The 62,584-nt window shown below is 35.6% G+C and overlaps 4 protein-coding genes and 1 pseudogene across 4 annotated transcripts; all 5 read right to left on the bottom strand.

Annotated features, from left to right (window-relative positions):
* Nucleotides 1-3,413: 3,413 nt before the first annotated feature.
* LOC101392850 (olfactory receptor 4F4) lies at nt 3,414-11,348 on the bottom strand. The gene is made up of 2 exons (XM_087429065.1): nt 10,453-11,348; nt 3,414-3,438 (listed from the first exon to the last, which is right to left on the bottom strand). The coding sequence occupies exons 1-2, from the start codon at nt 11,325-11,327 to the stop codon at nt 3,414-3,416; spliced, it is 900 nt and encodes a 299-aa protein (XP_087285191.1). The 5' UTR covers nt 11,328-11,348.
* A 5,779-nt stretch (nt 11,349-17,127) lies between these two features.
* Nucleotides 17,128-18,066, bottom strand: LOC101391975 (olfactory receptor 4F17-like). Its single transcript, XM_004421972.2, is given in 1 exon segment — nt 17,128-18,066. A coding segment is annotated over 1 exon segment (939 nt).
* A 9,122-nt stretch (nt 18,067-27,188) lies between these two features.
* On the bottom strand, nt 27,189-28,116 carry LOC101391707 (olfactory receptor 4F15-like). Its single transcript, XM_004421971.3, is given in 2 exon segments — nt 27,189-28,089; nt 28,091-28,116. Coding segments are annotated over 2 exon segments (927 nt in total).
* A 12,884-nt stretch (nt 28,117-41,000) lies between these two features.
* Nucleotides 41,001-41,940, bottom strand: LOC147917507 (olfactory receptor 4F15-like; annotated as a pseudogene).
* A 15,454-nt stretch (nt 41,941-57,394) lies between these two features.
* On the bottom strand, nt 57,395-58,330 carry LOC101391213 (olfactory receptor 4F21-like). Its single transcript, XM_014780384.1, has one exon. It carries the CDS (start codon nt 58,328-58,330, stop codon nt 57,395-57,397), a length of 936 nt encoding a protein of 311 aa, XP_014635870.1.
* Between the last annotated feature and the right edge of the window lie 4,254 nt (nt 58,331-62,584).

Genomic DNA, 62,584 nt, shown 5'->3' with positions numbered 1-62,584 from the left:
GTTTTGGCTGAGAGAATACGATTCTCCATCTCCTGCTTCTAATCACATAGTCTATTTGATTTCTATATTGGCCATCTGATGATGTGCATGTATACATACAGTCGTCTGATCTGCTGCTTTAAGCATTTATTTGTGATGAACAGATTGTTGGCTTTGCAGAAATCTGTGAGCCAGTCTCCTCCTTCATTTCTGACCCCTGGTCCAAATTTGATGACGTTTGATTCCGCTTTATTTCCTAATTTTGCATTCCAGTCACCTGTAATTATCAGCACATCTTGTTTGGGTGTATGATCAATTTCTTCTTGGATACTAGTGTAAAAACTTTCAATTTCATCTTCTTCATCATGTGTAGTTGGACCATAGACTTGGATGATGGTTATGTTAGTAGGTTTTCCCAGAAGTCTGATTGATACTATTCGGTCAGACCTTGTATTATGCAGCCCTAACTGCATGTGCTACACCTTGCCTTCAGTATTAGAGCCATTCCATTTCTTCTGAGTTTTTCATTTCCAGAATAGATCAATTTGCAGTTGTCTGGCTGAAAGTGTCCCATTCCAGTCTATTTTAGTTCACTAACATCAAGCACTTCAGTATTTAAACACTCCATTTCTTGCTTTATAATTTTCAGTTTACCTTGGTTCATGCTTCTCATGTTTCACACACCAAGTGTACGTGTTGTACAGCGTCAAACTTTCCTTTTACCTTTATGCACTCCAGCCACCAAACATCCTTCTGGATTTAGTCATCCATCATTCTCTTGGTTTCTTTAGCTCTTTGAACTTACTTAGTCTAGTTGCATCATTAACAACAATGCTATTTTTACTTGTTCTTTGCACTTTGTATATGTGCATATGAGAGAGAAGGAGAGAGAGAGAGATTATATTCATAATACCAATTCCATCCAACTCAGTGGGCTTATTTTTGCCTTCTTCTTTTCCATATTTGTATCTCTCTCCTTTTGTTCTCCCAGTGAGAATTCTGGGTTCTCACAACATAAATATATTTATTTAATTGCTTAATCCTACAAAGCACACTAAATTGTTTCAGAATTACTATATTTAAAAAAAGTACTGTGATTGCTAAAAAGACAACAATTTGGGCCAGCCCAGTGGCATAGTGGTTAAGTTCGCAAGGTCTGCTTCAGCAGCCTGGGGTTCGTGGGTTCAGATCCCGGGCACAGACATATGCACAGCTTATCGAGCCATGCAGTGACAGTGTCCCATATACAAAATAGAGGAAGATGGGCACGGATGTTAGCCCAGGGACGTTCCTCTCTTTTTCTGAGGAAGATTGGCAACAGATGTTAGCTCATCACCCAATCTTCCTCACCAAAAAAAGAAAAAAGAAGAAGACAAAAATTTTCTTTCCTTATTTTTCTTTCTTTCTTTTTTTTTTTTTGTGAGGAAGATCAGCCCTGAGCTAACATCCATGCTAACCCTCCTCTTTTTGCTGAGGAAGACCAGTTCTGAGCTAACATCCCTTGCCAATCCCCCTCCTTTTTTTTCCCCCCAAGGCCCCAGTAGATAGTTGTATGTCATACTTGCAAATCCTTCTAGTTGCTGTATGTGGGATGTGACCTCAGCATGGTCAGACAAGCAGTGCATCGGTGCCCCCCCAGGATCCAAACCTGGGCCGCCAGCAGCGGAGCGCATGCACTTAACTGCTAAGCCATGGACCCGGCCCTCAAAATTTTATTTTTTAAGTGAATGGTATGTAGTCAAGGTATTATCTTTAAAAGTTAATTGGAAAACAAAAAAAGAAGCAGTCCAAAAAAATGTGAATTGGATTCTTAATTTTCCCATTTAGTTCGGCTATGCCATTTATTTGAAATACATTTGGGTTCATTTGTTTCTCTTTGCATTCAGTTTTATGGTCTTCTAACAAATTATCATTATTGGATTAATTTTAATTTTCAAATATGTGAAAGATTAAGTCTAAAATTCAAAATTATACATTCGTAGAGGAATTTCCCATTTTCCTGTATCCCTTCCACCGCATTTCCTCCCAGCTCTCAAAGATAACCTAAATCATCAGATTCTGGTACATGCTTGCTACATTTCTTTTTCTTTTTATTTATTTATTTATTTATTTATTTATTTTTTTTAATTTTTTGTTTATTGCAGTAACATTGTTTTATAACATTGTAAAAATTTCAGGTGTACATCATTGTACTTCTATTTCTGCATAGATTACATCGTGTTCACCACCAAAATACTAATTACAACCCTTCACCACACACATGTACCCAATTATCCCTTTCACCCTCCTCCCTCCCCCCTTCCCCTCTGCTAACCACCAATCCAATCTCTGTCCCTATGTGTTTGTTTATTGTTGTTATTATCTACTACTTAATGAAGGAAATCATACGGTATTTGACCTTCTCCCTCTGACTTATTTCACTTTGCATTATACCCTCAATGTCCATCCATGTTGTCACAAATGGCTGGATTTCATCGTTTCTTATGGCTGAGTAGTATTCCATTGTGTATATATACCACAGCTTTTTTATCCATTCGTCCCTTGATGGGCACTTAGGTTGTTTCCAAGTCTTGGCTATTGTGAATAAGGCTGCAATGAACACAGGGGTGCATGTACCTTTGCAAATTGGTGTTTTCAAGTTCTTTGGATAAATACCCAACAGTGGAATAGCTGGATCATATGGTAGTTCTATCGTTGATTTTTTGAGGAATCTCCATACTGTTTTCCATAGTGGCTGCACCAGTTTGCACTCCCACCAGCAGTGTATGAGAGTTCCCTTCTCTCCACATCCTCTCCAACACATGTTGTTTCCTGTCTTGTTAATTATAGCCATTCTGACGGGCGTGAGGTGATATCTCATTGTAGTTTTGATTTGCATTTCCTGATTGTTAGTGATTTTGAACATCTTTTCATGTGTCTGTTGGCCATCTGTATATCTTCTTTGGAGAAATGTCTGTTCAGGTCTTTTGCCCATTTTTTAATTGGGTTGTTAGTTTTGTTGTTGTTGAGATGCATGAGTTCTTTATATATTTTGGAGATTAAGCCCTTATCAGATGTATGGTTTGCAAATATCTTCTCCCAATTGTTAGGTTGTCTTTTCGTTTTGTTGATGGTTTCCTTTGCTGTGCAGAAGCTTTTTAGTTTGATGTAGTCCCATTTGTTTATTTTTTCTATTGTTTCTCTTGCCCGGTCAGATGTGGTGTTTGAAAAGATGTTGCTAAGACCGATGTCGAAGAGCGTACTGCCTATGTTTTCTTCTAGAAGTTTCATAGTTTCAGGTCTTACATTCAAGTCTTTAATCCATTTGGAGTTAATTTTTGTGTATGGTGTAAGGTAAGGGTCTACTTTCATTTTTGCCTGTGGCTTTCCAGTTCTCCCATCACCATTTGTTGAAGAGACTTTCTTTTCCTCGTTGTATGTTCTTGGCTCTTTTGTCAAAGATTAGCTGTCCATAGACGTGTGGGTTTATTTCTGGGCTTTCGATTCTATTCCATTGATCTGTGTGTCTGTTTTTGTGCCAGTACCATGCTGTTTTGGTTACTATAGCTTTGTAGTATATTTTGAAATCAGGGAGTGTGATACCTCCAGCTTTGTTCTTTTTTCTCAGGATTCCTTTAGCTATTCGGGGTCTTTTGTTGTTCCATATAAATTTTAGGATTCTTTGTTCTATTTCTGTGAAAAATGGTGTTGGAACTTTGATAGGGATTGCATTGAATCTATAGATGGCTTTAGGAAGTATTTCTTTTTTGAACAAATTAATGTATTTTCTTATTTCTCTTTATTTCTTACACAAAAATTGAGTATTATGAATATTCTTTTTCAGTTTGTATTTTTCACTTATGAAATCATTCTTTATTGTTTCATAGAACTTTTCTCAATTTTTTACAGTTGCATAGTACTCCATTGTGTGTATGTTTCATAGCTCATTAATCCTATTTCTCCAATATTTCCACATTTATGTAGTTTCTACTATTTTGCAATCACAGTAATTATGCATATGTATTTTTGTATCTTTGGTGGTGTATCTCTGGGGTAAATTCCTAACAGTGGGATTGCTGAGTTGAAGACTAATGCATACATAGTTTTGTTGGATATTGCCAAATTAACTTCCATAGATGTTGAACTGTTTTGCATTCCCACATGAACCTTACTGACAAGAGCTTTAGCATTTTAGCCAAGCTGACGTGTGGGAAATGGTATCTCGTTATGGTTTTACTTTGCCATTAGGTTATTATTGGTGAAGTTGAACATTGTCTATGTATTTAAGAGATATATTTTTATCTGTTTTCAGAGTGTTTATATCTTTTGCCTTTTTTAAAATTGAGGTTAAATTTACATAATATAAAATTTGTCATTTTAAAGTGAACAATTCAGTCACAGTACATGCACAATGTTGCACAACCACCCTCTCTCTAGTTTTAAAACATTTTAATCACCCTAAAAGAAAACCACATACCATTAAGCTATTTTCCACTCCCTTTTTTCCTCCAGGCCCTGGAAACTACCAATCTGCTTTCTCTGTCTATGGATTTACCTATTTTGGATATTTCATATAAATGGATTCATATAATATGTAACTTTTTATATCTGGATTTTTTCACTCAGCATATTTTTGAGGTTCACCCACATTGTAGTATGCATCAGTACTTTATTCTTTTTTATGGTTGAATAATATTCTATTGTATGGATATACCATATTTGTTTATTTGTTCATCTGTTGATGGATATTAGGATAATTTCTACCTTTTGGCTATTATGAATAATGTTGCTACTAACATGTATGTTTAAATTTTTGTTTGAGTAGCTGTTGTCAGTTCTTGTGGGTATATACCTAGGGGTGAAATTGCTGGGTCATAAGCTAACTCTACGTTTTTAACATTTTGAGAAACTGTAAAAATGTTTCCAAAGTGGCTGCACCCCTTTACATTCCCATTAGCAGTGTATGGGGGTTCCATTTTCTCCACATCCTTGCCAACACTGATAAGCAAAGAGCTTGTTCAAAGAAATAGCAGCTGAGAACTTACCAAACCTGGGCAAGGAACTTGACATACAAGTACATAAAGTCAATAGAACTCCTAAATATACCAATGCTAAAAAAACTTTCCCCAAAGCATACATTATTAAAATTGTCAAAAGTCAAACATTAAGAAAAAGCATAAAGGGCAGCAGGGCAGAAAAAATAACCTACAAAGGAACCCAAATCAGACTTCAGAATTTCAGCAAATTTCTCAGCAGACACCTTACAGGCCAGGAGAGAATGCAATCATATATTCAAAATACTAAAAGAAAAACACCAGCAGCCCAGGATACTCTACTCAGTGAAATTATCCTTCAAATATGACAGAGAAATAAAAGCTTTCCCAGATAAATAAAAGCTGAGGGAGTTCATTATCACTAGATCTGTCTTACAAGAAATGATAGAGGGAGCGCTCCTACCTGAAACAAAAAGGCAAAGATCTACAAAGCTGTGAGCAAGGAGAAAAATAGACAGATAAACCAGAAAATTGCAACTCTCTATCAAAACAAGTTAGCAAACAATTATAACATAAGGGATAAAGGGAAAGAAAGTACCAAAAATAACTACAAACACTTCAGTTCAGTCACAAACTCACAACACTAAAATGAATAGACTGTGACAACAAAAACATAGAAGGGGGAACCTGCCCAGGGGTGTAGTGGTTAAGTTCGCACACTCTGCTTCAGCTGCCTCGGTTCACAGGTTTGGAGCCTGGGTGTGGACCTATGCACTGCACATCAAGCCATGCTGTTGTGGCATCTCACATACAAAATAGAGGAAGATGGGCACAGATGCTAGTTTAGGGCCAATCTTTCTCAGCAAAGAAATAAAAAAAAAAAAAGAAGAGGAAGAGGAAGGGGATGGAATCTGCTTAGGCTAATGGAGATCAAAGGCTGTCAGAAAATGGGCTATCTCATCTATGAGATCTTTTATACAAACCTCATGGTAACCACAAAACAAAAAATCAGAGCAGAGTCACAAATTATAAAGAGAAAACTGGTCGATGTCTCATTAGAAATAATAGAGGGCAAAAGATAATAGAATGGCAACTTAAAAATTGTGAAAGAAAAAAGCTGTCACCATAATTTTATGTCTGCCAATAATATCTTTCATAAATAAAGGTGAATTAAAATCATTCTCAGACATAAAAGAATTTCATTGCCAGCAGGCCTACTTTACAAGAAATATTGAAGGAAATTTTTAGGTTAAAAGGAAATTTTATATGAAATGGAAACACATGTCTCTAGGAAGGCATGGAGAGTACCAGAAGTGGTAAATATATGGCTGATTATGAAAGACTATATACATTTTCTATTAATTTCTTTAAAAGATATATTGCTGTTTAAAGCAAAAATCATAACATCATATTGTAGAGTTAATAATATATACATGTAATATATGTGACAGAACCACAATCATAATTAGATATTGTAACAATCCTCTTTCAGTAATTGATTGAAGAAGTAAACAAAATTCAGAGAAACATAGATGATTGGAACAATAACATATATCAACTTGACCTAGTTGGCAATTATACTATACTCAACAAGAGCAGAATACATGTTCTTTTTAAGGGCACAGGTAATGCCCACTAAGGTAGGTCATAAAATGAATCTCAAAAAACTTCAAGATGTGCATCATAGCAAAGTATGTTCTCTGACCACAGTGTGATTAAATTAGAAATCAACAATGATAAGATACATAGAAAAGTCCAAGCATCATATTTATAAATAATTTCAGGGAAGAACTTACAAGGGAGATTGGAAAGTTTTTGAACAGAATCATAAGAAAATTACAATATGTCAAAATTCGGTATGCAATAAATCATAACATAGAAATTTATTGCTTTGATGTTGTGATTAGAAAAGAAAAAAATTTTAAAATGAATTATCTAAGTTTCTTACTGAAGAAGCTAGAAAAGGACAAGCAAATTAAATCCAAATAAACTAAAGGAAATAAATATAACAAAAAGGGAAGAAATCAAAGAAATAGAAAATAGACAAAATTTAGTAAATTTATATATGTCAGAGTTTTCCAGAGAAACAGACCAATAGGATGTCTGTGTGTGTATTTAAAGGAATTGGCTCACACAGTTGTGGATACTGCCAAGTGCAAAATCTGGCAGGCTGGAGACCCAGGGAAGAGCTAATGTTCCGACTAGAGTCCAAGGGCAGTCTGGAGGCAGAATTCCCTCTTGCTCGGGAGATACCGGTCTTTTTTCTCTTAAGGTCTTCAACTGATTGGATAAACCAACTCACATCAGAGAGGATAGTTTGCTTTACTCAAATGTCTATTGATTTAAATGTTACTCTCATCTAAAAAATACCTTCACAGCAACGTCTCGACTGATATTTGATGAAATATTTGGGTACTGTGGCCTAGGCAAATTGACACATAAAATTTACTGTCACAATGAACTGAGTCCAAAATTGAATTTTGAGTTATAGTTAGAAAGGATCTCTTTATTTCCATATTATAGACAATTAACATAGACAGACACAGAAATACCATTAAATCACTTGTTTTGGTTTTAACTTGATTTTTTGAGATTGCTCTTTTATAAATTTAATTTTAAATTATGTAAAAACATTTACATGAGTTCAAAGTTAAAACTATAAATTAAGACATATTCAGAAAAGTCTAGCTTTTATCTCTATCCTTGGCCCCGTTTCTCTCTATAAAAAAACAGTTTTGATTATTTTGTTTGCCATTTAAAATATATTTATATATGCATTTATGAAATATATATTTATAAATTATATATACATATAAATATAATATATGTATCCCCATTTTAACACAAAAATTAACATCCTAGAGATACTCTTTCACACCTTACTGTTTTCATTTAACATATACTTTGTAGATTCCTCCAAAGCAGTATTTACAGACATCCCTCACTCATATTTATAGTTGCTTAATGTTCCATCATGTATAACTTATTCACATAATTTATGCAGTTCTCATTGATTGTCATTTGGGTATTTTCCATTCTTTTGCTATTAAAAACAATGCTTTAACAAGTAACCTTGTGTATTGTTTATTTTGTATTTTTGCAAACATATCCCTAGGATAGAGTTAGGGTTGCTGGGTCAAAAGTTAGTAGCATGGTAATTTTTGTAGATATTGCCAAGAGGTTATACCATTTTGTACTCTCATCTGCAATGCATGAGTGCCCATTTATGTACAGCTATACCAACAGGTTATATTATTAAATATTGATGTCAGATATTTGATGTCTTATAGGTCAAAACTGATGTTTCAGCTGTTTTACTCTGCATATATCTTAACACGAGAGAGCTTGAACATTTTTTCATGTATTTAAGGATCATTTATATCTCCTTATATATGAACTGTAAATTCATGTACTTTGCCCATTTTTCTGTTTGTTGGCACTTTTAAAAGAAATTCTTTATATATTAGAGCTATTATTCTTTGTGATGGGAGTTGTAAACACCTTACCCCAGTATCTCTTGTGTTATTTTACTTTTCTCAGTTCTATCATGCATTGAAACATTAATTTTATGCAGTTATATTATCAATCTTTATCATATTCATGGATGTTAAAGAGATTAAATTATGTTTTCTTTTAATATTTGTGTAGTTTTTTTTTTGTTAATTTATGCTTGAATTCATTTAGAAATTGTCCTGGCATATGGCATGAGGAATAGATCCAATATATCTTTCCCCATCTTGCTATCCTGTTATTCCAAGATCACATTAATATGTCCTTCCTTTCTTCACTCAGTTGATATACTATCACTATTGCATACTAATTTCCTTATGTGTTTTTAACCTGCTTATGGAGTTTCGATTCTCTTTTTTTTTCTGGAGTATCAGTAAATTTTACCCTCTCATCATCTGACTCTCCTTATCTATTAATTCAAGCCACTCTTTGAAAAACTACATTCTTTTTTCTCTTAGAATATTTAATCTTCAATTTTAGCCTGGTTCAGTGATTCTTGCTGGAGAGAGGAGCTATTTATCAGAATCACTTCTCAATCTTTTTTTCAACCTATATTTTCCTTTACTTCTATCTTGAATTTTTAGCATGTTTTCTAGAATGGTAGAGTGTAGGTGTATGAGTACATGCTTGCACATAAATATATACACCTTAACTTATAACCACTATGCCCCAAATGAGCATCTGCTAAGACTGGAATGTGTCGTTTCCCTTCAATATATTGGGATAGAATAAAGTTTGAGAACTTATGGCTTGTTGATATAGAGGATTTATGTACTAATGATAATGGTACCTAACGTTTATTTACTCCTGAACATATGCCACAATATGTGCTATTTGTGCAATATATCTATTGTTTCATTATCTCTCATAATAACCATATGTATAAGTATTATCTCCCTTTTGCACATGTGCAAATTGAAACTTAAGAAAGTTAAGCAATGTGCCCAAAGTCATGATTATTAAGTGGTTAGTAGAGTTGAACCCATCTTTTTTTTACTTTAAAGCCTATGCTCTTAAAAGCTAACCATAGGAAATGACATGGATGAATCCAAATGAAGCACTTTGTGCCAACATTTCAAGAGACTTGGATCTCTCTAAATACTTTTTACTGCTGTGAGTTGTTGTCATATATCACAGAATGTCAAGTGCCTACAAGGAAAATTTCATGTTGGCAGATTCACTCTTTCTGTCACTCCTAATAATGCACTCATGGATTATGGGTTGTTAAAGTGATAGGAAATGAACCATAAATTGTTACAAGGGGAGGAGTTTTTTTTTAAAGATTTTATTTATTTATTTTTCCCCCCAAAGCCCCAGTAGATAGTTGTATGTCATAGCTGCACAGCCTTCTAGTTGCTGTATGTGGGACGCGGCCTCAGCATGGCCGGAGAAGCGGTGCATTGGTGCGCGCCCGGGATCCGAACCCGGGCCGCCAGCAGCGGAGCGTGCGCACTTAACCGCTAAGCCACGGGGCCAGCCCCGGGAGGAGTTTTTTTTAAACCTCTTAAAAGTTGACTTACGTATATCCTTATGACTAAGCACATTTTTTGTATTAGGTGTATGGCGGTTGCTTCTTTGATGTTTTTAGGGAAAATGCGCCAAATAAAATTTTTTTAAATTTATAAGCCAGACTAGTTCTTAACCTTCCCGCTATTACTCTCAGGACCACTCAGGAAGGCACAGGAATGTACAAATACTAACATATGTATGTCTTTCACTGTTCTGAGAATTAGTGAGATAATATCATCAAAGTGTGATATTAACTTTGCATCTGTATCCAAAAATATAACGTATAAGAGTTTTGAGGGATTGAGTCAGTGTATATGAGGGTTCTTTGACAATTACTAAAGTATGTCGAAATGGAAGGTATAATTTTCATGAGCAATTTACCAGCTTTACCATATTACTATGTCCCTATCTCAGATTAGTCTCACAGTTATAAAAGATCTAAGACTTTACCCTAAAATTCACATTCCATTTTCTCAGACATTTCATTGCAGTCTTCATGTCTTTGTTCCTCAGTGTGTATATAATTGGGTTCAAGAGAGGAGTGACCACAGAATAAAATACAGCGAGGAATTTATCTAATGACTTGATGGGGAATGGCCAGGCATAAATGAAGATACATGGTCCAAAAAACAAAAGAACTACTGTGATGTGAGCAGTCAAAGTGGACAGAGCCTGGGATGACCAGTCTGAAGGGCGATGCTGGATGGTCACTAGGATGATGGTGTAGGAAATGATTAGGAGAATAAAAGAACAAACAGTGAGCACACCACTGTTAGCAATGACCATGATATCCAACCTATAGGTGTCTGTACAGGCGAGTTTGATGACCCTAGGAAGGTCACAGTAAAAGCTATCAACTTTATTGGGACCACAGAAAGGTAAATTCACTGCAAAGGCCAATTGGCTCACTGCGTGGAGCAAGCCAGTTCCCCATGCTGAAGCAACAATGCCAACACAGGCATTGCCACACATAATTGCAGGGTAGTGAAGGGGTTTACAGATTGCTACATATCTATCAAAGGCCATGGCTACAAGGATCACCAACTCACTCCCACCAAAGAAGTGAAGGAGAAATATCTGAGCAAGGCAGCCCTTGAAAGAGATGACTTTGTGTTTACTGCAAAAGTCAGTAATCATCTTGGGGGCTGTGACTGAAGACAGACACAGATCAATGAGTGAGAGGTTGGCCAGCAGGAAATACATGGGGGAGTGAAGATGTGAGTCACAAGATACAGTTATGACAATAAGAAGATTTCCAAACAAAATTCCTACATAGAATACCAGAAAGAACACAAATAGGAAAATCTGGAGTTCCTGAGAATTGGAAAGTCCCAGAAAAATGAACTCAGTCACCATGGAGTGATTTGTTTCACTTATTGATTCATTCCAGGAAATAGCCTCTGTAGTAACCTTGGAGAAGAGAGAGGAAGGAAGTCAGAATTATCATATTCAAATTCAAAGCTTCATTTTGTATCATTTTGCTCACTCAAATGACTTTTTATGGTTTATTACATAAAGCTTTCAAAATGCACACAATCTAAACTCACCATTTCATTCCACACTCCTCCCCTGGTTATGCCTTATAATCCAGTTCTCCGAGTCTTCTCAGTGTTTCCATTTATGCTAGGCTTATTGCTAATAAAATATCTTTTTTCAGGCTACTCTCTCTGCCAGATTAAGTCTGTACCATCATCCTACATTTATCTCCTTTTGCCCTGAACTCCAAAACAGTTTATATTCTCTAGCCCATATCTTTTTTGTGTGTGTGAGGAAGATCAGCCCTGAGCTAACATCTATTGCCAATCCTCCGCCTTTTTTTTCCCTTTTTCATCCCAAAGCCCCAGTAGATAGTTGTATGTCATAGTTGCACATCCTGCTAGTTGCTGTATGTTGGACGCTGCCTGAGCACGGTCAGACAAGCGGTGAGTCAGTGTGGGCCCGGATCCGAACCTGGGCGCCAGTAGCGGAGTGAGCGCACTTAACCACTAAGCCACGGGGCCGGACCCAGTAGCCCAAATATTAACTCTTTTGTTTTAAGAGGAGAAAGTCATTTATTTATTTATTTAATTTTTTTTAGGTGCAAATTTCAACCTTTGTTTGTATTTCTACTTTTTTTATTTTTTGTTTATTGTGGTAATATTGGTTTATAACATTGTATAATGCTGTACACCTGAAATTTACACGTTATAAACCAATGTTAACTCTTAAATACAAAATTGTATGATCTTCATATTACAAAGTCCTTTTATGACACGAATTTTTGAAAAAGCATTCTTAGTAGCCTACTAGTCCATCACAAAATTTTTCGTGTACAATTGTTGGAAATCTTCTCTCTATCAAACTGAAACAAATCCTCACTCACAATTTTACTATGTGCAGAGTATGGGTTTTGTATTTAGTCTGTAGACTTTGGACTCAAACTCTTTAGGACTTATTTCAACGTTTTTGTAAATGTGAATACTAATCATATTCACTTTTTATGGTTATTATAAATTTCAAATGAAGTAGTAAATGTAGAGTGTTTTCCACAATTTTTATATTTACTAAGTGCTCAATAGATTTAGATAATTATTAGTAGTAAGATTTCTAATTCACAGAGAAACCCTGATTCCCCAATAATTATTTAAAAAATCTTTACTTGTGTTCTAAAAATAATAGTCATAACAATATAATTGAATTTCAGTTCCTTGTATCCCTTTGTTTTTCCATGTTTAGAATGAGTGCATTCAATCAAAAGTTCTCAAAATTCCATTACTCTAATACTTTATGGGGAACGAGAGAGAGATGCAATTCTGAAATAGTTTTCATAGTCTCTCAGATGCTTGTATAGAAACATAAAAGCTAAGAGAGATGTAGAGAATCAGCCTTAGGGGAGGTTTAAATTTATGAGGATTCTAAAAGAGAAGCTGGAAGTTATAAGGCCTTATGGAGGATGGAATTTGTACTTATCATTTGGTGATATCAAAACACATGTATGTGGTGATGGGTTGTAATTAGTATTTTGGTGGTGAACATGATGTAATCTATGCAGAAATAGAAGTACAATGATGTACACCTGAAATTTTTACAACGTTATAAACCAATGTTACTGCAATAAACAAAAAATTAAAAAAAAAAAAAAAAAAAAAACACGAGAAAAAGAGGTAAGCCAAAATATAATTAAAAGTGAAAAACAGAAGAATAATAAGCAAAAAAAGAGACACATAAGATTTAAAAATGAGAAAGAGGATAAAAGAAAGAGAATTCAGAAGTAGAATGAAGAAAACATGAGAAAAAGGCAAAACAAATTGCATGAGAGAAAATGTGAAGGGGCTTAACAGAAGACAAAATTGAAAAAATGTTCTGGAATGCTTACAAAGGGATTTGTGTTCAATTATGAAGACAATGAAGAACTATTGAAGAATTATGAGCAATTGTTTAATACATTTTTAACAAATAGTAAGTAGTCAATACATAATAGTCATTATTAAGGTAGTAATAACAGGATATTTGTCAATAGGCTATGGGAGATGAAAAAAGATGATGCCAACATTTTTATTCTGAGTAATTGTGAGCATTGTCATGGCTTTAATTCTGATAATAGTTATAATAAACACTAGCATAGTAATATGCAATATACAGATCATTTGTAGGTTATAATTTGTTACCTGCTAGGTAAGAGCCTGAAGAGTAACTGTTGTACATAGGTTGAGAAAGCCATTTCACTTGTCTACTGGGGAGAAAAATAAAGCTCTTTCAAGATTTGGAATAAGTGAAGTAGGAAATGAAATGGTAGCCTGAAGGAGAAGCATGGCCATGAATACCTGTAAGATGAGGTGTAGGAATTAACAGGTCAAGTAAGATGTGAAAGAGAGGAGTGAAATTGATGGGTCCCAAGGGAGACATGAAGGGACAGAGGGTTACTCATCAAATTTATTGGGAGAGTAGTAATATTTATTTTCTTTACTTCCTTAATCACAGTTATTCCATACCCCTTGGATATTACATTTTTCTCTTCATTATCCTGAATCACATTCTTTAGCTATGTCCACTAAAACTCCACAGTACTATTTTCAAAGTCCTATAAAAATTTAGCAATTCTAATTTTTTTCCAATTATGGGGAGAAATCTAACAGTACAACAAGTCATGAACACTCATTTTAGATCCTTTTGCTTAGAACAGTAATAAATATAATAATACTAATCATTGACAATAAAAGGGATAGGTATACTATTGTGAGATCATTTCTGACATAAGTGATTAGTTGGGAATTTTTTAGATCAAAATGTGCAATTTAGGGTTGGCTTTAGATAGTTACTGATGTGAAAGCATTTCATATCACTGAGAGAGAAGGACAAACTCGATAGTTATCTCCATAGGAAGATATACCTAAGGGTGATGATTGACCAAAGAGTTCTCATTTACATCATGAAGATTTTCTATCATGGTAACAAGTAAAAATTCAGACATGCTATTCTACAGTAAAAGGAATTCTTGCTGAGTTAAGACATCTCATTTCCTGATTATATGCTGCTGAGAAGTAATAATATGGGATCTTCAGTTACAGGACACTCTTCACCACTATAATTCTGTCAAAGCTCACCTCTTACTCTTCAAAAATGATTCAAGAAGTTTTAGAAGAATCTTATTGATTCTAAATTAAACTTTAAGTTTAGGTTTATTGAAGAAGTTCTCCAGAATCTTACACATTGGTTGTAGCAACCATGAAGAGCCACCTACAAATGAACAAGAAAATCCTTCCCCATGCACTTGTTTAAACTTAAAATTCATCCATTAGATTTTTCTATGTTTGTTTTAAACTTCTTTGACCCTTCTTTACAGAAAAACACCGTTAAGTCTTTATAAATTTCACTGAGATTGAAGTCAGGAGACTTGGGTTCTAGCACAAACTTATTGTGTGACCTTGGTCATGTCATTCAAAATATCTATGCCATTGTTTTTCTGTTCTTAAAATGAATTCATTGTGGGGCCGGCCCCGTGGCTTAGCAGTTGAGTGCACGCGCTCCGCTGCTGGCAGCCCGGGTTCGGATCCCGGGCGCTCACCGGCGCACCGCTTCTCCGGCCATGCTGAGGCCGCGTCCCACGTACGGCAACTAGAAGGATGTGCAGCTGTGACATACAACTATCTACTGGGGCTTTGGGGGGAAAAATAAAGAAAGAAATAAAAATTAAAAAAAAAAATGAATTCATTGTATTAAAAGCTCTCCAAAAAATCCTCACAACTCCGAGTATGATTTGAACCTTTTTGTGAAAGAAATGTCCAAGGTTTCATTGGGGTTACAGGAAGCAGTGAAAGAAGTGGATAAGAACACTGGCTTTGGGGAATTATGAGAAAAAGACCCTCAAGTAGAGGGGAAAGAATAGATTAGCCTGGAAGTTTTGGGAGAAGAACTCAACACTTTTAACACTTACATAACACTTACTACATTGTATAACACGTACAGCAAATGCTATCCTTTCTAATATTATTCATGTAACTATTCTAAGTATTTAAGCCAACCTCACAGGATGCTTCCACTTTTCCTGAAGATATACATTTTAGTGAATTCTGATGAATGGATTCTTACTAATAGAAGCATCTCATTGTCAATAAAATGCTACAATTTTGTTAGTTCTGTTAATCTATTTTCCTTTCATCATTTTACCTACCTCCTTCATAACTGGAAGAGACTACAGCAATTTTCAGAGCAGAGTACAGATTTTCCTTGTATTTCCTTTCCCTTCAAGCATAAAATTTTCAAGAAAATAAAATCTATGTGAATTGTCCTCTTTAGTAAGCCACTTGGTTAATTAAGAGCCACTTATGAAAGTGACCACAGTCAAGTAAAGAGATCTGGAAAGAGCCAACCTGACTTTGAGTACTAAGGTTAACTCATAGTCTCTTAAGTTTTCCCTTGAGGAAACACAGTATCTTCTTGAGTTAAGGGCTGTTGTCATAATTTCTTGGCTCACTTAGATATTTTTACTACCTCACTGAGTCTAAAGGTGTTTTTTTAAGAATCATAGTTTAACAATTAAATAAGATAAAGTTGTGAAATTAAAATCCAGATGGGTTAACAAGACAATAAATAACAATCCTTAGATTTTATAAAAAGGGATAGCTTATGAAATTGATGACCAGTTTTGAAGAAAATATAGGAAAAATACCTTGACCAGTATGAAGAAAGTCTTACTTCTTATCATTTATCATTTTATTAGGCACTTTTAATTACCATGCAGAAGTTAAAACTGAGCTGAGTCACCACAACTAATGTTCCTTAAATCAGTTATAGAAATACAGCCAAGTACTCTCAGTTGTGCTATTGATGACCAGAATTTCCAGGCTTTACCTGAAAGATGTCAATCATCTTCTTTGTCCTAAGCACCCTAGCTTAAGAACAGGCATGTTAAATAAGCTGAGATCTGTGTAGGGTACCATCCTGTAGGTAATAAGTCCCTTAAATACATTTAGAATTATAGATACATTTTTAGAGTGAATTGAGAAATGTTTTGAGGAAGACTGCAAGGGCAACAGAAATTTGCTGTTGAAAAAAATGGAACATAGGCAAATTTTGCATATTACAAAGTACTAGAGTCTATTTCTAAAATAATGTTATACAAAATACATTGATGATCAGAGACTGAAAACTGTTCTTAAGAATTATAACATAGTGTTGCCTTCTTAAAGTACAATTAGGATGAGAATTGTTTCTTCCTCGATTTTAATGTCTACTGGTTTATATAAACTCCTGTTTTATCCATTGGATCCACATAATTTCCATAAGAAATATCAATTGATTTCCAGTGATGCTTACTATCAGTATGAAGATACTGATAAAGTGAAATCATATATATATATATATATATATATATACACGTATATATTTATATAAAGATATAAAATAACCACATGAAAATTGAATGTAGTCATTGATGTTAACTACAATTTAGGTATATAGGTTAGATAGAAATATGTAACACCTTATTTTTTATACTTAAAAGTCATCGCAACTCTATCTGAAAATGAAATTCTTTGATTCAATACCTCTTTTTCTGTAGACTTCTCAGTTTTTTAAAAGCAATAATGAAATTGTACACATTGCATAGCATTAATGGTGATCACGAGGGTCCTGATAGTCCATGACACTCACCTTTTACTCATATCAATGAAATCTGTTATGCCATCTCCCTAGAACTTACAACTTGTCAACTCAGCCTTCTCATTGCCACTTGCATATCTCTGTTCCTTAAAGTGCAGATAGCAGGATTTAAGACAGGAGTGACAACAAAGTCGACAATGGCAAAAAATTTACCCAATGACTTGGTAGGGAAAGGCCACAAATAGAGAAACACGCAAGGAGTGAAAAACAAAACCACTACAGTGATGTGAGCTGACAAAGTAAAGAATGCTTTGGATAAATCCTTTGAGGAATGTTGTCTGACAGTGACTAGAATAAAGATGTATGATATAATTAATAAAAAGAAGGTACCCATAGATATGAAGCCACTGTTGGCAATGACCACAAATTCTAGTCTGTAAGTGTCCATGCATGCAAGTTTAATAACCCTAGGAAAATCACAATAAAAATTTCCCACATTATTAGGGCCACAGAAAGGTAAATTTATGACAAAAACAAACTGAGACACAGCATGAATCATCCCAATGATCCAAGCAGCCACTATCAAAATCATGTACATTTTGAGATTCATAATAGTTAGATAGTAGAGAAACTTGTAGATTGCTGTGTACCTGTCACATGCCATGGCTATGAGCAGCACCATCTCCACTCCTCCCATGACATGAATAAAGAACATTTGTATCATGCGGTTGTGGAAGGAAATGATTTTACAATCACTGAAAAGACCAGATACCATCTTATGAACTGTGATAGATGAAAGGCCCAGGTCAATGAGTGACAGGTTGGCCAGCAGAATATACATGGGGGAGTGTAAGTGAGAATCAAAAATCACTGTGAACACAAGGAAGAGGTTTCTCAGGGTAATTCCCACACCGAATAGAAAGAAGAAAAGGAAAAGGAAAAACTGCATTCCCAAGGATTCTGCAAGTTCCAATAACACAAATTCAGTTACCACAGAGCCATTTCCTTGGTCCATTGAATTATAAAGAAAGGAAGACTCTGAAGTGACCTGAAGGAAAAGAAAGAAGGAATCAACTTTGAGGCACTGAAAATAATGTGTTAAATGTTGATAATTTAAAATTGGTTGTTAACAAATCTTTTATTTAATTGATGGCAAACTATTCACAAAATAATGGGAACCCAGGGTATAAAACGTTAATGTGGTATGACCAAAGCTGCACTCAGAGGGAATCTATTTCTTTAAAAGCTTTCATTTATTCAAATATGTGAACTAATCAGGCAACTTAAGAATTTGGAAGAGAATGCACAAAGTAAACTCAAGGAATTCAGGTGAAAGAATCTAACAAAAATTAAAATAAAAAATAAATAAATATTGGATCCCAGAAAATTGGAAGTGTGTATACGAGCATATAAAAATGATTTTAGGGGGCTGGCCCAGTGGCGCAAGCGGTTGAGTGTTCGCACTCTGCTGGGGCGGCCCGGGGTTCGCCGGTTCGGACCCCGGGCACGCACCAACTCGCCACTTGTCAAGCCATGCTGTGGCAGTGTCCCATATAAAGTGGAGGAAGATGGGCACGAATGTTAGCCCAGGGCCAGTCTTCCTCAGCAAAAAAAGAGGAGGATTGGCAGATGTTAACACAGGGCTGATCTTCCTCAAAAAAAAAACAAAACTGATTTTAAAAAAATAAAAATAGAAAACTTTTCAAAATAGAATCAAGAATAATAAAAATAAATAAAAATTAGAAATGAGTATAGAAATGCATAACAATAGTTAAGACATCTCTGAAGGCTGTTTCCTATATGTGCTTAAAAACAATCTCCCCAAACCAACACATAAATCATACTTAAATTTGAAATGCTGCAGAGAAAAAAGGTTGAAATCTTCATAATACAAAAGAGAGTTTAAATCATTCAATAAAACCTCCAAGACATAATAGATAAACAGACAAATGACATTGAAGAGACAATTCAGAAATGTAAACTATATACGCACGTGTGTGTGTGTGTGTGTGTGTGTATATTTCTTCCTTAGAGATATATATCTCTGAAGAAATAACATAAAATATAATTCTATTATTTTCCTGTGAAATTGGGAAAAAGATTTACAGTAATTATAGTCAAAACTGGGAAAGTGTCAGTGAAATAGGCACATCCATACATTGCTGGAGGAAATATTGAGTGATTCAAACATTAACAAAAACATTTTGAAATCTTACATCAAGAATGTTGAATCCATACGGTAAAATGATACTCCTTATAAAATTCTATTTGTACAGAAAATGTTTTTGGCACAAAAGTGTTCCTCACGCTTTGGAGTGATAAAACTTTGAACAATTTAAATGCTGAACATTAGGTTTAAATCTATTACAATACATATACATGATGGAATGTAACACAGTTATTAAAATAAATGTTAAAGAAGAGTTTACCATAATGGCCGGCCTAGTGGCATAGCGGTTAAGTGTGCACGCTACGCTACGCGACCCAAGGTTCGCAGGTTTGGATCCCGGGCACACACTGACGCACCGCTTGTCAAGCCATGCTGTGGCGGCGTCCCATATAAAGTGGAGGAAGATGGACACGGATGTTAGCTCAGGGCCAGTCTTCTTCAGCAAAAAAGAGGAGGATTGGCAATGAATGTTAGCTCAGGGCTAGTCTTCCTCACCAAAAAAAAAAAAAAAGAAGAAGAAGAGTTTATCATAACGTTAGGAAGACTTTTCTTTATTATATTAAGTGCAATAAAGGTGAACAAATTGCATAGTCTAAAATTTTAAATAATGTAGATGATTTTTATTTTTTTAGAGCTTTTAAAAATCAGATTTTGAAATATCATTCATTACACATATTATATACATATTAGATTTTTTTTGATAAAAACATCACAGAGCATGGAGAGTTGAAGGAATGGTTTATTAAGAACGTTTGAAAACAAGGATTGACTCATAACTATTAGAAGACAAACCAACTGAGGAAGTAAAGGACTCTAATTCTTCTCTCATTTAATCAGCAATTTTCATGAACTGCCAGTAATTGGTTCATAGATAAGATTATTAAAAGGGGGGATATAGCTTAATACGTAAAGGGTCCTGATTAAACTTCTTGGACTTCATATAAAACAATCATGAAGTTGAAACTTTTTGGGGCATTGCATCCAGGTAATTGACACAGCATCTCCCCTGCTTCACTTTGACCAGGATTGGCCATTTGGAATGAATTCTGGTAACCATGAAATATCTGTGAGGAAAATAGAGGTTCTGGTGGTTTTATCCAGTTCAGAGTGAGCAAAGTTAGTAATGTTGCAGTGGGAAATATTAAGAAAGACACAATAAATAGTCAAATAAAGAGAGGCAATAAAGTGCAATGGCATAGAAGAGATAATACTTTGGGAAGAATACAGCAGATGGAGACAAGCGGGTTTGATTCTTTTCTTATTTCCACAACATGCAATTATTTCTGTTGCCTCTAGATCAATTTTTACATTGTTTTCTACCTTCTCTCACCTAGATGTTCTCCTGCATACTCTTTCTAGCATTTTCTCTGAAAAATATGTTTTACCATTTTCAATTCATTCATACTACTATCCCTGGACTTCTCATTTATATTTAAGTCATCCAGTTCACAGGGTGATAAGGACAAAGTATTTGGGGAGGGGAATTGAATCCGAGGAACAGCATAGAGTTTACAAGGTCATCCCTGAAGATTTCATGGCAATACACTCTGCTGAGCAGAAAGTGTTTGGTGACTTCTTAAGCTCACCATCCAATTCAGTGTCTTTGGAGAGATAAAGTTGTGGCTGGAGAATCATGTTGACTGCTTAAGATCAAATGTTTTACCCTATTAAACTAAGATAGAACAAATAAATCCAATACTTCAGGACTCTCATCAGGAAAATGGGTGTTTCACCTTATAAAAGCAATTAAAGTCTCTGAATAAATTTGTCAGATTTGGAAATTCCCATTAGTATTGGGTTAGTACTGCTGAAATGGTGTTTCTCTTGGAGTTTGAGTGATAATTAAGTTTTCTAAAGGGGAAAATCCTGCACTACATGAACCTGTCAGCCTAAAGACTCAAAACTTCCATTTATGACATGTAATTTAATCTATTTATGGTCTTTAATCTTTCTAAAGTGGGACAATAACAATACAAAATGTGGCACTATGAGTGTAATCAATGTGATGGGGTCAGAGTCAGTAGCATGTCAAAGGAACAGGCAGGAAAAAAGACCTAAAGAAAGAGGAATTGGAAAAAGAATAGGAGAATAAAAGGGAGGACAGGAGAAGGAATAAGAAGAATCCTAAAGGATAAATAAGGAGCATACAATGATGATCAAAAGAGAAATTGGTGGAACATTTTACATCTTTGCTTAGTTTCCCTGTCATGGTTTAAACCAACAGACATGGACACATTATGAACATCTAAGAGTGTGAATTTTATGTGAGTGATCATTCGCTGTTTTAGGTATATTTTTACTGGAATGATGGGAAATAATAGTAAAGCCATAGGCAAAACAGTCAAAGATATGAAGAAAAGTTAAGACTTTAAGCACATGAATAATGGATGTGGCAGTAGGATTTGGGGGAATGAAACCGGTAGTTGAACATGGTGGTTTGGCTAACTGACAGGTGAGTCAACCCAAAAAAATTAGGAAGTAACTGATCAAAAACATCCCTTTAGCTTCCAGGAAGTATTTTACTTACCCTAGTTTTAATAGGTATAGCTTATCATAAATGTGAAATTAAAGTTTATGATGTAGGGACTCTTTCTGCTTTGTCCAACACTGTATCACCTGCCTAAAACACTAGCTGAGATATAGAAAAAGCTCAAGAAATATTTGATGAATAAATTTTCTAGAAATAGGTACTAAATTTTTCATATAAGAAACAAAATAGTAGCCTTCACAAATATAGAGAGAAATTGAATTTAATAATACCTTCGTGGAGAAACGAGCTTGTTCTTCCTTCCTGGTGATAACCCAGTTATATATATAAAGAAGTGAGTATTTAGATAATTGATGAAACTCCCACCCTTTCTGGTACAAACATCTAGAATTATTATATATCACTGTTGAAGAAATCCTGATGACTTGACAGAGCTTGTTTGGAGAAAAAGACCACGCACTTGGTTTCTCTGCCTTCTTAGACACTGGTGACTTTGTGAAGCTCCCAAGAGTTTTTCAGAAGCTGAGTCCACACAGAGTTTGCCATCTCTCCTATTGGAGATTTAAAATTTGTCGGTCATTCAGGGCCTGGGGATAAATATCTTTATAGAGGAAATGTAGACACACATTAAACAAAACAGGTTATCAGAATTATGTGTTTGTATAGAAGTAGGAAAGCACTTTGAGATTACCTTGTTGAGTTACTTCATTCTACAGGTAGAGAAACAACCCAGTGGGGTGAAATGGCTAGCCAGTGTGTTTACAGCAATACATTCACAGAGCCAGAACTAGAAATCAGCTTAACTTCTAGTCCATAGTCTTCCTCAATAATGCTCTAAATCTTCTTAATAAAAAAGTCATGAAAAAAGCTAGTATTATTTATATTTGATAGGATCACTCTAACCTAATTGGAAGAGCCCTATTAATCCCTGAGTTCTTGTTTCATTTAAAATAAAATCAGTCTTCTTGTCCTAAAAACTATTTCCTTTTCCACTGGATATTGTTCTTCCCAACCACTTTTCTTATTTCTTCAAACAACCTAGTCAGTCCTTGAACAGATCTATTTCAGAATTTATAGCCACCAGCTCCTCTGTACCATCCCCTGGCGTGGGGCCGGATCTTTTTAACTCTGAGCATAGCCTCTCAGACTAGGCATTGGCTGGAGCCTTCAAATGTGGAGGAAAGCGATACTGAGGGAGAGGGAATCACATCAGAATCCTGGAGATCGAGGATAGAGATTCACTTCCTCTGGTTTAAAACAGAATTTGGTTCTCAAATAAGGTGGGAATAGCTGAGGCCAGACATTTGTTTTACACAATGAAAGCAAAGTTTAAAATGAATTGGTAAAAAAGTCAGAAACTTATGAGTCTTGAAAAATCTTCACATTAAGGAGATAAATTGAAAATATCAAAAGGTATGAGTGTGGAATTAATTTTACAAGACAATGCAATTCAATGATTGAAATTTGAGGATAGGAGAAAGATGGTATAGAATAAAAGGACAAAAATATTTCAGAAAAGACAAAATTTCTGACACAAATACTTTACAGAAGAGCAGAAATTGAAGGGGAGTTGAGGGGGTGAAAGTGAGAGAAGCAACATGACAGGGACAGTTTTGTGATATAAAAGCATCTTTCCTACCTGCCTGTTCAGTCACAGGATGTGCATTTTCAGGAGAAGAGAAATTCAGAGAGCTTAGTCTTCATTTCTGTAAATAGTCACTCCCCCCAAAGACAAAACTGTATATAAGATTCTTCATAATGGGAAAGAAGCTAATTAGCTGCACAGGAGAGTGACCTACTGCTGCCACAGAAAAGACCAATACTCAGCGCCTTATTAGTTTCTCTTGGGGATTAAATCTTTGAGTCACATTGGTTTCCCCAAGAGAGACATATTAAAAGAATTGCCTGGTGATAAAACAGAGTGGAAGAGGGAATGTTTTGTGGTAATATGTTGGTTAGTATAAAATAATCCCTATTTTGGGTGGATGACCTTGGGGGTATGAATTGCTTGGAATAACTGAGATAGGGGTATGAAAATATATCCTAAGTGTACAGACGTACCTTCATGCATTGCACCACGAGTGAAACTTGAAGAAATAAATCTAAAACCCATGATATGTAAAGATAACTCTTATACTTGATAGTAGGGGAATAAATTGATAATTTTTCTGTTATCAATTATAATGAATGTTTATCTGTGAATGTCTACCTGTGCTCCCAAACTTTGGTGTGTTGAGGATGAAGGTCTTCTTGAATGTTTTTGGTCTCTATTCTTCCTCAGTTGACTGGATACAATAATATTTGTATTTCATTGGATCAATTTCTTAAGAGATCGTGGGAAAATAGATACAAACCAAAAAGAAAAAATATATATATACGGAGTTCTTTTGAGTTGTCTGTAACAGGAGCATGTTTACCTTAGAGAAAGATAATCATTCAAGGGACCTTTGATAAGTCATGGAGACAAGCTTACTGTATTTCTCTGGAGAAGCCTGGATTTATCTTTGATGCATAGATACAAAGAATCTATCTCCAGGTTGTCATAGAGGCCTCAAAGTGTCAAAGTCCTATCTTTGTTTAGAGTTATATTTGTTTAGAGCTGTATTTCATTTTGTGTTGTTCCGAAACAAGGGAAAATTATATTCTCTAGAATAGCTACAGAATGATGGTTGGTCTCAAATTAATTTTTGAAAAATATTGATATTCCAGAAATGTATAAACAAGGATAAAAACTGGAGAATAATGTAGGCAGAAATGTTTTAAAAAATAAATAGGGATGCATGGTAAGTTACAGGAATCACAGTATATATAAGATGAGGTAAAACAATTTAGTTGCTTAGAGGAAGCACAACTACTCTCAGATTAAAGGAAAATTTCTTCTGTTGCCCCCCCACCCCACCCCGGCCAAGTGGGCTCTTCTGCAACATAGTATGGAGCCCCATAAATCATTCTATCATGCCAATACGCTCCTGTCCTGATATGCCCTTGTTCTAAGTGGGAGATTGTGGTACCAGGCAGAACAATATATTAAGATAAATGAGAGACAACCTAGGCAGAAACAAAGTCCTAGGGAGTTGGCCAGCCAGGCACAGAGCATGCTATGATTTGAGGGCTATCTCCTGGGGTATGGATCGCAGATTTTCTTGGCAGTGGAGAAGGCTCCTAGGGAGCAGGAGTTGTTAGTGTAGAGTTTATGAGACCCGGGAGTATCAAGAGGGCTGAGACCAACGATTACAGGCTGCCTCAGCTGAGCTTGGCTTAAAGATTTGAATTGATATAAGCCTGCAAGAGGAACTCATTAGCAGATTTCATTGCAGGGAAAGGAGGATATAGAGGCAGAGAAAATTGAGAAGAGGAGAAAGAAAAGGGGAGGAAATACTTAATCTTAGGACTTTTGAATAAATATATAAAGAAAGCCCAGAGACTATTCAATAAATTATTCACATTGCAAATTTTTTACTGTGTTCGGTTTATTTACTTATTTAATGATCAATATTTATTGAGCATTTTCTATACTGTTGTTACTGATGTTATAGCAGTAAACATGATGGACACAGCCCCTTCTCACATGGAGCTTAAAATGTAATGAGGAAGACAAGTATAGAATAAGATATTATGAGTGTGATTAGTGTTACAAAAGTGGTAAAGGAAAGTGCTATAATAATATGCAGTGGAAGGAGCTCTCCTGGACCCAGGTTCTGGGGAGTCTTCCCTGCTAAAACGATGTTGAAACTGAGATTTGAAGAATGAATGGATTTTAATTGTCAAAGCATAAAGGACACATGTTTCAGACAGAATGATTAGCCAGTACAGAGCCTCAGAGATGAGAGAGTTTGAAGTTTTCAGGCAAGTAAAAGAAAACCAGACTGGCTCTGAGGCTGGAGAGGGGGATGGGAGGCAGGTCTTTGATGTACTGATAAACCTTGAAAAGGAGTTAGTATTTTAATTTAAGGGCAGAGGCAAGTGTGTGAAGAGTCTGAAGCAAAACAATCACAAGCTGAGATTTATATTTTTAAAAAACTCTTTTTCTGAAGAGTAGATAATGAGAATTAAGGAAAATAAGATTTGAAGTGGGAATAACACATAGGTGACTTAATATTCTATTCCAAATATGACATATGAAGCCTTAGACAAGAATGATGACATTGTAGAAAAAATAAGGGGACATATTTAAGAGATATTCAGAAGGTGGAATTAATAGGATTTGCTGATTTATTGAATATTGAGTATCAGGGAGAGGGAGGAGTCCATAGGAGGAAAACCAGGAGACCATAGTGTTTCAGACGTCCAGTAGTGTATTTGAAGGAGGGAGTGGTTATCAATGATTAAGTAAAGAAGAAATTCCCAACCAGATGAATAACAAAGCATTAAAGAAGTATAATTGATTCATTTACACAGAGGAAGCCAGAGATATTATCGGAAAGGTTTCTGGAGAAACACAGGACAAAAAAAATATGCATTAGTTTCTTTTAAATGAGCAGGTTTTATTTACAGAGCAGTAGAAACAAATATATGAAAAAGTTTTGTGTAATTTCAATAAAGTTTTTAGTCCAAATATAAAAATCCTCAATTAAATTGAATATCTTTCATCATTTTTGACTTTACATTTATCCAAGACTATCAAACATAGATATATAACCTCTTGGAGGGATCTTTCCCCTCATCAGGAAAGCATATTCAAGGAAAGCAGGACCTCTAAACACACACCCTTGGGTGATTATTCTCCTGTGAAACAACTATTGTTTCTATGACTTATTTTGGAGAATAAACCAGGTTGATTGAATATTGGAAGGTCTTCATTTTTAGAATAATAGTGAGGCAGAAAAAAGTGCAAAAAGCTCTGGTTTGTATTTATCTAAAGTATCGATAGCATTAAAGAAATTTTCTCTCTACCTGCAATCACTCAAATCTAAACACAAAACTAAAAGAGCATGCTAAACTGAGAAAGCTCAAGATAAAGTCAAGTCTGAGTTCAGAGCTTAACATAAGTAATAGATCATTGATTTTTCTTCTTAATCTAAGACAAACTAAAATTAAAATGGAAATAAAAATGCATACTTTATTGATTTATGATTTACTCAAACTCATATTTTATCTATTGCATCCATAAGCTTACTATGAGATATATTTATCAATTTTTTTAGATATTTGTTTATAATTCAGAGTAAATACAATTAGCAATGCCCAGAAAATGTCACCCAGAAAATGGTATTTGAATTCCAGTAAATTTACTCCTGGAAATCATCTTAGTTTTTTAGTCTCATCTCTCTTCTCAATGGAGGTACATGGATGAAGTAAGTTTATTCTCTGTGGTTGGCAAAATAAAGTAACCTGTAACTTGACAACCAATTTCTATAGGTACAACTTTGTTAAACTATCTCCACATATAGTAGTTCTTACCATAGTAATGATGACAGTCATGTGACTCTGTGTTCTTGGTGAGCCTGATGCACCTTGTATTCTAGATCTGTTCCACTCATTATGAGATCCCGCTAGAACCCACAACCCGTTTGCCCAGTCTTCTCATGGCCACTCTCATGTCTTTGTTTCTTAATGTATAGATGGTAGGATTCAAGACAGGGGTGATAGCAAAGTCGACAATGAATAAATACTTATCCAGTGATGTCGCAGGGAAAGGCCACACATAGAGAAATATGCATGGCATAAAAAACAAAATCACTACAGTGATGTGAGCTGACAATGTGACAAATGCTTTGGATAAGTCCCCTGAAGACCGTTTCCAGACAGTCACCAAAATGAAGATATAGGACATAATTAAAGAGAAGAAGGTAGCCATAGATATAAACCCACTGTTAGCAATGATTACAAACTCTAGCTTATAAGTGTCTACACAAGCAAGTTTCATGACACGAGGAAAATCACAGTAAAAACTATCAACTTTATTAGGGCCACAAAAGGGCAAATTTATGACAAAAACAAACTGAGATACAGCATGGATTATCCCCACTATCCAGGCAGCCAATACAAAGAAAACACAAATTTTGGGGCTCATGATGGTCAGGTAATGGAGAGGCTTGCAGATTGCAGTGTACCTGTCATATGCCATGGCTACGAGCATCACCATCTCAACTCCACCCATGACATGAATAAAAAATATCTGCATCATGCATTTTGGAAAAGAAATGATGTTGCAGTCAGTGAAAAGATCAGAGATCATTTTGGGCACTGTGGTAGAGGAAAGACCTAGATCAAGAAGAGAGAGGTTGGCCAATAAGAAGTACATGGGGGAGTGTAAATGAGAGTCAATAATCACCGCGAATACAATGAAGAGGTTTCCCAGGATAATCCCCATGTAGAATGCAAAGAAGAACCATAAGAGAAAAAGATGCATCTCCCACGAATTTGAAAGTCCAATCAGATACAACAGAGTCAATTGCTCCATCCATTGACTCAATCAGTAGAGGAGAATCTGAAGTATTCTGAAGGTAGAAAATAAGGAAAAATTGAGAAATCTGAGTAGTAAACATTGATACATTGTTTGCTCATCAATAATTTTGTGGAAAATATGTTTCAAGTGCCAAAATGTGAAGTTAGAAAACATACAGAGAGGGAATGTGAAAGGAAGATAGATGACTAGGAGAAAAGAGATAATCAAAAGTTAGATCAGAGAGACAAGGAAAGAAATCATGTGGGAATATGGCAGGTACAGTGGAGGAATTAGGAGAAAAGAGTAGCATTCTTCTAACACAGAGCTTCTTTACCATGCTTATTGTGCAATAATTCTGGTTGCTTCAGTCTTGTCCATATAGTTCAATAAAACATCTTCCATGTCATGAATAGTCACCCATATTTGGAATGTTCAAATTCTTAATCACTTTGTCCACACACACTCTAGAAGAATGTACTCTCTAATTATTCTTTTAGTTCACACCTGAGGAATCTTCAGCATTAATTGCACATAGAAAGGTGATCAGCCAATGAGGGAAAGAGTGTTGGATCTAAATGGATGGTAGCATAAAATGAAAAATCTTACTCCTCTGATAGTTTCCAATACTTGTGATTGCAACCAGTCACTTGGAGAATTAGGATATACTTTAAATCAAGTGAAACTCCAAATCCCAAAGAAAGCATGTCAGAAGACTCCGAAAGAAGGTTTTCAGTACTTTGCTAGGCTTGAGAGAGATTTTGTGCTTTTTTTTTTTTTTTTTGCTGTGGAAGATTTGTCCTGAGCTAACATCTGTTGCCAATCTTCCTCTATTTTGTATGTGAGCCACCACCACATCATGGCCACTGACAGGAGAACGGTGTAGGTCCACGCCTGGGAACTGAACCTGGGCTACTGAAGCAGAGCGCACTGAACTTAACCACTAAGCCACTGGGGCTGGCCCAATTTTCTGCTTTTGAGAGCTCTGTTCTAAGATTAATGACTGGAAATTCAAACATGAAACTGAGAAATAATTCTGTCTTCACTGAAACAAACCATTTAATCATGATACACTAAAAGCACGTAAAAACTTCAGTGCCCCAGAGAGTCATAAAGATAAAGGTCATGGTAGCTTGTCTTCAAATATTTGAAGCTTAGTTCTGCTAAAATGCTATTTGAAGGTGAGTAAAATTGCTACCAACAACACTTTTAGAGAGAATATCTGTTATCTCTACAAATAAGTAGAAAGTTTGAATGCGTATCTATAACATATATTTTGATCAATTCATTACATAATCTAAAGTGAAAAATTATAAGTTCATTTAGAAGAAATAATAAGATATGAGAAGATATGCAGAAAGGGGAATTTGATAAGATTCATACCAAAATGAATGTGGCCATCATAAATGATGCAAATTTAGATTTGCTGACATGTCCACTAAATTATTAAGTGACAAAAATTGGTTACATAAGAGTATATCCTATGTAATGTGCTCTTTATATGTATACACTGCAAAAATATATAAATATATACATCAACATCTCAAGTAGATCATTTTAGATAATGACATTTTAGGTAATTTTAATATTAAAAAGATTGACCATCTATATTTTGTATTTTTCTATATTGGCGATGTGTTTGTAATAAAAATTGTGTAAAGGAAAGTGACAGGAAAGAAAGAGGGCAAGAAAAGGAAAAAGAAGAATACTGTGAGATTTATGGAGGGACAGGAATATGGACATGTGTGACAGAGGTATATTATTATTATTATTTTTTGGCACTAATTTCATAGTTCTACTAGCCCTTGTTAAACTACCATTTCTTCATCAGTGAATGACAATTACTGGATGTACTGTGAAGAAAATATAAGTGTTTCATGCCAAATTTTAGCCAGAAATGCACATGCTTCCTTATTTAGAAAAAAATGAATATAAGATAATGAGTTTTGAGTCAAGGAATATAAATGATTGATAACAGGATGGCATTTTATAAAATTCTGGTGTGTCCATTATTTGAAACAGGCAAGTCATACACTGAAAACAATGGAAAAACACTAATAATAAGCTAGCCTTTTAGTTTGTCAGTTGAATTTTATTCTTCTTAATATTCCCTTATATTTTCTAAGACAGATAAGACTGACTGAAGAAATCTGTCTAAAGAGAAAAGCTAAAAATATGTAGTGAAAACAGACTTACTAGTAACTCTGAATACTACTGTGTTGTGATGATTACCTTGTTTAAAGAGGATCCCATCTTTTGATCAAGACTTATTAGGAAATGGTTCTAACATTTAGCTAGTCTTGAAATACTGAGTTTATACTTGAGGGATGAGTTTATTCAAACCAGTTTTAAAATATTTAGTTCTTTTGCTTTCTTAGAGAACATTAAAGAATCAGAAATTCTCTGGAGGCAGAGTCCCGTAAGAGTTGGTTGCTATCTCTGTTGGATATTTTGGCTTTAACATTCAAAACATGGGAAGCTTTTCAGGTAGGTAATGCAGAAAATCAGGTAGAATTCAGGTCTTCTGACTTTAGTGATTGGAAATTTCCTCTCCTCTAAGGGGTCAAGAGAAATTATAACCATCCTAAGACTGAACATACAAACAAGCAAAGCTGTTCAAAACTCATTTTGCCAATGTCCTATTCACTTATGAACCATAATCACTAATTTTTCTTTTAATCTCTACTCTTAACCACCTTAGCTCAGTTGGAGTAGAGGTACTTTTCAGAACTGATGGACACCAGTTCTATTAAGCCATCTTCCATCTTATCATTCTTCCTTTAATTCTTGACCCAGTCATTGGCTAATGTCATCAAATGCTTTATCAAATATGACAAGCAGAGGGAACTGACTGACCTCAGAATTCCCTATACAACAGCAAAGAATTATTTCCATTGGTTTAGTCTGTTAGGAGCATGGGTGGGCATAAAATAGGCAAGGCATGGCCATATTTGTTCCCCACAATAGGTAATGTGAAGTATCATATAAGAGGATGAAGAAAGTGATGAGAGATACAAGATCCTTGAGACACCAACTCACCAAAGATAGATATCATAAATGTCAGTTCTTTCAGAAATATCTCCTTCTTCAAGCATAACATAATTTAGTGATTAAAATAGTAATAATCGTGTCCAAAGGATTGGAGTAACTGGACACAGAATGAAAGTAGGCAATTGTAAAAGAAAGACAGAAAGTGGAAAGAAATATAAGAAGAGAGAGATTGTTGTGGTATGGCTCAACATTAGGAGCATTTTTCTGACCTACCTGTTCTGTTCTAGGGCATGCAGCAGCATTTGCAGAAAATCAATAATATTGACAAAAATATATGTTTTTCCCCAGTGAGAATACAGTTAATTAGTAGCACTAATTAACTAAGATGTTAGTGACCCATTGATGTTGTTCATATCCCTAATACTCAACCTTTTATTAATTTCTCCTGGGAACCAGGTCTATGAGTCATATTAATTTTCCCAAGAGAAACAATATTGGAAGCCTTACTTGGTGATGAGAGGAAAGGAAAGAAGGAATATGTAAGAATCTTTCCTGTATATTGGTTGAGATAATGTGCTTGGCAGGTGGGAGATAAATACCATTTAGGACAGGAAATGTGGAACCCCAAGCCTACTTAGATTTACTGAGTTGAGGAAAGTGAGAAGTCATCCAATTGTTGCAGAAGTCCTCATTCATGCAGTGAGAGAGAATGAGTCCCATGTACCAATATTTTTTCCAGAAACAAGCAAAACTCTTTATGCAAGGGGGATATTCCCATAAGCATTTTTGATGTGTTGCCATTCAACAGTCTTTTTCTATTAACTATTCCAAAATTTATCACATAACACTGAAATGTGTTGAACGAATGAAGGAATAAATAAATGTCTTTGTGTAACTTTTCTTTCCTTAAAACATTGAATTCTGACAGGATATAAGCGGTATGGGACCATGCTAAATTGTTGAACAAAAATAGATAAAAAATGTTACTCTAGATCAGGAGTTGGCAAATTATGATCCATGGGCCAAATCTGGACCTCTATATCTTTGTCAAATAAATTTTTATTGGAACACAGCCACAGTCATTTGTTTATTTTTTGTCTATGGCTGCTTTGTGCTACAAGAAGCAGAACTGAGTAGTTGCAGCAGATACCATATATCCCACAAAGTCTAAAATATTTACTCTTTGGCCTGTTACATAAGAAGTTGATGGTCCTACCCCAGGTCAAGTAAGTTAGGCAGAAAAGGGATTGTAGAAGCATCATCCACATCCATCTTCATCATCTATATATGTACTTAAGAGAAAAGAAGCAGATGAAGGTTGATAAGTAAGTTTGTTGAAGTTCTGTAAATCATGTCTCCAGATATATATACTGTACTCACGACTGGCTACATAATTGTGGGGCCCAATCCAAAGCGAATATGGAGGGCCCTTTGTTAAAAAAAAAAAAAAAAATTGTTAAAACAGGATATCAATCCTTCTCAAACTCTGAAAAAATCAAAGGAGAGGGAACACTCTTAAACTCATTCTATGTGGCCAGCCTTGTCCTAATACCAAAGCCAGATAAGGACACTACTTGAAAAGAAAACTACAGGCCAATAACCCTGATTAATACAGATGCAAACATTTTCAACAAAATACTAGCAAAATGAATTAAGCAGCATGTTAAAAAGATCATTCACCATGATCAAGTGGGATTTATCTCTGGGATGCAAGAATGGTTCAATATATGCAAATCAATCACTGTGATACATCACATTACTAGAATGAAAGAAAAGAATCATATGACCATCTCAATAGATGCAGAAAAAGCATTTGACAAAATTCAACATCCGTTGATGATAAAAACACTTAACAAATTAGGTGTAGAAGGATCATATCTCAACAAAAAAAAGGCCATATATGACAAGCCTGCCGCTAGCATCATACTTAATGGTGAAAGTTTGAAAGCTTTTCCAAGATCAAGAACAAGACAAGTATGCCCACTCTCACCTCTCCTATTCGACATAGTACTGGAAATCCTAGCTAGAACAATAAGGTAAGAAAAAGAAATAAAAAGCATCAGAATTGGAAAGGAAGAAGTAAAATTGTCTCTATTTGCAGATGACATTCTTTTATATATAGACGATCCTAAAGATTCAGCCGAAAAACAATTAGAACTAATCAAATAATTCAATAAAGCTGTAGGATACAAAATTAGCATATGAAAATCAGTAGCATTTCTATACATTAACAACAAATTTTCTTAAAAATAAAGAAAATAATCTCATTTACAATAGCATCAAAAACAATAAAATACTTAGGAATAAATTTAATCAAGGAGGTGAAAGATCTCTACTCTGAAAACCTCAAGACATTGATGAAAGAAAAAGAAGACACTAATACATCAAATATATCCCATGTTCATGTAAATAATGTTCATGTAAAAAAAAAAATGAAACTAGACTCCTATCTTACAACACTCAACAAATTAACTCAAAATGGATTAACAACTTAAATGTAAGACCTGAAACCATGAAACTTCTAGAAGAAAACATAGGAAAAAAGCTCCTTGACATTGGTCTTGTGTGATTAATGTTTTGGAAATCACACCTAAACCACAAGCAACAAAATAAAAAACAAACAAGTGAGACTACATCAAACTAAAAAGTTTCCGCACAGCAAATTAACTACCAATAAAGTGAAAAGACAACCTATGAAATAGGAAAAAATATTTGAAAACCACATATCTGATAAAGGGTTAATATCCAAAATATAAAAAGGACTCATGCAACTCAATAGCAAAAAAATAAATATTCCAACTAAAAAATGGGCAAAGGACCTGAATAGACATTTTCCCAAAGAAGATATACAAATGGCCAAAAGGTACATGAAAGGATGCTTAACACCACTAGTCATTAAGGAGATGCAAATTAAAACCACAATGAGATATCCCCTCATACCTGTTAGAATGACCATCATCACAAAGACAAAAGATGACAGATGCTGATGTGGATGTGGAGAAAAGGAAACTCTTGTGCACTGTCAGTGGGATTCTAAATTGGCACAACCACTAGGGAAAACAGTACAGAGTTTCCTCAAAAAATTAAAAATAGAACTATCATATGATCCAGCAGTTCTACTTCCGGGAATATATTCAAAGCAAACAAAAACACTAACTCAAAAAGATATCTGTGTCCCTCTGTTCATAGTGGCATTATTTACAGTAGCCGTCAACGGAAGAATGGATAAGGAAAATGTGTGTGTATATATATATATATATATATATATATACACACACACATACACACATACAATGGAATATTTTTCAGCCATAAATAATTGGGAAAGCCTACCCTTAGTGACAACACGGGTGGACCTTGCAGGCATTATTCTAAGTGAAATAAGTCATTTAGAGAAAGACAAGTACTGTATGATCTCACTTATAAGTGGAATCTGAATAAAAAAGAAAAACAAAACATCAAACTCATAGAAAACGAGATCAGATTTGTGGTTACCAGAGGGGGTGGTTGTGGGAAGGAGAAATTGGAGGAAGATGGCTAAAATATAAAACTTCATTTATAAGATAAATACTTACTAGGGATATAATGCAGAACATTATAACTATAGTTAACACTGCTGTATGATATATATGGATGTAGTTGAGAGAGTAAACCCTAAGAGTCCTGATTGTAAGGAGAATGTTTCTGTTTGTTTTCTTTTTATTGTATCTATATGAGATGATAGACACTAACTAAACCTATGTGGTAATCATTTCACAATATATGTAAGTCAAACCATCATGCTGTACACCTTAAATGTATACAGTGATATACATCAATCATTTCTCAATAAAACTGAGGGAAAAAAGCTCTTGTTTTGTTGATCTTTTCTATTGTTTTTCTGATCTCTATTTTATTATTCCTGCTCTGATATTTGTAATTTTCTTCCTTCTGCTAACTTTGCACTTTGTTCTTTTTTGTTCTTTGAGGTGTAAAGTTAAGTTGTTTGAGATGTTCTTCCTTGCTACAGGCATATAGATACAATACAGAACTGATCCCTTTATCATTATGTAATACCCTCTTATCCCTGATAATTTTCCTTACTTTGAACACTACTCTTGCTTTCTTTCAATATGTGTTAGTGTGGTATATTTTTCTCCATCCATTTACTTTTAATCTATATGTGTCTTTATATTTAATGTGAATTTCTTGTAGACAACGTATAGTTGGATCACATTTTTTGATCCACTCTGACAATCTCTTTTAATTGGTACATTTAGACTATTGACATTCAAAGTGATTATTTATATAGTGGATTAAAAGCTACCATAACATTACTGTTTTCTATTTTTTGCTCTCATTCTTTGTTCTTACCTTTGTCTTCCACTCTTTTTCTGCCTTTTGTGCTTTTAACTGAACATTTTTTATGATTCCATTTTATCTTCTTTCTCAGTATATCATTTATACCTCTTTTTTTTTTCTTCCTTTTTTAGTTGTTATCCTAGAGTTTGCAATATACATTTACAACGATTCCAAGTCCCCTTTTTTTTTTTCCATTGGTAAGAAGGTTTTGTTCTCATTTTGGCTGAGGAAGATTAGCCCTGAGCTAACATCTATTGACAATCCTCCTCTTTTTGCTGAGGAAGATTGGCCCTGGGCTAACATCTGTGCCCATCTTCCTCTACTTTATATGGGACACTGCCCCAGAATGGCTTGATAAGCAGTGTGTAAGTCTGTTAAGTCTGTGCCCGGGATCCGAACCTGTGAACCCCGGGCTGCTGAAGCAGAGCGTGCAAATTTAACCACTATGCCACTGTGCTGGTCTTGGGTAAAAAGGCTTTTATTTAAACTTTACATTCTACTCAAAATGATATTTAAATACTGCTGATCCAGCTGTATTATACTGCATCTCTTTCTCAGCTCTTTACGGCCCACGGCCCTTTTCCTGATCACTTCAAATGACCAAGCTGTAATTGAGGATCTGTCTCCACGTCAAATAACAGTATACCACTTGATAGGTTCTGTGAGTACCTATAAGTAAAAAAAATAAGCCTAAATTCCTTGTTCTATACTCTTCCTTTTTTCATGTACATCTGAGTTTCTGACCTATAATTTTTTCCTTCTCTTTTAAAGAACTTTTTTAACATTTCTCTCAAGGCAGGTCTGCTGGCAACAGACTCCCTCAATTTTTGTTTGTCTGAGAAAGTCTCTATTTCTCTTTCACTTTTGAAGAATAATTTTGCAGAGTACAGAATTCTAGGTGTTTTTTCCCATCAATACTTTAAATATTCCACTCTTTTCTTGCTTGCACTGTGTCTGCAGAAAAGTCAGATATAATTCTTATCTTTGTTCCTCTACAGATAAGGTGTTTTTTTTTTTTTTTCCTCTGACTTCATTCAGGATTTTTTTCTTCATCTTTAGTTTTCTGTAATTTGAAAATGATAACATCTTTGGCATTTATCCTGTTTGGTGTTTTTCCAAACTTCCTGGACCCGAGGTTTAGTGTTTGACGTTAATTTGAGGGAAATTCTCAGTCATTATTGTTTCAGATATTTCTTCCATTCCTCTCTTTCTTCTCCTTCTGATGTTCCCATTATGTTTATGTTACACCCTTTTTATTTGTCCCACAGTCCTTAAATATTCAGTTCTAGTTTTCTTTCATTCTTTATTTTCTTCATTTTTTGGTTCTCAAGGATTCTATTGATATGCCAACCAGTTCAGAGAAACTTTCCTTATTCATGTCCAATCTAGTGATAGCCCCTCAAAGCTCAAAGGCATTCATCATTTCTCTTACAGTGTTTTTGATCTCTAGCATTTCTTTTTTCTTCTTTCTTAGGATTTCCAGCTCTCTGTTTATATTGTCCATCTGTTCTTGCATGCTGTCTACTTCATCCATTATGGCCCTTAGCATATTAATCATAGCTATTTTAAATTCCCCATCTGATAAATACAGCATTCCTGCCATGTCTAGTTATGATGATGCTCTCTCTTTCGACTTGTGTTTTTTCCTTTTAGTATGCCTTATAATTTTTTCTTGATAGCTATATATGATGCATTGGGTAAAAGGAACTGCTGTAAATAGACCTTTGGTAATGTGGTGGTGAGGTGTGGGCAGAGGAGAACTGTCCTTTAGTCTTATGATTAGGTCTCAGTATTTTAGTAAGCCTATGATTCTGGACTGTGAACTTCACAAGTGTTTTTCAGTTTTTTTTCTCTCCCTCTTAGATGGGGCAAGATGGCTGGAATGGGCTAGAGTTGGGTATTTTCCTTCCCCAGGTCAGTTAGACTCTGATAATACCTCAGTAGTATAGCTTCTGGTTAACCAGTTTCCCCTGAGGGCAGGGCTTTTTCAAAATGCTTCCTTTTCCCCTCCCTCTGCTGGAAGGCTGAGGGGATTTTTCTTAGATGTTTAGTGCAGGGATCTGGTCAAGCTCCTGGAAGTAAATCTCACAATATTGTTGTGACCTCTTATGGCTGGGACCCTTTTGGACAGTCCACAAGAGCCTCCAGCAATCATCTATTTTGGTTCAGGTTTTCCTACCTTTGCACTAGTTCCTGTGGCAGTTTCTGCTGTTTGTCTCTGCTCCAGTAATCCACGATGACCTGTATCTGCCCTTCTGTCTCTCTAATCTTAGGGGCAGCAGTTTTCCCTGTGTCCTCCCCTCTCTATGGATCCAAGAAGAGTTGTTGATGTTTCAGTCTGTTCCACTCTTTGCTTGTTGTTAGGATGCAGTAGTGGCTTCCAAGCTACTTACACATGGAACTAGAAACCGGAAGTCTTTATTTTTGTTTTTGACAAATTTAAAGTTAATGTAGTAAAATATGGTCTTTTCTTTTTCATGTTTTTTACTTGTGTTGCTTTGCGTAAAATTGCATATTTTATGCCACAATTATATAAATTTCACCTACATTTTTAAAAGTTGCTTTATGATATAATTTTAAAATATTTTGATCTAATTAATTTATCTTGAAATATACATATCTAATTTTGTGTGTGTGCGAAGGAGCCAACTTTTTGTTTGTTCAGATGCTTCATTATTTGTAATCACATGGATTTACTCACTTCCGTTTTCAGAATCCACATTTATTATAGGATAAAAGATCTGTGCTTTCTTTTCTATTTTAACCATTGTATCTTTATTTATATCAGCACAGATTTCCTACCTCAACTCTTTCCTAATTGCTAATTTATTAGTTTCTAGAGGTGATATTTCATTTATCTACTCCATTTCATACCATATGGGTTAACCTTTCTATTTTATATGTTTAACGAAAGCAAAAATAGCAAGCAACCTAGCACTTTGCTGGGAATTGTCTAATGACTCTAGTCTGTGACATTTATCCTCTCTAGGGGTCAGTTTTATAATTTCTGCATCACTGTGGGATTATTATTTAAAATGGATAGTGGTTAATTATACATGGGCCATGTTGAGATGTGATGTAATTGCTCCTTTAGCTGGAAGAAAGCAGGAAGAAAGACACGTATACTTCTTAATTATGTTCTTTATCTTACTGTACTCCAAGAATAGTGTTAAATAGTAGAGTTGATCACCTGGCCCAGCCACTCCAGTGCTTGCACAATGGGCCCATGAATGAAGTTGTAAATGGCAGAATGAATTCATTCCATGAGTTCTTTCTTGTACAGTGGGCCCAGGAATGAACTAGTTATGAATGGCAAGGATGAAGTCCTTCCACAGGTTCTTTTAGCGTGCTCTCTTCTCATTAAGGCAGTTCTAGCTACAGCCACTGTTGAATGTTTGACCTTTCAGAAGTATGCACGGATGCTCAGCTCTGGACATAATTTCATCTTTTGAGGCATTTAATCAGCAACTTGAATGCAAGTTGTTTACATTGTATCTCTTCCATGCTGGAAGAACAGCTAATTGTTCTTACTGGGATAAATCTGTTTTCCAGGTATGGCTTTAACTATCTTTACAACAGTACCTTGGCCATTAAATGATCCAAAGATACATAGAATTCTTAATGTCCTTCATAACATTGCTTAGGACAAAGGAATATATTTACAGAAAAGAAAGTACAACAACAGGCACACAACCAAGTGATCCACTGGCACTGCGATATACCGTATCAAACAGAAGTTGTCAGTCTGATAGCACACAGGAATAGCCTTTTAAGGGTGCAAGTAAAAGGGGAAGTAAATATCAGTTTGGAAGTGACACTTTGTGTTTTAACATGTGATATATTATTTCACCCAATGGACATTATAACGTATTGTGTCCCAGAATGCATAACTCTGGAAACCAGGGGTAGATAGTGAGAGTGGCTCCATTCACCATCACTTGCTTGGAGAATTTGAGCTTTCTGGACATAGAATTTTGACTTGTGCTGGGGTGGGGAAAATGCTTCTCCTGGAGACAGAGTAAGCATTTAATTTAGTAGCTCCCTGGTCATTTTGGTTTCCTTGTGTTTGTAGATCAGCAGACAAAGAAAGAAGTCACCATCATGCCAAGAATAATTAATCTTAATTGTCCTGAAGAAATAGAATTGCTACTACAATTGCATCAACCACGTTTGGTGATAACTGTAAATGGGTGATTGCAGAAATTACAGCCTGACAGGAGCATGGTAATCAAGGAGTCAGACTGCTTGGGTAGAAGGATCTGGGTCTGGGCAAATGATCTATATCAGCAGAAGTACTGGATAGATTTGAGGGGAATCTAGAATGGGTTGTGGAGGAAGACTATGATGAATATCATCTTGGGAACATGTGCAACAACAGGACCATTAACATTTGTTCCATTAACACTCATGTATTTGAAGAACCAATGACGGAGCTTACAGGGAGTACTAATGGCTCTAGGCATGGGAAGATGTGGAGTGTATCTGATGTTCTTGGTGCCTCACACATATCCCTCTGCACTTAATATTCCCAAGAATGTAGATTGTTTTATACCAGAAGCTCCAGAGACTTTCTGTCTGAGGGCTTTTCTTTGGATATCGAAAGTGCTCAACCCACTATGTGGGGAAGCCTGGAACTGCCATGGAGTTAATGCCTCAGAGCTAGATCAATATAGAAACATATTGCTTCCTTACCTCTCAAGTGGGACAACTATAAGTCATAGAATCTATACAATCACTTAGAGGGCCACAGAAGGACTGCACCCCAGTTGTCCACAGTAGTTGGATACCAGTTAATACACCCTCTACTGGCATTCTTCCCTTCACTGTCTCATATCTCCACTTCTGAACCAGTGTCTTCTAGGAATCTCTTCCAAATAAACTACTTTCACTCAGATATTTTCTATGGGTCTTTTTCTTTTTTTTTTTTTGGTGAGGAATATTGGCCCTGAGCTAACATCCATTGTCAATCCTCACTTTGCTGAAGAAGATTGGCTCTGAGCTAACATCTGTGCCCATCTTGCTCCTTTTTTGTATGTGGGATGCCACCACAGCATGGCTTGAAGTGCGGTGCATCGGTCTATGCCCAGGATTCAAATCTGCGAATCCTGGGCTGCTGAAGTGGAGCATGCAAACTTAACCACTATGCCACTGGGCTAGCCCCATCTCGGTCATCTTTTCAATAATAAGTAAAGCCATTGGATCTCCATATATAACAACTCAATGTGATGATTCTTGACATTGGTCACAAAAAATTTACAGGCTATTTTTAGACCTTATGAATAGTGGAAACAATGTTATTACATCCCATTTTTTGCAAAATAACCAAAAATTCAAAATTAAAATGTTCTTTGTCAGACCACGCTGTTCTCTGTAAGAATATCAATTCTTAGTATGATAGATTTACATTTCCCATGATGGTAATGGTTATGGACTTACGCCACACATGAAGTAGTAGCAGGCTTAAGATGGCAGACCAAGAATTTGTTCTGGATATGTTAAATTTGAGGTGCCTAAGTGGAGATGGGCCAGCATGCAGTTGGGTGCACAATTTTAAAGCTGCAAAAAAAGATACAATCAAAAAGATTTGGAATAAGATATCTTTTTGCTCAATCTTTTTATTTCTACCTTTATGTCTTCGTTCCTTAATATATAGATGGCAGGGTTCAAGACAGCAGTGATAGAAAAGTCAATCTCCCCAAGTGAACAGATTTTTATCAAATGATCGTAGGGGAGAAGGCCAGACATAGAGAAACATGCGTGGAATAAAAAAACAGAAAAAACACAGTCATGTGAGATGACATAGCGAAAAATGCCTTGGATAAGTCTCCTGAGGAACGTTTCCAGCAGTGACCAAAATGAATGAATAGGAAAGGATTAGCAGGATGAAGGTGCTGATGCTTATGAAACCACTGTTGACAGTAACAGTAACCTCGAGCTTGGCTCTATTTGTGCATGCAAGTTTTATGATCTTAGGAGGTCACAATAAAAGCTGTCCACTTTGTTAGGCCTACAGAAAGGCAAGTTTATAACAAATAAAAACTGAGCCATAGCATTGATCACTCCAGTTATCCATCCAGTGATTCAAATGAAATACATATTTTGGGTTCATGATTTTCAAGTAGTGAAGAGGCTTACAGATTGCTGTGCACCTGTCAAATGCCATGGCTGTGAGTAACACCATCTCTACTCCTACTGTGATGTGGATGAAGCATATCTGCGTCATACAACCTTGGAAAGAAATTACTTTGCATTCATAGAAAAGGTCTGTGATTATCTTGGGGACTGCGGTAGAGGAAAGGCCCATGTCAATGAGGGACAGGGTGGCCAGCAGGAAGTACATAGGAGAAAGTAAGTGAGAATCAAAAATTACCAAAAACAAAATAAAAAGATTTCCCAAGATGACCCCTAAATATAGCAAAAAACATATCAAAATGAGAAAAAGTTTCTTCTCCCAAGGACAAGACAGGGCCTATAACACAAACTCAGTGACCACAGAGTCATTTAGTGCACCCATTCACTGGGACAGAAGAGCTGATTTTCAAGTGACCTGAGGATAAAAATTAAAAAGAGTAAGTATCACTAGCACAGATGTAGATTCCCTATTTGTCTTGCTGAGTAAGTTAAATATAATTGATTGAGAGGAGAAAAATGAACATTTTGGAGGAAATAAAGTTAGCAACAAATTTATTATATAAGGAGGATATTTGAGGGAAAATGTGACTGTAAATTTTTCAGATAAAGCCAAAAGGGGATACTTTAATTTTCATTAAGTAGTTAAACCTCTTTTTAATATTTCTTAAAAATTTCTCAATCATTTTCCTGACCATTGCCCTAAATGTTCTCATATCAAATAAATGTCATCTCTTCTGTCACATCACTATTAATATTTTCACACAAATTTTGTATTCTCTTACCTGCATTTTTCTTAAGCTATTAATATTCTCTTACATCACTAGGATTACAGAGAGCACCAGGACAAAAGTACTTGAAGATATCACATAACTCCCTACCTTGGGCATTTAGAATTTAAATGGAATTCAAATGTACAAGACTTAATAATTATAATATTTGGTTCATGATATGATATCATCTTTGGTCCATGACCACTTTTAATAAATAAATTAGTGACAAACTAAAATGAAAATAAAATATTGGATATCTGAGAATAAAGATTAGTAAATACAATGATAATAATTAATAATCAATTGTAATGATCACAGATAACATTTGAGAGTCTTCTACATTCAAGGCCTTATGTTAAGTACATGATCTCTTGCAAGCTTCTTAATGACTCCATAAAATAGGTTCAGTTTTATTATCCTTATGTCCCAAATGAAGCAACTGAGCCTCAGAAAGATGAAGTAGTAAAGCCGGGACTTGTATCAAGCGCTGTAGAACTTCAGAATTATGCTCCTAATCACTGCTCTATGCTCTTCAAGGCCAACACTTCCAAGTCTACTCTAAACCTCCCCCCCTCCAAGGATCTAGATCCTATGATCTAGAAGCATAATAGACCTTTTTCCTTCATCTCAACTTTTCACTTCCCTTGATCTGTTACACGTAGAATCTCTCCTTCAAATATTAAATCTGTCAAGGATGGGATGGGGGGATTCCTTCTGATTTTCCCTTTTTTTCTCAAACCCTTTACAGATAAGTTCATTTTAACTTATACATTTGATTTAGTGAACAAGCCAAAACAACCTGGATTCCATTTCAGAAAATCCTTTTAGAGAAGTCACCAAGGATTCAGCACACTGTAGTCTACATATAAAATATCACATATAATAATCACTTTTCAGTCTTTATCTTACTTACTCTCCAAATTGGGTACAATTGATCATCCATTGTTTTCGAAATTTCTTCTGTCATTGGCTGCTATATATGTTGCCTATCCCAAAGCCTTTTCCATCCCCATTTCCTACTAACAGAACAGCTACCTGTTTAGGTATTTGTTAGAGATCTCAAAGTTTGGGGAGAGGGTAAGTCCTTATCCTAGCCCCCTGATGAAACATAATAATCCAATGTCACTTGGCCATGGATAGGTTTAAGAGGGACATTTACCCTAGATTTGATTAATGAGATATAGAACAATGTGGAAGGTTTTCTCTCCCAGGTTGAAATACAAAGCTTAACGTGGAGAACGCTCTTTTCCTGGCTCCTTTATTCCTGCATTCAATATTAATGTGACGCCTAAAGGTGCAGCAATCACGAGCTTTGGAAGTCCACATGTTAAAGACGATAATATGAACAGATAGAAAAAGAACCCAGTCTAAAAGGTAAAAGAACACAGTCTAAAAGGTCTTTAACTGATGTCAGCAAAGTTCTACCTTTTGACATCTTGTAATGTGAAAAAAAGAAAACCTCGTTAGTTTAAGAGATTGTAAATAAGGCATTGTTACTTGAAGCTGAATGTATTCCTTATACATGTATAGCAGAGCTCTATTAATTTTTCTCCTATATTTCTTTTTTTCGTTTGTTTGTGAGGAAAATCAGCCTTGAGCTAACATCCATGCTAATCCTCCTCTTTTTGCTGTGGAATACCTGCTCTGAGCTAACATCTATTGCCAATCCTCCTCCTTTTTTTTTTTTTCCCCCAAAGCCCCAGTAGACAGTTGTATGTCATAGTTGCACATCCTTCTAGGTGCTGTATGTGGGACGTGGCCTCAGCATGGCTGGAGAAGTGGTGCGTCGGTGCATGCCCGGGATCCGATCCCAGGCAGCCAGTAGTGGAGCACACGCACTTAACCACTAACCCACGGGGCCAGCCTTCTCCCATATTTCTAACTTAGCTTTCGTGTCTCTCACTGATTCACAAATTTTTTTCCCTGCTTCTCCTTGTTGATGTGACTAAGGAGGCTATCCTAAAATATTTTTTCATTTCAAACATGCTTCATTGTTTTAACCACTCCCCACTTATTGAAAATTTCTATATCTATAGCTCTAGGCTTGGACTCCAGCAAAATACATCCAAGATTATACTGTGGTACATAAATGGACACCCCTCAATTATCTCGAAGTTAAAATGCCCAAGGTTGAACTCATGGTTTTATCATGTTGTAAATACCTTAAGAACTCTCATGACCATTCTCTCAGATGACCAATCCAGGAATCTATGTGGCACCTTTGTCTCCTCTTTAGTCTTTATATCTCCTGAATATTTCTCACTTTTGTTTTCTCCTCTTCATTTCCACTGTCAATTATTATTTCAGGTCTATATATTTTCTCATCTTAATGACTGAAAAGCCTTCAGAATAATCTCACTGCCTCCAATCTTACCTAAGTTTAGTTCCTTCTATACTTTGCTTTCAGATCTGTCTATCTAAAGATTAAATATGTTCATGTTACTCTCCTATTTAAACATTTGGTTCTATCATTAAGAATATTTAAAATTTGATAGCATATCACATAAGACCCTTTATGAACTAAACGCTTTACTATATTTTTTCACATTTTCCTGCCTTTGAATATGCTTTCACCTGTGTTATTCCTGGTCATTACAAAGTTGAACCATCTTTGGCTGTAAGGTCCGCTAGATTTTGGTTGCCATCCCAACTCTGCCATTTATGAGCTGTATAAACTAGGGCAGGCTACCGAATGATGCTGATGGTATTTATTTGCCAACAAAATGAGAGAATTATAACTTACTTCCCCTGATGTTGTGAGGACGTGAGATGATATGGGTAATACTATCTGGCACAAATGTTACTTCCCTTTTCCCTTTATCCTTCAAGACATAGATATTAAATGCCATCTACTCTAAAGCATTCATTGAAGACCCTAAGCAGAGTAAATAGCTTCTTTCTATGAACTGTTGTTATATCTTGTACATTCTTTATAATAATTAAAGTATATTATCTTTTTTACATGTTAGTTCTTCATTTTCAAATATAATCTCTCTGAGACAAGGAACTTTTAGCCAACTTTGTAAATGCCAATACTTAGCACAATTTCTGGCACAACGTAGGTACAATTAAATGATAGTCTTTACTAACATTCATAGTAGAAAGTTCAAGAAAACATGGTAAGCAAAATCAGAGGCCTAGAAGCCCCTGTGGGGGATGTAGTGGAGAATAAATCTCCACCAAGTGACTTTGGCAATTGAACTCACTGACACATGCACCCTGATGGGAAAATGGAAACCAGTCTGGAAGCCAGTGACTTCCCTGTCACGTGACTGTCCTCTCAGAGTAACCTCGACACCCCACATTAGCAACTAGATCCTAAATCTAATACAATAAAGCTAGAAAAAATACGAATTTTTCCCTTTCTTTCTTGCCTCAAACAAAATGTGTATAGACACCACAGTGTTTCTGGCCATTTCCTCAAACTGCAACGGATTATTAACATAAAGCATGCTACAGAAATATTGAACAACAGAAAAACATCACCAGATATTTGGAAAAATTCAGTAATTCAAAATAACACTACAGTTTTCATAATGAAAGCCCCTATGAAAAGCAATTTGCTGTGTGAATAAGGAAGGGAACTTTTAAATATATTTGAATTTGTGTTCATAAGATTTTTTGATGCACATGAAATAAGTTAAAAGTTCAGATAAACTAACCTGAAAAATATGACTTGTCATTAAGTTAACAAAAATATTATAAAACATAAAACACTACATGTAGTGAATATATATGTGTGGAAATATTTAAACTTTATGCCACAATGTGGGATTTTGGGTCATTTTATATTTTCCTAAATGTTAACTCTAGTTTTCTATGTTTCTATGGGTAATATGTATGGATTTTCTAATTTCTAAAGAAAACTTGAAATTAGTGGAGGGAACAGGAAAAACAATATAAAAGCAATTTCATAACTAGCAGTATAATGCAGTAAATAAGAGCATGGATTCTGGGGCCAGACTACCTGGTTCGAATGTCCATCTCCTTGATTTATGAACTATGTGTCCTTGGGTGAGTTGCTTCTCTTCTCTGTCCCTCAATTTCCTCATCTGTAAAATAGGGATGATAATAGTACTTATCTTAGAGCGCTGTTGTGAGGATTAAAATGAGTTAACACATGGAAAAGACCAGAGCATGCTCCGTACATAATAAGTACTCAATACAGTTTTATTTTATAATTATGTTGATTTTTAAAACTCCATCATTCTAGTCTTTCCAAACAGAGAGATTGCTTGTTCTGCCAGATTGTGCTCAGTTGGAATGAAAGAGCCAAAGCATAATTTTTTATTTCTACGAATCTGATTTCAGGAGAAAAGGGATGGAAAATTAAAGTCCCTTTACATATCAATATAATAAAGATAGGGACTTTTTGACAGAAATTCGCCTCACAATACAATTGAAATTATGAAAATGAGACCAGAAGGATATAAAACAGTATGAGAGAAAATCATTCAAATAAAGAATGTGAGCAAAAGGAGACAGGAGATAAAAAGAGGAAAGAAGATTTGGGAACAAAAAGGATAAAGGGGGAGGGAGCAATGTAACGATTTGATAGGGAATTGGAGAGCAGGTGTGCTATGTACCTGTTACCTGTTTAGGCGCAGGTTTCACTCAGCAGTAGCTTCAAGAGATTGAGACACACAGAAAGTTAACACTCTTTTTGAATCATCACCATTCCTTAAGACAGAGAGTTATAAATAGTTCATTCCATTAGGAAGGAAGTTAATTTAGCAGGACGGGAGAGTAGGACTGAATACGGGCCATAATTACTTCTAATGGAAAAGAGGTCTTCTGCGGACACTGGTTTTCCCAAAGGTAAATTATCACAATTTGTAGAAAAGAGTTTCAGGGAAATAGAGCAGTTCAGTGTGATGATCAGTGATTTTGTGCTCTGGTAATGTATCCTTTTTTTTTTCAAAATTAAGGAATTTTAGGTTTACTTTAGATGTTCATTGAGTTATTGCAAATTATATGAGCCACCAATGTGTTTGGCATCAACATCAAGTTTAAGAAAACCATCGGGGCCAGCCTGGTCGTGTAGCAGTTAAGTGCGCGTGCTCTGCTGCGGCGGCCCAGGGTTCGGATCCCAGGAGCACACTGACACACAGCTTGTGGAGCCATACTGTGGCGGCGTCCCATAAATTAGAGGAAGATGAGCACAGATGTAAGCCCAGGGCCAGTCTTCCTCAGCAAAAAAAAGAGGAGGATTGGCAGATGTTAGCTCAGGGTTGATCTTCCTCACACACACACAAAAAAGAAAACCATCACTTTACGCCCTTAACTGATCGTCTCACTTGAATTTTGAGAAATAATAAATCGATATTTGAACAGATCAGGGGAGTTTCAAAAGTAGTGCAGAATTAGACTGGGAAATCTCACTTGGCATTTTTTAACAACTTTATGGAAGTTTAATATGTATACCATAAAATTTATCCATTTAAATGCACAATTCAATGATTTTTAATAAACTTATAGAGTTGCGTAGCCATCACCACAATTCAGTGTTAGAACTTTTCTATCACCCCAAAAAGAAGCCTTGTCCCTATGTGTAGTTAATCTTCAACTCCCATTCCCAGACCCAGGCAATAAGTAATTTGTTTCTTGTGACTATAGATTTGCCTTTTCTGGACATATTATATAAATGGAATCATACAGTACGTAGTCTTTTGTGACTGGCTTCTTTCACTTATACTATTTTTGGCATTGATCTCTATTTTAGCATGTATAAGCAGTTTATTTCTTTTCTTTTTTTATTTTTTTATGGATCATGCTTTTGGTGTCTTATCTAAGAACTCTACCTAACTCATGGTCAAAAAGCTTTTCTCCCATGTTTTCTTTGGAAGTTTTAGATGATAGCTCTTATACTTAGATATTTGATCCACTTTGCGTTAATTTTTGTGTATGACACTAAGTAATGGTCTAAATTCATATTTATGTTTATCCTATTTGGAATTCATTGAGCTTCTTGAATTTTGAATCTGTAGATTTATATTTTTCATCCAATTTGGGAAGTTTTTGGACATTACTTTTTCAAATAATTTTTTTCTGCCGCTTTATCGCTCTCCTTTCTTTCTGGGACCCGCATTACATATATTGGTGTGCTTGATGGTGTTGCACAAGTCTCTGAGGCTCCATTTACATATTTACATTCTTTTTTTTCTTTCTGCTGTTCAGATTAATAATTTCTGTTAATCTATCTTCATATTGCTGATCCTTTATTCTGCCATCTCATAGTTGTTTTTGAGCCTTTCTAGTGAGTTAAAACATGTAGTTACTATACTTTGTGATTCCCAAATTTAAATCCAGTTATTTTTGTCATTTCTATCTCTGTATTGACATCCTATATTTGTTGAAAGATTACATACACATTTTCTTGTAATCGTTTACGCTTAGCTTACTTTAATTCTTTGTACATATTGATAATTGCTGATTTGAAGTTCTTGTTTGCTAAAATCTGGGCCCCTTCTGAGACAGTTTCTATTATCTGTTTTCTGAGTGTGGATCTTATTTAATCTTTCTTTGCATAGCTCACGAATTATTTGTTGAAAAACTAGACATTTTAGGTAACATGTTGTAGTAACTATGGACTCCAATTCTTCCCCATACCTAGGGGTTGTGTTTTGGCTGTTTATTTTATTTTATTTTTTGTTTAGTGCTTTGCCAGGATTAATTCTGTGGGGTCTCTCTCCTCTGCAATGTGCCACCACTGTAGTCTCTACTCTGTATTTTTTAAATTATTGTTTTTATTTTTTGAAGCCTAGCATCATACGGGTCACTCCTTTTTTTAGCATGGTTTAGTGTTCAGCAAATTATTGGTCAGAGGTTGTACTCAAACTCCTTGAACCAGTAGGGCTTCCACCCTTTGCCAGTGGATCTACATGCCATTGGAAAACATATTTAGAGTTCAGGCAGTTTACAAGTGTGCCCTGGCTTTACTTTTTGCAGAGTTCCTTCTTCTGTCCTTTGTGTTTGTACAAGACATTGGGTTTAGGAAGGAATGTGTAAATAGTCGAGGTCTTCTCTCTTCTCTCCTGATTATGTGTACAGCCTTGCACATGTACAGCTTTTAGAATACCAGGTGTGTTAGGCAGAATAATGGCCCCAAAGATGTCCAAGTCCTAATCCATGAAACCTGCAAATATGTTACCTCAAATAGGAAAAGGGACTTTGTCGATGTGTTTAATTTATGGACTTTAAAGTGAGGAGATTATCCTAGGTTATTTGGGTAAACCTGATGTAATCATAAGGATCCTTATAAGAGAGAGGCAGGAGAGTCAGAGTAAGAGAAGTGACTATGGAAACAGAGGTCAGAGTGGTATTGAGCCATAAGCTAAGGTGTATAGACAGCCTACAGTAGTGGGAAAAGGCAGGGAAATGGACTATCTCCTGGAGCCTCCAAAAGGAGCATAGTCTTTCTGACCCACTTTTGACTTCTGATTTCCAAAAGTGCAAAACAATAAATTTGTGTTGTTTTAAGATGCAAATTCGTGGTAATTCATTACAGCAGCAATAAAAATCTAATATACCAGGTACATACTAGAGTTTATCAATGGTCACTATGGATGTCTCTTTCTCTGAATCTCCTTGTTAATTTCTGGCTAGTCTAACAGTTGGCTTTTGCTCCTACCAGGATCACAGCCTCAGGCTAGCTATGATGCTGGCATTCCACAGTTGTTTGCCACAAGGATTACTGTTATTTCTGATAACACTGAGGGAGATTTCTTTTTCTGTGCTCCAAATCAAGTCAGCCCTCTCTGGTAGTCACAGTGAAACTTCTGATTCTCATGGTTTGTCCTAGCCTGGTAGAACTACCTGAAGGATGGAGCTGGGGGTGCTGATGAGAGCAGTCCCAGATAAAACTCAACATACTACTACTGTTTTCATCTGAAGTTCAGTACTTTTTCTTGAATAAAAACATATCAATTTGTTGTATACCTTTAGTTAATATTCAGAGTTCTGAAATGGTTGTTTTATACAATTATCCAGTGTTACTGTTGCTTTTAAGAGAGAGGATTTGTTGAGCTCGTCATTCAGTATTCTTACTTGCTTGGTATTTTAATACCACAAATTGTTTTGCATTGAATTAGTCATAGACGAAGTATTTTTTTTTTAAATCCAGGGTCTATTTGTTGGTTAAAAGTTCTAGGATGCTATTTGTCAGCCACCACAAACCAGTAAATAAACAGAGTGAACAACCTAGGCCTTCAGTATAGGTTTTCCTTGCATTCCATCTGTGTAGCTAATGCTTTTTGACCTGTTAGTATAAAGAAAACACTCAATTTCTCTTTGAGAGAAAGAGAAACTACTTTATTAAATATTAGCACAATTAAGTATTAGCTTCCAGCTCTCAGTGCTGGGCTTTTAAATGGTAAATATATTGACCAATTCTCTATAATAGCTTATGAATGTGAGAAAAAAGATTAAATAAAATCCAGTGCAGATGTATACATTGCACAGGAGAGAATAATTTATTCAAAAAAACAGTGCAGAAAAAAAATGTAAGGAATTAGTGCTGTTTTCTTTGTAAAATCAAACCTACAAATATATATTGTACCCAGCAGGTTAAACATGGGTAGAGAGAAAAGCTTTATTCATTCATTCAACACATATCTATTAAGCACTACTATATGACAGGCACCGAGCATTCTTTGCCAGTAGAAATAGCCCTTCCCTCACTGTCTAGTGAAGTTAGTCTCTTGCTAAAGAAAATGTAATGGCCTCCCTTGAGGTGGTTGCCTTGCAAAGGATTGCTGATCATCCTCAGGACTCACTTCCATCACCTCTTATTGCTTCTACACCAATAACCAGATTCAAGCACAAAGATACCCTATAGGGTGAGATACAGAGTATGACCCTTAAGGAAGTGTAATAACACCAAAATGAGTGCATTTTTTCCCTTTTTTGCCAATCAATATTAACAGGAATCTGGGGAACATGTGGGATTGAATTCTAAGGATGTGGGTTGAAGATGGAAGGAATATAAAGTTACAAAAAGTCAAAAATTTTACACCAACTCATTAGGCAGAGATTCTTAAATCAATGTGTTAGCTCAAAGAGCTGGGGTCAGCTGTAATCATATGCCTGGGTGATTTACTTAAACCTGTTTCCAAAGGCACACTACACAAAATTAAGTTGACATTTTAGTTTTTCCTTGTTATACTGTTGAGGAAGGTATTCAAATCTTATAAAGATTAGAATGCTAGCATGGATTTATTATATAAGACACTTACCATTTGTCATGTAAGACCTATTCAATCACCTTGGGGGCTCCAGAGAATACTCCCTTCGTCAAGACTTTGAGAAATAGCTTCTTGAGGAAGCCCTGATATCCTTGAATATCTCTGTGATGGCTATTCCCTTTAGGCCAGAAAGACAGTGGGGACTACTGCCATTGCACTGAGCTCTTTGAATATAAAAGGATTCCTGGGTGGCAAGTGCCAAATGGTGGCACTTAATTGCAAAGAAAAGATAGTTATTGCTACTCAAATGAGCACCAGAGCCTAAGCAGTAATTAGAATGGTATGAGCCACTGAGATCTTTGGCATTGGTTACGTGATCATGGTGTTTCTAGAACTGAAAGATGAGCATATTACTAAAGTCTCACCTGATTTGTATAAGCAAAAATGCTTTGTGTGTGGTGAACAGAAATCTTACTTGAATCACTACAACACAGAATTGTGGCCCTTCAAACAATTCTTACACTTGATCTAGTTTGACACCCTGAAGCTCTTTGAGTGAAGGGAAGGCTGGATCCTCTTGAAGAAGGACCCTTCTACACAGCCACTATTTTATACTATAAATATTTTTCCTATCTTCCTCCAAAGAGACTGTAAAATAATCAGAATTTTGGAGAGTTGTTAGACACTGATTCTAAACTGTCACTAATTTCTGGAGAACAAAATGCTACTTTGGACCACCATTCAGATACAGAGGTTCATGAAGTTCAGGTGATCAGTGAAATTTTAGCTGTGTTTATCTCACAGTGAGCTCTGTGGTTCTCTAAACCATTATTTGGTTATATCCATAGTTTGAGATACAGAAATAGCATAGATATACTAACATATTGGCTGAATTTCCAGACTGGTAATCTGAGCCATGGAGTGAAAGCTATTATGGTAGGAAAGGCCGAGTGGAAGCAAATAAGACCTAACCAACCAACCAAAATAATAAACCAAAGTAACACTGAATTTAAGGAGAAATTGTAGAGATTAGTACTATCTTCAAGGAGTTCAAAGATGCAGATTTTTTTGAAGGTGCATTAAGAATACTTACCATGAGATCTACTCTCCTAACAGATTTTTAAGTATACAATACAATGTTGTTAACTATTGCTACAATGTCGTACTGTAGATCTCTAGAACTCATTCATCTTGTGTGACTGAAACTTTATATCTGTTGAACAACAACTCTCCATTTCCCCCACCCCCTTGTTAATAAAAAGCTAACACATGACTTGAGTTCCATTAGCATGAATTTAGTGAAAATCCATAATGACTCTTAAAACAGTGATTCTCAACCCAGGAATATTTTGTCCCTCAGGGGACATCTGGCAATGTCTGGAGGTATTTTTGGTTGTCACAATGTGGAGGGTGGGCTTTTCTGTTGCTGGCATCTGTTGGTGAAAGGCCAGGGATACTGCCAAAAATCCCACAAAGAATAGACAGCTCCCTACAACAGAGGGTTAGACTGCCCAAAGTGTCAATGGTGCTGAGGCTGAGACACCCTTCCTTATACCAATTGGTTCCCTTTCTAGTGTTTTGCAAATCATATAACACTTTTAGATTCAAAACCATGTGAGTGCTATATATTCCCTTTCTGTTATATAGTAGATTTCAGCTGATTTCAAGATTTGTCATCTGGTTTTTTGAAGATCTTGTGATTTTGGTGCTGCTTTGATAGAAGCTCAGTTTTCTTTGCTTATATCTCTTTGCTTTTAAAACATTATGGAAACTACTTTTATAATTTGTTGTATTCTCCAGCAATTCCTGCACTCATGTATTTTACCATCTATTGAAAGAAACAGAAATGAAATAGGCAATAGCATACCAAATACTATTTTGAAGAGGTAGGATGTGTTATAGGAGTCTGTGGGAAAGACAACTAACATGTACGTGATGATGTTGTCTGTGAAGAATATCAATTTTATTTATAACTTTCAATACTTACACATTTTATTTAGTATTCTTGCCTTATTTTACAGATAAGACCTTCATTAAAATGCAAAATAGAAGTAGTTATCGGAAGAATGTGGACATATTTCTGATTTCAGGGGGAGAACTCTCAAAATTTCACATTACCTGCAATGTATCCTGTAGTTGTGTAAATACTATTTATCAGAATTAGTTTCCTCTACATTAGTTTTCTAGGGCTGTTGTAACAAATTACCACAAACTTCGTGGCTTAAAAATACCCTGGAATTTATTCTTTCAAAGTTCTGGAGGCCAGATGTCCAAAATCAAGGTGTTGACAGGATAATGCTCCCTCTGAAGATTCTAGGAGAGAATTTTTCTTTGCCTCTTCCAGCTCCTGGTGGCTTCTGGCATTCCTTGGCTCGTGGCAGTATAATTCCAATCTCTGCCTCTGTCTTCGCATAGTCTCCTTTCTTGTGTCTCTGTGCATCCTTTTCTGTCTCTTATAAGGACATCCACTGGATTTCAGGTCCACTCTAGTTAGTATAATCTCATCTTGATCCTTACCTTAATTACATCTACAAAGACTCTATTTCCAAATAAGGTCACATTTTGGAGTTCTGGGTGGAGGTGGATTTTCAAGGGACACTATTCAACCCAATACACCTACTATGCCTAGTTTGCTAAAGCTTTTGCTATGAAATTTATTGAGAATGGTTATTGGATTTTATCAGATGCTTTTTCTGTGTCTACCAAGATATTTGTGTGATTTTTCTCCATCATATATTTAACATGGTGATTTCTTTGGATTCATTTCCAATTGTTAAAACAACCTGCATTCTTGGAATAAAACTAACTTACCCTGGTGTTTCATCCTACTTATATATCACTGGTTTTAGTTTGTTATTACTTTTTAGATTTTTGTATCTATGTTGAAGGGATACACAAATTGGTTTATAATTTTCCTGTTTATACTGTTACTGTCCTTTAAAAATATTCTGGTTATTGGAAGGAAAGGATGAATAAGTGGTCTGTAACCCATCCTCTGTTTCATAGTGATTAAGAGAAAGAGAAAGGAAGAGTGGAAGGATAGGAGGGAGAGAGGGGGAGAAGGATAGAGAGAGAGAGAGGGGGGTGGGACAAGGGGGAAGAGACTGAAGGGGAATAACAGAAAGAAATGACTTGGCCAAATCTCGAGGAAAACGCACTAACGGGATCTCTTTCTAGTGGTATTTATTAGAAGATACATAATAGAAATGTTATTAACCAATATACCTTGTTCTAGTTTGCTCATGGTAAAGGAACTTGGAGTTTATGCTTTATGGGATGTAACTCAGAAAAAAATATTAATATTTTCTCTGTAATTACTAGAATATGATAGTGAGATGTTTAATGACCAAAATAGCTCCCTTTTTTGTGAATGATATTCTTCATGCCTCATTGGAGACCTCATATTTTATATCTGGGTCAGAGAGCATCCTAGTGCAACAAGAAAGAACCTGGGGAATTCTGTTGGCAGACTCCGACTCCTGCTTCACTTGTGCCTTGCAGTCGCCTGTATCCTTTGAATTATTGGAAAAGTTTGAAAGAGAGTAAGAACTCTGATTCTTGTGTGTTTGATTTGACCCACAGACCCTTTATTTTCTCTCAGCCATATAAACTATTTCTTCTTTTTTGTATATTTCTAAAGGAGTTTAAGAATGCTTTTACTTCTTAAATGTTTGAATAATTCAGTAGTGGAACCATTTAAGTATCTCTTTTTCTTTCTCTTTTTTATTGGACTGGAATGTGTTAGTCAGGTTTCATCCAGGAAACAGAAATCACATAACTTATTTGAACAGTGAGAATTTAATTTAAAGAATTGTTAACTAGGTATAAAGTGTTTAACCAGATAATTGAAAGGATAAGTGGTTGTGAGCCTCTCCTCAGCCAACCTAATGCTTGCACAATGAGCCCATGAAAATAAAAAATATATCATGATAGAAAGAAGGCTACATATAGGGTCTACAGAGTGGGCTTCTTCTTACACAGGCTTTTGCTTCCTACTGCCACTATACAATGTTTGACCTGTCAGCAGCACAGGTAGATCCTTGAAATTGTACCATCATCTGAGGACTGACATCAATCATTTGAGGGTAGTTACTGACATTGGACCCTTTCTAAAATGGAGGACATAGAGATTTGCCCTTACTGGGATTAGCATATCTTCTGAGTATGGATTATCTTTCCTACTTCCACTGCTTTGGCCAGCACCAGTATCCAAGTGTTCATAGTGTCATAGATTTCCGACGTGAAATCTTGCAGAATATTTCCTTAGGCCCAGGGCCAAGAATGCCCACTTTATAGCAAAGAAAGTGCACAAAGCACACATAACTAGGCATCCCATTGATCCTATCATATATTGTACAACTGGGAGCTGCTGATCTGATAGAACATTGGAATAGATGGTTAAAGTTGCAACTGAGGCAGCAGCTTGAAGATGACACCCTGAAGAGTTGGGGTCTGTGCTTCAAGATACACGCTTTGAACCAGTGACCTTGAGATGGTGCTATGTCCCCTATAGATAAAACATGGTTCTGCAATAGAGAAAACAGTAGTATCTCTTATAATGAATCTCAGTGAACTTCTTGTGCAGTTTGTGCTTTCTGTCCCTGAAATTTTAGCATCTGCTGGAGTGGGGAGAATGCTTCTTTTGGGAGACATGGTATGGATTCTAACTTAAAAATTTTAGCTACTTTTCTGTCATTTGGGGTCCCTCATTTTAGAAGACCAGCAGTCAGAAGAATGAGTTACCTCATTTTTATCCCATATTGGAAAAAGACAGAGTTGTTGTTTCCTAATGAATGATGCAGGGAAGAATTTGTCTAAAACTAGGGATTCACTGAAGCACCACTTGGTTGCTCCATGATTGATGATAACAGTAAAAGAGCAATTATAGCAACAATAGATTGGCAAGGACATTTTAACCAGGGCCTCAAACTGCTAATAAATGAACTGGGTCACCTCAATAAGCAAGCAACATAGATCAGCAAAAGAACTTCCTGAGGATGAGGGGGATTTAGAATGGGTAATAGAAGAGAATATGACTATCAATTAGAAGCAACAATACTGCTGTAGCTTGTCCCTCTTGGTTTAAGTTTTTCTTTTGTGGAATTGAAAACAGCCATCACTTTAAAGAATCTATGACAGGATGAAGTGAATTAGGGATGAAGTATCTTTAAAAGTTGGAATATTCCTTGGCATTTATTGTTTCCAAACAAGGAGATGGTATTCCACTGCTAGCACCTGAATGTCTACCTGATGGCCTGTCTCTGGCTCTCACTCTGTAAAAATGAAAAAGTACTCCAGCTTCCCTTCCCTTCAGTAGGGACAATTCTAAACCACAGAATTTGTAGAGTACCCCTGAGGGTCATAGTAAGCTTATACTCCAGTTATGTTTATCAACATAAGCATTCTTCTCTTCTCTGTTTCACTTTCCCACTCCCTTAATGATGTTTCCAAATATCAGCTTCCAAAGAAACTACCTGTAATCAAATTTTGTCTTTGGCTCTTTTGAGAGGACACAAGCTGAGTAACTGAGTGGAACTACCAGTCCTACATATATTCCGTGTGATAATTCCTGACATTTGAAAAAGCAAGCTTGCAGTTCGTTTGTGAACCTTATGGGGAGTGCAAGAGATGTATCCTTTCTATTGTCAAGATGATCATAATTTCAATCACAAATATAATTTAGTTGATAGTGATGCTATTTACTAAAATAACTCATATCATGGTGGATTCTCATTTCTCATGGTAGTAAAGGTAATGAACAAATGCTCTACAGGAGTAGTAGAAAACTGTTCAATGAGGTAGATGATATGTCCAGATCTGGCCATAGGAAGACATATCCCAGGATGATGAATGTATAATTTTAGAACTCCAAAGTCAAATCTAATCAGCAAAATCTGACACAATGTCCCCATTTACTCCATCTTTTTATCGCTACCTTTATGTCTTTGTTCCTTAATGTATAAATGGCAGGATTCAAGACTGGGGTGATAGCAAAGTCAACAATGAACAGGTATTTATCAATTGATGATGTGGGGAAAGGCCATACATACAGAAACATGCATGGAGTAAAAAAAAGAACCACTACAGTGATGTGAGCTGACAAAGTGACAAAAGCCTTGGATAAGTCTCCTGAAGAACGTTTCCAGACAGTGATCAAAACGAAGATATAGGAAAGGATTAGCAGGAAGAAGGTACCTATAGTCATGAAGCCACTATTGGCAGTAACAATAAACTCAAACTTGGCTCCATCTGTGCATGCAAGTTTTATGATCCTGGGAAAGTCACAATAAAAGCTGTCTATTTTATTAGGACCACAAAAAGGCAAGTTTATAATGAAAGCATACTGAGACATAGCATGGATAACTCCGGTTACCCAGCCAGTGATTACAAATGAAACACATATTTTAGGGTTCATGATTTTCAAGTAGTGAAGAGGCTTACAGATTGCCGTGTACCAGTCAAATGCCATGGCTGTGAGTAACACCATCTCCACTCCTCCTATGATGTGGATGAAGCATATCTGCGTCATACAACCTTGGAAAGAAACGACCTTGTACTCCTTTGGAAGGTCTGCAATCATCTTGGGGACTGTGGTAGATGAAAGGCCCACATCAATGAGGGACAGGTTGGCGAGCAGGAAGTACATAGGAGAATGTAAGTGAGAATCAAAAATTACCAAAAACACAATGAAGAGATTTCCCAGGATGATCCCTAAATAGGTCAAAGAGAATATCACCATGAGAAAAATTTTAGTTTCCCAAGAACTAGAGAGTCCCAGCAAGGCAAACTCGGAAACCACAGACTCGTTTATTCCATCCATTGACTTGGGCAGAAGAGCTGATTTTCAAATCACCTGACGATAGAAAGTGACGAAAAGCCAGGATCAGTGGCACAAAAGTAGATCCTATTATTCCTGCTAATTTGTTATATGGGCTTATATCCTAGAGTCAGAAATCATTTAATTAGATTAAGAAATTAACAGTATAGAGTTACAGTGATCAGGAGAGTGATTACATAAAAAGAAAAAAACCTGAATATTTTAGATGGAGGTACTTCCCTGCACTGGGGTTACTTCCCTTCTTATTCCATTATCAGATGATTATTTTGTTTTGCCTCTCAAGGATTTCTACACATTTTCTCTAACCACTTACCTAGCTTTTCTCCCAGCCAAATAATGTCAGCCATTTTTGTCACCTTCACATTAATGTTCTCATAGTAACTTAGAAATTCTCCTTAGCAGAAATTCTTATTTCACAGGTCAAATAGAGACCTTTAGGCCAAAATTGCTTAATATGTTTTACCTTGCTTCACCTTGTAAGTGTGTTTTGTTTTTGTTTGTAAAATTTACCATGGAAGTCAGGTGCTCAGATTGAGGTTATTCATAATGTTTTTCTCAAGACACATTATTATCATGGTGCATGCATGGCTCTCTATATCAAATAAAATATTGGATACAAGAGAATAAATACTAGTTAGTAAGAAAAATTTTATATAACAAACGTACTATTAATAGATAACATTTGTGTACTGATTCCTCCATGCAAGGCACTACTAAGCACATAATCTCGTTTTAACTTTATAAAATTCCATAACATATACACTATTTCATTATATTTATCTTACCAGTACAGAAACTGAGTTTCACAGGGATTTAATGTCAGAGCCAAATCTTGTATGTGCAGCTGTAGCACACCATAATCCGTGCTCTAAAGCATGACACTATGCTTTTCAAGGCCAGCCCCTTCAAGCACACCCTGAATCTTCGTTAAGGAGTAATCAATTAACTTTCTTCTTTTTATTTTCCTTGACCTATTAGCAGAGTGAATTCCTTTTTAAAAAATTCAAATCTCTGAAACTTGTGTCCCCTTTGAATTACTCCTTTCTCTTTCCAAATCTTCATTGGCAAACTTATCTTCACTTTTTATTTATTCATAAGCTAAAACTGGTGCCCACAGATTCCTGGTTTATAGAAAGAAACTCCATATTCTGGATATATCATATAATAATCACTTTTCAATCATCATTTACCCAGCAGGATTTGATACTGTTTATAATGCCTTGTTTCTGGACTCCTTCTGCCTTTGGCTTCTTGCCTTCTGTAAAGCCATTCCCCTTCCCACTTCTTGCCAATAGAAATTCTATTTGTTCAGGTTGTGGGCTGAAATCTCTCACTTTTGCAGAGAGTGGTCCTATTCCAGCTTGAGAGCATGTTATATGATTTTTCTAAACCAGTTACTACAATCCCATTTTCTTTGGCCATGATTTTGTGTAATATGGGACACGTAGTCTAGAATTGTTCAGTAAGATGTACCAATGTCATCTGTGGAGGGCTTTCTTTCTCAAATAAAAGGACAAATCTTCCTGTGGAGGTGGATTTTCCTGGTCCATTTTTCCTGCTTTTGATGCTAATGTTATGCCTAAAGGTGAAGCAACCATAAAATTCTAAAGCCCATATACTAAAAGTAATAGCGAAAAGTTAGAAAGTACCTAGGACACAAAATGTGTGTTGAGTCACTTAATCAAAGTCAAGAAAGATATTACTTCTTGTGCCTTCTAGTACCTACGTGTTCAGTTCTATACCTGTAGATTTATCAATGTATCCAGAGTATATATCCAAAGCTGTATGTGGTATACACAAATGAAACTCTCACCTCCACCTTCAAGTTAACCTGTCAAACTGAACTCATAATGTTATAATCCACCACAATGCCTTAATAAATATCATTAGCATTCCCCAGATGCCTAATATCAACACCTGTGTGTCACTTTTGTCTGTATTTCACTTTCCGTCTCTAGTTGCACTATTTGTACTCTCAAATATTTCTCACTTCTCTTCCTTCTTTGTTTCTATTGCTTTTTTTGTTTGTTTGTTTTTGCTTCTAGTCTACATATTTTACCATCTTGACAATCGAAAAGACTCCTGAATGATCTCTTTACTCCATTCTTCCCCAAGTCCAACTCATTATATAGTCTGATTTTGGACGTGTCTATCAAAAGTCAAATATGATCACATGGCTTTCCTACGTAAAGCCTTTGATGGCTCTATCAAGAGAAAATTCTTGAAATCCCACAGTATATCTCATAAAAGCCTGAGAGGAGATAAGCAGTATTTGATTTCAGAGGGTATTTCCATGAAAATTTTAGGGAATGAATACACCAATCAATTCCTGAATAAATTTCAAAATTGATTCCTGATAAAAACTCTTAGTAAAACAGGAAAGATTAAGAAATATTTTAAACATAATGCTTTTAATAAACTTTTTAAACCAACAATCAACATCTGATTATACACGAAACATTAGAATCAAGAGCATAAGGAAGGAAGCCTGCAGCACTATGTTTCAATCATGTGTTGCAGACAACAAGATTAAATCAAGTAATATCATTGACGGAAGGTAGCAAAATTGTATTGATTTGCAAGTCACACAATTGTGTACCTCAAGAACTTATGACAAATATTAATAAAATATTATATCTAATAAGATCATTTTAATAAATATAGTAGCAATAATAACTTGTTAAAATATTGTGAGAGATCTCATTTATAAATGAAACAAATGTGAAATATACATTCTATTGGAAAAAGCTAAACTTTTCTGAAATATTTGAAAATGTGAAAGAAATGGAGATGTACCATGCTAACAGAGAAAAGAAAACTGAAGGTTATAAAAGTATCAATTCTCACTGAACTAATCTGTACAATAGCTGTAGTGCTCATTAAAAGCCCAGTAGAAATCTTTTGGCACATTGCAAAGTTATCTAAAAGCCCATTTCAAAGTCCAGGGAAATTTTGAAAAGGCAACAGAATGGCACTTGGGGGAGAAGAGAGAATGCTCTCTATTAAAGATATTGGAATATATCATAAACCTATACTAAATAAACTGATGAATTTAACTAAAGCTGAGCAGATAAATGTAACAAAACACTGTTAAGAATTAAGGAATTTATTATGTGATAAAAAAGCATTGTAATTATGTAGGAAAATGAAGTGTTATTCAATAAATTCAGAGTATTCAATAGTTGTTAAACACGTAGCTCAACACTGGAAACATAAAATTGTGTCTTACCACTAATCTTACAGCAAAATAAGTTCTAGATGATTAGAAGCTTAAATTTAAAAGTAAAATTATAAAATTTAAACAAATAAGTATGAATTAATTTTTAAAACTTGAGATTGACGGGCCAGCCCAGTAGTACAGAGGTTAAGTTCACACGCTCCACTTCCCGGGGTTCGCAGGTTCAGATCACAGGCTCAGACCTACGCACCACTTATCAAGCCATTCTGTGGCAGGCGTCCCGTATATAAAGTAGAGGAAGTTGGGCATGGATGTTAGCTTAGGGTGAATCCTCCTCAGCAAAAAGAGGAGGATTGTCAATAGATGTTAGCTCAGGGCTAATCTTCCTCACCAAAAAAAAAAAAAAAAAAAGAAGAAGAAAAGAAAAAGAAAAAAAACTTGAGGTTGAGGAGTTCTTTCTACAATTACTCCAAATTCAGAAACTGTATTCCATTTTTATATATTTTTTCTCAACCAGAACGAACAAATCTGTCGTGTCTGTGGGATAGGGAAGTCAGTGCTTCTCATTTTCAGCTGATGGGAATGTGAAGTGGTAAGATCATTCCAGAGGGCAACTGAGTAAGAGAAGTAAAAAAATCTTTTAATTCAAACACAGAAATCCTATTGGAAATACTTTGAAAGGGAAAAAAATAGACAAATGTACAAAATGTATTTGTAGTGTTATTTTACTTAGCATTTTGTGTAATACAAACTAATTGGAAACATATTAACTATTTAAGAATAAGTGACTGATTAAGTAAGTGGATACATTTGTACCAAAATGATTACTAAATCTACATTAACCACCATGGGGAATATCAATAAGTCAAGGAAACATTTATAAAGAAAAAAATCTTTCTGTTTTTTTGAGAGAGACAAATGGCATTTTGCATGAGTAAAGTTTAGGATTTACCCCAAATTTTCACAGGTGGTGGGATTTAAATAAGTTTGTGTCTATTTTCTTATCCCCACCTTGATTTGCATATTCGTAGAGGTAATATTTATAGTTTTTGTAATTT

Source organism: Ceratotherium simum, chromosome 3 (genome assembly GCF_057802395.1).
Source record: "Ceratotherium simum simum isolate JZ-2026a chromosome 3, ASM5780239v1, whole genome shotgun sequence".
Taxonomy (NCBI): domain Eukaryota; kingdom Metazoa; phylum Chordata; class Mammalia; order Perissodactyla; family Rhinocerotidae; genus Ceratotherium; species Ceratotherium simum.
Note: the sequence above shows the minus strand (reverse complement) of the source record. Positions and strands in the feature narration are given on the sequence as shown.

Bases quoted from the DNA above. Each gene is read 5' to 3' on its own strand.
- LOC101392850 (XM_087429065.1), bottom strand. From the start codon at position 11,327: ATGGTGACTGAGTTCATTTTTCTGGGACTTTCCAATTCTCAGGAACTC. The intron at 3,439-10,452 runs ATGTCTGAGAAA...AAATAAACCCAC, and splicing joins GACATGAAGACTGCAATGAA to ACGTCTATGGACAGCTAATC.
- LOC101391213 (XM_014780384.1), bottom strand. From the start codon at position 58,330: ATGGATGGAATAAACGAGTCTGTGGTTTCCGAGTTTGCCTTGCTGGGA.